Source organism: Brassica rapa, chromosome A04, assembly GCF_000309985.2.
Source record: "Brassica rapa cultivar Chiifu-401-42 chromosome A04, CAAS_Brap_v3.01, whole genome shotgun sequence".
NCBI lineage: Eukaryota > Viridiplantae > Streptophyta > Magnoliopsida > Brassicales > Brassicaceae > Brassica > Brassica rapa.
In genome coordinates, this window is record NC_024798.2 from 7,464,884 (window position 1) to 7,522,343 (window position 57,460).

The 57,460-nt window shown below is 40.0% G+C and overlaps 3 protein-coding genes, 1 long non-coding RNA gene and 1 pseudogene across 5 annotated transcripts; 1 reads left to right on the top strand and 4 right to left on the bottom strand.

Moving 5' to 3' along the window:
- Nucleotides 1-12,661: 12,661 nt before the first annotated feature.
- On the bottom strand, nucleotides 12,662-13,704 carry LOC103849193 (glucan endo-1,3-beta-glucosidase 1). The gene is made up of 3 exons (XM_009126008.3): nucleotides 13,371-13,704; nucleotides 13,021-13,275; nucleotides 12,662-12,933 (listed from the first exon to the last, which is right to left on the bottom strand). The coding sequence occupies exons 1-3, from the start codon at nucleotides 13,438-13,440 to the stop codon at nucleotides 12,899-12,901; spliced, it is 360 nt and encodes a 119-aa protein (XP_009124256.1). The 5' UTR covers nucleotides 13,441-13,704; the 3' UTR covers nucleotides 12,662-12,898.
- Nucleotides 13,705-13,751: 47 nt separating this feature from the next.
- LOC103849192 (histidine kinase 2) lies at nucleotides 13,752-18,932 on the bottom strand. The gene is made up of 13 exons (XM_009126007.3): nucleotides 18,288-18,932; nucleotides 18,009-18,176; nucleotides 17,478-17,930; nucleotides 17,110-17,385; nucleotides 16,840-17,009; nucleotides 16,546-16,758; nucleotides 16,271-16,457; nucleotides 16,153-16,204; nucleotides 15,837-16,066; nucleotides 15,663-15,761; nucleotides 14,934-15,568; nucleotides 14,335-14,823; nucleotides 13,752-14,248 (listed from the first exon to the last, which is right to left on the bottom strand). The coding sequence occupies exons 1-13, from the start codon at nucleotides 18,540-18,542 to the stop codon at nucleotides 14,026-14,028; spliced, it is 3,450 nt and encodes a 1,149-aa protein (XP_009124255.1). The 5' UTR covers nucleotides 18,543-18,932; the 3' UTR covers nucleotides 13,752-14,025.
- Nucleotides 18,933-30,897: 11,965 nt separating this feature from the next.
- Nucleotides 30,898-34,011, bottom strand: LOC103849191. Its single transcript, XM_009126006.3, has 3 exons — nucleotides 33,757-34,011; nucleotides 31,153-33,357; nucleotides 30,898-31,063 (listed from the first exon to the last, which is right to left on the bottom strand). Exon 2 carries the CDS (start codon nucleotides 33,248-33,250, stop codon nucleotides 31,184-31,186), a length of 2,067 nt encoding a protein of 688 aa, XP_009124254.1. The 5' UTR covers nucleotides 33,251-33,357; nucleotides 33,757-34,011; the 3' UTR covers nucleotides 30,898-31,063; nucleotides 31,153-31,183.
- Nucleotides 34,012-34,665: 654 nt separating this feature from the next.
- LOC117133790 lies at nucleotides 34,666-50,337 on the top strand. Of its 2 annotated transcripts, XR_004457817.1 has the most exons (3): nucleotides 34,666-36,857; nucleotides 36,966-49,204; nucleotides 49,386-50,337. It is a non-coding gene; the product is annotated as an uncharacterized LOC117133790 (long non-coding RNA). The 2 variants fall into 2 exon arrangements; XR_004457816.1 differs by having other exon boundaries at nucleotides 36,966-50,337.
- A 1,822-nt stretch (nucleotides 50,338-52,159) lies between these two features.
- On the bottom strand, nucleotides 52,160-52,236 carry LOC117133866 (annotated as a pseudogene).
- Nucleotides 52,237-57,460: the final 5,224 nt, after the last annotated feature.

Genomic DNA, 57,460 nt, shown 5'->3' on the forward strand with positions numbered 1-57,460 from the left:
CCCTACTTTTATGTCCCATCTTCCCACAGTTGAAGCACTTGATGCACTCCCCAAAATGATGGCGACGACACTTGTCGCAACAAGGTGCTCCCAGCTGTTCCCATGTTCTCATTTGTGGCTCTGAAGTACTTCCAGTCTTAGGTGGAGCCTTAGAGCACTTCTGCTCCTCTGCAATACATGCCTCCTGCACAGCAGCCTTCTCTACCAAATCCTCCAAACTGGTGTAAGTAACCATACTGCACCTGCGCGGAGATCGACTCGCATACCATCTAAGAACCTCCTGATTAAGTCTTCCTGATCGAAATTATTACCAGCAAACAAGCGGAGTTGGCAAAACTCCCGCTCGTACTCCCTGACACTCCTGGTACCCTGCCTCAGGTGCTCAAAAGCATTCCTCTTCTGGTGCAACGCTTCTCTGGGAAAGTACTTTTTCTCGAACGTAATGAGGAATACCTCATAAGTCATGTCACCATCACACATCGATCGCACTCCATCCCATCATACTATTGCATCTCCATGCATATACAACTCTACGATGTTAAGGCAAAGGCACAACAGACAATTGATAGTCTGCAGACACGAAGCCAACCTATGCTTCTAATTATATGCCGCTCCAGGGTCTACTATTCCCCCATAAGTCTCCAAATCCACAGTTTTCATCAATCTCATCACCCGCATAAGCGTCTCATCTACTTAAGGAACCTGCCCTGGAAGAATGGGTGGCGCAACCTCAGGAACTTACCCTGGAAGAATGGGTGGCGCTGGTGGTGGAACCTGGAAAACCCCTGGAACATGCTGGATATGGGCTGCTACTGTCCCTGAACCTGAACTGGTGGAACCGGCTGAATAGGGGGCTGCTGATGCCCATGAATCTGAACTTGCGGAATCTGCTGACCTTGCTGAGCTGCAGCCATCTGCCTAACCACTTTTTGTGCAGCTACTTTAGCAGGCTCCTGGACAGCTTGCTGGACTGCTTCCTGTCTGGCCTGTCTGGCAGCATCCTGCACCATCTGCCTAAGGGCATCCTGATCAATCGGTGGAACTGGTGGCGGCACATGCTCATCTCCACCCTCTCGAGAAGCACTAGCGGCTTGAGTGCGAACAACTCTCTTACGCGGCGGCATCTGAAAAAAATAGCAACTCAATTAACTTCTACCGAAACCAAACACCAACGATTCAAGACGTAATGCCAAACAGAAAGGTGCTATTTACTTTTATTTTTAAAATCCCCATATTCCCATAAATATTTTAAAAATCGTCTAAAACCGATTAAAAATCGAGTCCCACAAATCGCCATCCCGGGTCAGAGCTGGGACGAGACTCCGCTCTGATACCAAATTGTAACACCCGTATCCAAAATAACTTAAATAAATAAAAGTCTGAAATCTACATTTATTACTTCTCAAAAGTTAACTCCAAAGTCGTAAATCCAATAAATAGCCATAAATCCAAATAACATAATAAATCTCAAAAATATCGGTAAAAGCATAAAAACCGCAAGTCTGAAAAAAAAAGGAAATAAAACTCTCAAAACACCAGTCCGATAGCAATCACTCCTTCTCGTCAGTCTCACCTGAAAGGGGAAGGAATAGGAGGGGTGAGTAACAGGGGAGTTACTCCGTGAGGTATGGGATGCTAAACACGCAAACCACTGACTTGAGTAAATAGAACTCCCACTATGGAAGTTAGCTCTAACATGAACACACACGATGCCTAGCGCATCACACAAACACAAACAATGCGATGATAGCATATAGCTAGTCCATACACCCCGCATCTTCTCGTATGGATATATATTACGTAGCGGCGCTAGTACAGTCTGTCTTTGTACCCCCGCCCTCTCAAGTAGCGTCCATGGTACAAACGTCTCTGCACCACACGCCCACACCAAGAGCATCGCAAGTCCAGACGTCTCTGAACCCCTCCCCGCATAATCAAAGTAGCATCGCTAGCCCAAACATCTCTGAGCCCTCGCCCGCGCACATAGTCCCTACTAATAACTATGTATACATACATATATATATATCGCATCTCTTAACATCACACAATCCAATCAAACGTTGAATCCTCTAGACCCCTAGTTCCAGTTTACAATGAATGAACTAACTAACAATCAAGGCTCAATTCAAACAGACGGATCATGATTCGAAATCTAAATTACGATAGAGAGAATTCTACACTGGTATGGATTTACGGAATTGACCCTCACCTTAGCAATGTAGAAAAGTGATAGCTATGAACTCCAGCTACTCAAACAAACTCCAAATCTGAAATCAGGGCGAAAAATTGAGTCAGAACGCCCTTCGAACGGTCCAAAACGGATAACCGGCGATCTGGTCAAAAAGTCAACCCGCTGGTCAAAGATCTGCCCGGTCAACTCTGACCCTATGTTACATGGAAACGAAAGCGGGTACGTGGAAGCGGAAGCATAAGGAAGCGCAGAAACGAGATTTTTTAAAATATTAGGAAGCGGGTACGTGTTGGAAGCGTATATCCATATATAAATATATATATTTATTAATTTTAAAAAAAGTAGGACTAAAAATTATATGATTTAAATTTGAAATAATACATTTATTCATTTATAATAATTTTGAAATAATTTTATATTAAAACTGTAAAAATACACATAAATGAAGTTTACAAAAAATATTATATTAATTATTTTTATAACTTCATAAATAATTGACACAATATATTTCAATTTGTGCTATATCTTTAATAAAAAATCTCAATGCATAAAGATGATTTATTATATTATTTTTAATATTTGTATATATATAACTCAATATTCATTACTATTAATTTTTTATTTTATATAGATTAAAACTATGGTTTTATATTTTATTGATATACATTACATTTTTTTTTAAAACGGAAGCGTGATTCCAAAACGGAATCGTAAGCTTCCAACAAGTTTTTAAAGAGAATATTTTAGAAACGTTTTGGAAGCGAGATTCCGCAAGCTTCTACAAGGTTCCGATTCCGATTCCGGTTCAACATGACTCATGATTACATTGGCACCATCTTCATACTTGATCTCCTTACCAACTTGATTTACTATTCAAGCCTTCATATTCCGTTATTTATTATTATTATTTCCAAACTTTGTTTTCCGTTTAATTTTTTTTGCCTTGTTTTCCTTTTTATTACTCCAATATCTTGAGCTTTAGGTAAATTAGATATTGTATCCTTCACAATTAACTATCACATTGTAACATGTGTTCGTAGAAGCTTACCAATTACCACTCAATTTTGTTACTCCTTTTATTTCCATTATGATGTTGTAAATTACTAGTCTCTTAGATTTCATCAGATTAATTATCTATAATTCCCGAAGCAGACATTAACAAAATATATCATTCAAACATTTTCTAAACAAAAAAAAGTAACCATACATATTGCAAGAGACATTTTCTAAGCAGAAATTATTATTTCCGAACTTTGTTTTCCGCTTAATTTTTTTGTCTTGTTTTCCTTCTATTACTCCTTTGTAATTTCACATTTTTTAAAATATTTCATGCTTTAGTAGTTCAATTATGATTTATGCATATCCACCATCAGTCCAATGTGCTCATGTCCAAAACCTGGAGCTTTTAGGTGAGTTAACTTTTGTATCCTTCACAACCAAAAATGAATCACCTTCTAGAAGATTTAGTAGGACTACCTCATAAGTCTCTACCTATATGACTCATCTCAAGACGCAAGGTTCAATCTTTTTCAACAGCAAACAAACATAAACCTACAAAGCATCATGGTTTTCCAAGGGAAGAGAGGAAACAAAACTCACGATGTTGTTGAGATAATCATCGTATGTACGTAGACAAAGCGTCTCTCACTGGGGATTCAAATGCTAATCGTCCTAGCTTTCTTAACCAATTGTTCAGCCCCAGTCTATGCAACTACACAAGTATCCAACACCCTCGTTACGATTGTACTCGTATAAAATTGTTTCTCAAATCATATAATGCTTATGATAGATGTGTAATATTGTTGTATATCCATAATGAGACAAAGCAAACATTTGGTACTGTGGGTATAGTGGTTATCACGTTTCCTTTACACGCAAAAGGTCTCCACTGGAAGGCACACATCATGGACCGATAACTAGTAAGCCAACCATGTTCTTGGAGATTGGCGAGTTTCTTTTTATTGAAAGCTCTCTGCTTTCTCGAAATAGCCATTTCTTGTCTTTAATTGCTTATTGTGTATATGTAGGTAGTACAGAGGAATATTGAAAGAGACAAGACGCTTCTCAATTCATAGCTCTTGTAATTGAAAGCATTTTATTAATTTAAATATGGGAGGTAGAACAAGGTCATTCAGTATTAACATTGTGTTTTTGTGATTCAGCTAATGTGGGAAGGGCTTGGGCTTGGAGGCGTTGAAGCTGTGGGGAACTGGAACAGATACATCAATGGTAGCTTAATCATTACTCAACATAAAGTAAAAAAGTAGTAAGTTGTCAAGAATTCTTGAGTATGTTTAATTGGTACAACTATTAAGTTTATGAATTACGATAAGATGTGTCTAAGCCTCATAAATGCCCTGAAGAGAAGTGGGAAGATGCAGAGAAAAATAGCAATGTGTGTGAGGTATTGTATGATACTAGAAGTGACGACGAATGGGATAAAGAAGACGATGAAAACCATTCATGTGGATACTCTAATGAGACTCAAAAGCAACTCCAAGATAACAGTCATGATATTGTTGCTAAAATGGATTCTATTGAGAAAGTTGATCCAGTGTGTTTATATGGACAAGAAAACTTATCATGTCAGTGAAGGATAAATGTGTTGATGAAGGTGTGCCGGTCCATGATTATGGTGAAGGCAAATCAACTAGAAACCAAGTCCTTGGAAGACAGAAACTGTAAGCTTGATAATTCTGAGCTTGTAATGATCCTAAGGCAAACCAAGATGTTGAAGTATCTTCAAGACACGAAGTGGCTACATTAGAGAATATCTTGAAGAAATTTGTAACTTAACAACAGCAACAATAGCGATAGAGGTGAAGAACAATCTCCACATTTCATCAATCTATACAATCAAGCAAAGTTTCAATTTTTCAATTTAAAAGTTTATAACTTGCTGATGTGTGTGATACTGCAGGAGAAGGGGACAAGAAGCTTAGACACCACAGCTCTCAAAACAGAGCTTGGAGAAACAGAGGATCCAGAAAAAGCAGAGGAGAAGTTTTCCTCTGTTTCTACAAAAACCTCTCAAGGCCTATTTGGAGAGACGAGTTTCTCAGCAGCAGAGCCAGTTTCAGGTCATATAACATACTCATGACAAATTGTATTCTCTGGAAGCCTATCAGTTCGTTCTGATGCAAGCACAACGAGTGGAAGATCATTTGCTTTTCCAGTGTATTGTTTTTGGTTCATCTTAGCACTTTGTGAGACACAGAAGGAGAGACATATCTGAGTTTTTTGTTATTTTATTTGCAGATTGCAGTCAGAAAAACAGTAGTAGTCCTGTAAGAATGGCGAAAGCGAACAAGAAAAGACAAAAAGGATGGGGAAACATTCTTATGTGTTGTAGATTCTTTTGATCAAGAAAAGCTTTTCACTTTGAAGCACAGAGGAAAGAAATGTTTATAAAATTTATACTATTATTTTTCTTTTCTTATGGTGATTTATAGGGATGTTGTGTACAGGGTTAGGGTTAAGCCCTTCCTTGTGTAATATAAACCCAGCCCTGTTTTAACCCAACCCTATTTTAACCCTACTTTTTGATAAGGGTTAGGGCTGGACCAGGGTTAGCCCATTTAATTTTTTTACAAGTCAATAATTTTTTGCATATCAAATTCAACTTAAATTTAAATGTTAAAAATTGCAAATAAGATCATGTAAATGCAAAATGTGTCTTTTATTCATTTTTGTCTTTCACTGAAATTAAAAACCAAAGTTAACATTCATTAATGTAAATGCAAAGTATAACTCTTGGACCTCTTGGTCTTGGGCACAAACTCTCAAGTCAGCCAACACTTCTTGTTCCAAGTCTCTTGAGTCTCTTCACACTCGTTGCTCTGCAACAAGCCAACAACAGAATCAGTTTATCACAGAAACCCACAACGTAACGAGTATATTATTAAGCTGATCTCAGAGTGGAAACTCGCTAGCTAAAGACACAACATGGAAAAGACAAAAATATATACTTAAACCAGACAGTAAGCTACAGTCTCAGACAGCAAGACAGCCTACAGTCTACCAAACAGCAAGCTATAATCTGAGACAAACCCACAAACCCTAGCGATTGATTTCGACAAACCCACAAACCTAGAGATCGATTTTAACAAACCCAGAAAGTGCTTGAATCGTCACAGATCGAGTAGTTTCAATTTTGTCTCATTACAAACCCATAAGCAAAAGATCTCACCATATTCTGCTAGCTAAGAACAAAGAACATTCTTCAAATGTACCTGCTTGCTGATCTGACTGTGACCGTGATGAGATGAGATGATTGGGATCTCGTCTCTGGTTGACGAGTGACGACGATGATGAGATGAGATGAGATGGTGAGGCGATTGGGATAATGGGATCTCGTCTCTGGTTGAGATGGTGAGTCCAGAGAAGAAACGACGATGATGAGATGGTGAGAGAAAGTTGAGAGAAGAAACGACGTAGCTTTGTTTACTTTTTTTTTTTTTTTTTTAATAACGGGTTTAGGGTTAACCCGCGTCTAAAATTAGACGGCCCTAATTTAACCCAAACAAAAATTAACGGGTTTAGGGTTATGAAATCAGAAGCGGGCCGGGTTAACCCTATTGGAAAAAGCCCATTTTAACATCCCTACTCTCACCATCTCATCATCGTCGTTTCTTCTCTAGACTCACCATCTCAACCAGAGACGAGATCCCATTATCCCAATCGCCTCACCATCTCATCTCATCTCATCATCGTCGTCACTCGTCAACCAGAGACGAGATCCCAATCATCTCATCTCATCACGGTCACAGTCAGATCAGCAAGCAGGTACATTTGAAGAATGTTCTTTGTTCTTAGCTAGCAGAATATGGTGAGATCTTTTGCTTATGGGTTTGTAATGAGACAAAATTGAAACTACTCGATCTGTGACGATTCAAGCACTTTCTGGGTTTGTTAAAATCGATCTCTAGGTTTGTGGGTTTGTCGAAATCAATCGCTAGGGTTTGTGGGTTTGTCTCAGATTATAGCTTGCTGTTTGGTAGACTGTAGGCTGTCTTGCTGTCTGAGACTGTAGCTTACTGTCTGGTAGTCTGACCCAAGCTGGTCAACCCTTGACCAAATTGAAATCGAATTGAACCACCCGGTTTTCTTTAACCGAATTTGATTTCAATTGGACCAGATTCAAATCGATTTCAAATCGGTTAAATCCAAACCGGGAATCAATTCCCAATAACTAATCAAACCGAAAATCAATTGAACAAACCAAACCAAACCGGCTTGACTCGCTGAGTCGACTCGGCCGAGTCACCGACTGGTCAACGGCTTAACTTGCTGGGCCTGCGGAATTGGGTCGTTACAGCCACCTTCTGGAACACAGTGAGAGACTCCATCTTGGAGAGAACATGAAAATTGCTTGTATGGACTTGGTTTGAAGTACTGCTTGCCAAACAGCTCCAAAACTTTTTCTTTTTCAAGAGATCTCTTCATGTTGAACATTAGAAAGGATGATAGACCTTGGAAAGTCTTTGGACACGCCATGGTTGCAGTCTTCTTCCTCTTGAAGAGCTTGAACAGCCAACAAGACAAAAACTTCCCCAATGGTTTGAGCAGAAATGAGGGTGAGCTCATGCTTGATTTGCGAAAGCCTTGTGAGTTTCAAGAGCTTAAAGCTCTGATACCATGTAAGAAATGTGAGAAAAGATAGATTAGGGTGTGAAAATAAAGGAAAAACAGAGTATGAGAGTAAATCAACAGTGAGGAACATAGAGAGAATGAGATTGCAAGTAAATAGAGAGAATAGAGAGAGTAAAGAGTAATGAAGTAAGAGGACTCCTCTTTCCTTAATTCATAACTTGCAAGTGTTTGCATGTTTATACAGGGAGGCAAGAGAAATAGAAGCTTAGAATTACATAATGTACCAAAGAGTGCACCAAGATCTGAATTTGAATTTCAAATTCAAATTCCCAACGGATCTATGGATGGGTTTCTTTGGATGGGTTTTTGTGGATGAAATCCCATGGATGGGTTGGCTTAGATAGATTATGTAGATAGGTTTCTCAGACCATCCAATGACTCTTTTCCTTTAGCCATGTCTTCTTCATTCTAACAACTCAACCATTGATTCTTCCTTCTTCATTCCAACAGAATCATATTTAGTAGGATGGGCATTTCAGTTTAAATATGGGTTCAGTTCGGTTTGGTTCATTTGGGTCTAAGAAAATTTTAACCAAAATCAACCCAAATTAGTCTATTTGGTTTGTGTTCGGTTTGGTTTGTGTTCGGTTTGGTTTGTGTTATGTTCTGTTTAATTTATTTTTGTTTGTGTTTGTTCCAGTTCAGTCCAATATTAATTTCTTAATTTTGTTCTAATTTAGTTACAAAAATATAATTTTATAAAAACATAAGCAAATGATCATTTGACACTAAATTATTATTTTATTTATATTTAAACATGAAGCCAAACAACACAATAAATATATAAATATAATCCAACAATTTTATATTATTATTTTCAAAACTAATTTAAATATCATAAGTAATTTTTATTATTTTAATATTAATAAATAAAATTCATATTCATATTCTTTTATTTTATTTTATTTTTATTTGTGTTTATTTTATTCATTCAGAAGTAAAATGTTAAAAAAAATTGTTTAATTAAATTTAATATTATTAGTATATTTAATTAATCACTTTGGTTTTTCGGTTTGGTTCGGTTTAAAACTAAACCAAACCGAACCATTTGGATTGATAATATTTTGAACCAAATGGTTTAGATCATATTTGGTTTGGTTTTGGTTCTATTTGATTTGGTACGGTTATTTTTTTTCCCACCCCTAATATTTAGATAGGAGCACATCATTTTGTTCCTTTATGTCTAAATGTAGGATTAGACCTTTTTTATTTTTAGGATGTTGGTTGTAGTTCGCCTTTTTTTTTTTTGTGGACATACCAGCTGTTGGTGGATAGTATATTATTCTCTTTGTTTTCATTGTAAGTATTGTTTCAAATTTGTACATGTATAGTAAGAAAAAAAAATTGTATATATTTAAAATAAAATATCATTCCTTATGCATGTAATCATATTTTCAACCAATAGAAAAATAAATAAAAAAGAATAAGATTAATAATTTTGTATGAAATTATAAAACGATATTTATTTTAATATCAATATCTAATTTATCGAGTTTTATCCATAAAGTTTGTGTGGCTGTTCTACCAATCAAATCTTGTAGTCAACATTTCATGGGAACATTTAAGTCTTGAGTTTAATGTATTTAAGGTGAAGGTTCCACGATGGTTGCTTGAAAATGTTTCACCGCCTCAACTTTTTGTAATGTTTAAGGGAAACAATTGAATCTCAGGTTAAATATACAATTGAGGGGCGAGTATCCTCCCATAGTCGTCGATCATACTCCAATGTTACGTCCTCCCTTGAAGCTGACTTGTGGGCATTTCTCTGGGCTGTTGAATCTATCAAACAACTCCGTATGGGAAGGGTAATCTTTGAGACATCTTCTAAGGAAGTTTATGAAAGGATTACCTCCTTAAATCCTATTCAGAGCGGTCTCCTTAACAATATTCATCTGTCGCTACGAACTACGAAGTTGCGGTTCTTGTCATATCTTACTGACGCCACCAATGACCAATAAAGTGGCTTTAAGTGTGGTGCGGGACCACAGGTTACAATCATATGTAGCATCCGGTGGCCCTGCTTGGCTCTCTTCTTTTATCTGTTCTGAAATGCCGAATACAGGGAGTATCTAACAAGGAGCAGTAAAGGACTGGAACTTCATGGTGTTTCGTGCTTATTAGCTTTGCTATTGTTTTGCTATCTTTTTTGTCCAGATTGTGGGTGTTATTCCCTCACCTACTGGTGTTGGGTCTATGTTTTTCTCTCTTTGGTATGTTTTAGCTGGCCCTATGGTCCAAGCACACTGGTTTTTCCAGAAACATTTGAATGAATTCCTTTGACAAAAAAAAAAAACTTGTGGTTAAGGTTTTATGGTATTAAAGACGATAAGAAGTGTGGAAGCCCCTTGGTCTAGTGGTTTGATCAAGAGTTCATTAATGTTTCTACATCAGGAGATCTGAGTTTCAATTTCTGGAGAATGTGAAATTATGCGAATTAAAAGAGAAAAGACTTACAAGAGATCTACAACATGGCGCAAGTAATACCGTCAAACGTTGATCCGATAGGCCGGCTCAGGTGATGCAGTCAGGTGTAAATCCTCATACGGCATGTAGAATTGTCGGCTGTAGAATCGTCTGAAATATTTCTCATAATTGTAATAATATAATTATTCAGCATTAAAAAAAAAAGACGATAAGGATTAATCCCTTGTGCCACTTTAGAGTAAAGATTCTCTCAATGACCGTTTCAAAAAAAAATAAAGATGCCAACATGAATGCACATATTAATTAGACTTTGAATTAGGCATAGGCATAATATCTGTAACCCGAAATCCAAACCGAATCCGAACTAAAAAAACCGATCTGTATCCGGTCCGAAATGTTAGAAATATTCATATAGATCTTGTAAGAAGTTACAAAACATATCCAAACTCGAAGTGTTATTAAACTAGCCCGAAAAAGTAACCCGAAAAAACTGAAAAACCCAAAATGATATATGTAAAAACGATCCGAATATCCAAATTAGTATGCAACAGAAATAGTTGAATCACATTAATAAATATGTAATTCAAATATTCAATTTTATATTTATTTTGATATAGTATCTAAAGATAAGTATTTAAAATTTAAATAAATACTTTATATATCCAATTCTATATAAATAAATATTGTTTCTAAATTTTAGATTTTAATCATGATCCAACCAATCCAATATAGCCCGAAACCGAATGATATATAGTTACTTTATGAGTTTTAGGATGTGATACAAATTAGATTGGTACTCACAAATTTACTAGAATGGGATCTACGGTGTTACAAATTTAAACCAAAATCCGAAATACCCAATCCAAACACCGACAGGTACCCGTAGTTTATGCCTACTTTGAATGGTGGTCAAAATATTGAAGAGGAACATTAAAAAATTTAACATTCTTAAAAAAAATTATACTCCCTTTGTTTTAAATTAGTTGTCGTTATAGAGTTTTACATATTAATTAAGAAACTATTTAAATGTTCAATTTTTCTCTTATTTGACTATTATAACTGAATAATATTTAGAGAAATTCTCTAGGGTTGACCCTAATTTTTTTTAATCAAAAATATAGTTTTCAAGGGTCAAAATGATCAAAAAAGGTTTTACTAAATGGTAAATATATAAGGTGATTGGTTGGACTGTAAATGTGAAATTTTGCTGTAGAATTTAGTCTGTATGATTTTTTAATTTAGCTGTAAAAGGTTTAACTTTAAAATTGATTGATACAACAATATATTTTCTACAACCAAAAAATGGGGCTTTAGAAAATAAGAGTTTTAAAATTATTTTTTGTTTTTTTGCTGTAACTTAAAAAAAACAAGATAAAACATGATTGATGATTTAAAGGCTGTATATAAAAATTAAAGCTAAAATCAGTTTTTACAGCTCAACCAATCACCTGTATAGTCTTCAAAGATCAAAATAGCTAAAAGAAATTTCATTAACTAATCAAGATTTATGGTTTAGAATTGATGGGTGAAATTTAGAATTTTAAAAAAATAAATAAAGAAATACTAAAAATTTAAAATAACAATCTTAAAATAGTTTCAATAATAATTTTCAGATTTCAAAATAAAATATGAAAAAATATTGAAAGAAAAAAAATAAAAAAGTATAATTCTTAAAACATACTATTAAAAAAATTTCTTCTTATTATTTATTTAAATAATTATTCATATTTAAACATCTATAAAGTAACACTATAAGAGTCTTTTACTTTTTAATGAATTTTTTTTTGGTTGTTTTCTTTCGTATGGACTCTTTTGGTGAAAAAAATATTTTATGATCATTTGAGAGAATTATCCAAACATTTATTGTTTACTTTGTTTAATTAGGGGCAAAAGAGATAAACTAATAGAAAAATTGCATTGAAATCATAAAAAGAAAATTATTTTACAACATTTTTTTTAAAACTATAATGACATTTAATTTGGAACGGGAAGAGTATTATTTATGAAGATATTTTTTTTTTTCATTTCTTCTTAGTCATTTTTAAAAAATATTATAAAACAAATTAAATTTCAGAAAAAATAATCATTCCTTTTTATTCTTACTATTTTATTCATTTATGTTCTCTTCGTAGTGTTCCTACAATGATTAGTAGTTAAACCCTTGGTATTTACCGCATTATCTTGAGCCACTTCGATTCAGTGGGTTTCGAATAGGAGAGCTCATAAGTTGTAATCGTATATTGTATAGGACTTGACTCAACTACTTCCAAGTATGTATTTCCATAAAAAAAATTTTTTTGATAAAATGTATTTCCATAAAATTTTAGGGAAAAAGAATTCAATGCTGTGTTCAGGTCGGTCTATATTGACATTTGAGGCATTGGTGCGGATAAATAATACCAGGTTGATTGATTCAATCGAAAACCTCAATGCTCAGTACAGAACAAGTTGGAAACAGTGGTTTTAATCGAAGAGTGAAGAAGAGTATAATGAGAGAACAGTCTTCGTGTGAAGTATATTACATGAATACTTCTTTGGGATGAAAACATTACATAGTGAGAAAAAAAATAGTAATACAAAACCATAGCCTGTTTACTCTTTCCGCATCTCGTCTTTGTTGTCTCGTTTGAATCACGGTTTATACTCATAGTGGCAAGAACCATGACCTGTTCCAGTCATATAAGGATAAGACTACTGTTGGTTCACTAGATTCAAAGGACTCAAGTACACACACATAGAGAGAGAGAACTTACTTGGGTCAAGCTCAGTGATCATGGCAGCGCCTTTGAAGTAACAAGAGCCCCCTTTGTGCTTATAAGTTTGGTAATAACTGTTAAAGGCAACAGAGGCATGATCCCTGATTGTGTTGGGCAAGAAGCAAGGTTGGTTTTGCTGCTGCATTTTGCTGCAGTCTGCTCCGCCTTTCGAGCAAGCCCAGTCTAAGGCTGCCTGCAACTCATCGTCTGGCGTTTGTTCATCGGCTATGCACCATTGTTCCGACTCTGCCGCTGTGTAATACATACATACATACATACATCTTTCATAAGGAAAAAAGACAACAAAACATATAGTTGCAACATTTCAGTGATATATTGTTTGTTACCTGACTGTTGGGGAATTGCCAATGCTAAGACAAGCAAAGCAAGAAGTATCCTCATCAAGAAAGTTGACATCTTTTCGAAGAAGGCAATGAGTGGTGTCGAGCAGAGAGATTCAGATCTGATCTTGTTAGGAAGTCTGAGAGCTACAAAACAAATGAGTGCCCCCTTTATAGTGGCTAGAAAGACTCACTAGTCCAAGATCTATGATTTTAATTCTTAAATGTGAACATGATGACTTCGGAATATTGGTTTGCTTCAGATGCAAATCATGTACCAGATCTGCGTTTTGAGGAAGATTTTGTTCTGTTACTGCAAGCTTTACAGAACACAGAGTCATCCATACGGTTCCCAAAAAGGGCCATTACTATTACTACTACACAACATGCAAAAGCTGTTTTTTTTACAGTTAAAAGTAGAGACAGTTAAAATGGAGCAATACACACAGGCGGAGATCAAATACGATATAGTGTCTATACAAAGACAAAGGTTGCGGTTTTGCCAAAAGAGGTTCTAAAGGGAAAGACACCTGTGGAGAAGAATGGATAATGGAACTGCAGGCCATTGATGTTTAAGATAATACTACCCGACCTCAAAAAGCTCTCGGGTTGATATATATACAAATCCTACAAGGGGGGGCAACAATGGCTTTCTAGTCTTTTAACCATCAGATTCAAAGAACTTTGCTACAGCTGCATAGAGAGCTTCTTCTTCAAACGGTTTCGATACATAACCATCCATCCCACATTTGACGCATTCTTCGTTAGTAGCCTGAATCACATCAGCTGTCATTGCTAATATTGGAACGTGCCAGCTACTGTACATTTCACCAGAAACTATTTTCTTCTTCTCTAGATCACGGACTCTCCTCGTTGCTTCAAATCTGTACACAAAAAAAAAAAAGATGATATAAAATTTATCAAAAGCTGAATGAGGATGATGAGACCCTAAAGTGATTAGCTTAGCTACCCGTCCATCTCAGGCATCTGGAGGTCCATGAAGCAAGCATCAAAGTTGTGAGGCGGCTTGAGCATTGCCAATGCAGCCTTCCCACTCTCAACGCATGTAACGATAGCTCCATATTTCTTAAGCGCGCCTTCAGCGACTCTTCTGTTCACCAGATTATCGTCCACAACCAGAATCCTCTTTTCTCTCAGTAAGTGTCCAAGATTCGTTCGCTTTCTGCTTGGTTGCCTCTTCTTACCATTGACCAGGGTTTCTTGCAAAGAGCATATTAGGACACTCATCCGAAGGGGCTTTATTACCACCTCGTCCACCAGACCAGAAGACTTCATCTCACTGCGCTCTACAAGAGTTGCAGAGGTTGCCAAAAGTAAAATCTTTGTCGGTCTTGTGGTGGTTTCTTTGCTACAATTAAGCAACCCATCAAGTAGTTCAAAGTCTTTCTTGTTCCACGCGTCTTTATCGATTAGAACCATCGCCAAACCTCCTAATTTGCTGCAAAAAAAAACACAGAAACATAACTATATATATATAGCAATGGAATAAACATTTCATGTCATATTAACATAGCAAAGCTAGAAGTAAAGAAAATGTATGTGAAGTACTTGACACATGTGCATGCTGTTCTCAGACTTGAAACAATGTCTGCACATATTCCCAATCTCTGCAGATGGTATCTGGTCACCTCTGCTCGAATGTTTCTGCTATCAATAACTAATGCCCTCAGTCCTTTGAACTCCTGAATAGCTAGATCAAACTTAGTATTAAACGAACTTGTTGTTTCTGCTTTCCCAAAAACTCCCGTAAATGAAAAAGTACTCCCTATCCCAGGCCTGCTCACAAACCCCATTTCTCCTTGCATTAGTTCAACCAAACGCTTGCTTATGCTCAAACCTATGCCGGTCCCACCATAAGTACGAGATGTGGAGCTGTCAGCTTGCATAAAAGGAGTGAATATTCTTCCTTGTGCATCCAAAGGTATGCCCACCCCTGTGTCCTCCACTGTAACTAGCAATTTGATGATTCTATCACAAGTATGATTCTCAGTGCTGTAAATTGTCTTGAAACTCTCCCAGCTTCCCCATGCATTCACAGCAGGAAACCCGCTTACTGTCTCACCGGACGCACTGCTTCCCACAGCTAACCTCTGTCTTAGTACTGCATCTTTGATATTAACACTCTCCCTCACCTCTTCTGCAAGGTGCACCGAGATAAATATGTGTCCCTTCTCCCGTGTGAACTATTATATTGTTTGTTACAGAAAGAACAAATGAGTACTATTCGTAGTGGAGGAAGACTTTTTTCTTTTGTATAGAAGTAGGAAACTGGATCACCTTGATTGAGTTTCCAACCAGGTTTGTAATTATTTGCCTGAACCGACTCGGATCACCTACTACAACTTCAGGAACTTGACTAGAAACATAAACTGCCAACTGTAACAATAAACCAACATTTGTTTGCTATATATGAAAACATTTAAGCAGAAGGTCATGCGGTTTATATTGTACCTCAATTCCTTTTTCATTTGCCTTGCCAGAGAGTAGAGATGAAACATTATCCAGAACTAAGCGCATATCAAAAGGCACATTTTCAAGCTCAAGCCTTCCTGATTCAATCTTTGCCTGATCAAGAACCTCGTTTATTAGTGATATAAGATCCTTCCCACTCCCATGAGCAGTTTGTGCATAGTCCATTTGTTTCGCGTCAAGATCAGTGTCCATAAGCATTTTCAGCATTCCTGTTACAACATATGCTTATCAAACCTTTCAGCTGCTATTCCACACAAAAAAATGCAATGGCAAAGGAGACAGTAAAAAGATTTACCTAGAACACCATTCATTGGAGTCCGTATCTCATGAGAAACAGTTGCCAGAAACTGCATAAACAAAGAAGCATATCAGTGACAAGAAGCTTTTGTGAGTATTCGATTGAGAAAATTCACCTGTGATTTGGCAATGTCAGCAGCCTCAGCGCGAGCTTTCAGTTTCATCATCTTCTGACAGTCCTCTTCAACTATGGCAATTCGACTGATGGCATCATGGAAGATATAACCAACCAGAAAAGTAATAATCAGAACTAAGCCTGACGGTATTATCGCTGTCCAAGGGATGGGAAGTTTATCTTTAAACCTGTATAAAAGAAAAATATTGCCATTTTCATACTTAAAGAAAAGACAGAAGAGAGTGCTTTTACAGAAAGATGTCATTAGAGTAAAACCTGCAGCGCATCTCATGTTTTCTGGATGGATCACCAAAATCAAGGCTACTTATGTACTCTTCACTTGTATCCCCAATTTCAGTTCCGTACATTTTAATTAGACCCGAGGCGTTACTTGTATCATAAACATCCACCACAATTGTCTGTTTGCTGGCAAGTTGGTGAAGAAGTTTCTCCACCAGCGATGGCATATCATATGATGCACCAAGGTATCTGTTTCATGTGTATCTTATTAAGTAAGGTACATCAGCACAACCATTTTAATTGAGAAAAGTAAAAAAAAAAAAAGAGTACCCAATAGTTGCTTCAACACGCTGTTCTTCTGTAGCATCAGCGGGTAGGTCCGTGTCATAGACAGCAAAGGTCAAGACAACGCCGAGATGATTTGACTTCAGAAGCTTAAACGGAGATGTTAATACACCCTTTCCTGATGCCCTTGCCCTCAAGATGTTTTCACGGTCTTCCTGCAAAATAAATAGAGAGAGAGATTTTGAGAATTTCTTATTTAACCAACATTGGTTTGGAAAAAGGCAAAGGAAACATTTTAGGAACATGGTTACTGACTTGTCCAGACATCATGTCGACCGATACAATATGGGAAACAGTTTCTTGAGCAAATATGACTGGAGCGTACTCGTCTTGAATAGGTGCTGGATCAAAATTTTCAGGAACACAATCTTGGACAAGTGTCTGGTCCTCAGTTTCCATTTTCTTTATTGTCCACCCATGATCCTTCTCAAATTGCTCTCTTTTGGAGTGTGGGACTTTCAAAGCATACGCAACACCACTGGTAAGGGGCCTCTCGAAGTTTGTTCTCTCAGTATATTCACCAAATGTTTTCTACAAAGAAGAAGTTTATGGTTTTAACATCTTCCAAATTGCAAAAACATGAAATGTAAATAGCGGTAAGAGAAAGAAAAAAAACACATCACCTGATCAATGGCAGAAGGGGTTTTACCATGGTGAAAGGTGGATACAAGAATAGATAAGGCGTGAACATGGTTCAGGCTAACATTGAACTGATCTTGTAACACACGGGCTCGCTCATCACACATGTTTTCTAAAGTTTCCCTCCGTTGCAGTATGATCTTCTGATTGGAGTCCCAGAACCACCAAACCGACATGGAAACTCCTGCGATGACACCGAGGAGAAGGATGTTCTTCCTCCATTTCCCAGCCCCTCTACAAGCTCGCTGCTGCTGCTTTTGAGCTAAAGAATCTTGCAGATTTGTTTTTCCTTCTATCTCATTCGGTGGTTTAGAATGAGAAACAAAAATCTTATGGCACACGAGTAGACCAAAGATAAGGCACCACCATGTATTTCTTAAATAAGATGGCAAATCCCAATCCAGCCCTTCTCTGTGGTTTTCGGGGTGCAGTAAACTCTACACACAAACCAAAATATAATATTACCAAAATAACGTTTTGGGAAGGCATTTTTCTACAAACAAATGTTATCTAACCTGTTGTAAGCCTGATGGATTAATAAGATTCCAGGGAATTAAGCTCTTTGAATTGTCATGGCCGCATTGAGTCTCCTCTTTCTCCAAACGCATATTCAGAGAACATGTAATACCATAGTTTGCCCACATTCCAGGGATGGATTCTTTTCGACATTCGAAGGATGTTACCTGAAAAAAACAGATGCAGAGAGTGGTAAGTTGACACATCTGATGCATTTTATTTTATATAAAGCTTTCAAGAAGCACAATTTTAAACCAAAGTCAATTCAGATGATTTACCTGATCTGAATCAGAGAACAAAGAGACCAAGTCATGAATCTCACTCCTAGTGACGTTTTGATGTCTGTACAACACTCTAGCTTCCCCATTACAAGAACCGGTCTCCTCCTCCTTCCCCGAGGACATCAAAAGAACAATCACCAAAGAGGTGGTTAAGCAACACATTATCATGAAGAAGAGAGGCTTTTTTATCCACTTCACACCACCCTTGGATTCCTCTGCCTTCTTTGAAGTGAGTTCACGAGTTATAGACATGTCGACTCGTGTCAGCGAAGAAGATGAAGAGGCCCTAATCTCCAGATTCAGCTGAAGAGTAACCGGAAAATTCAGATCTCTCCCGCAGAACAGAACAACAACGTCATGATGTTAAAAAGTTTGAGTTCTTGAAAACCCTCCAAGAGGAAGCTTTTTTTCTCTTACCGAAACCAATTAAGACAGAAGACGACAAGATGAACCAAACCCAGTGGTTGCAATGGAGGAAGACATGGTTTCAGTAAAGAAGTGGAAAAGAGAAAAAGGACAAAGCTTTTTCTTCTTTCATGGTTTCAGGGTAAAGAAAGCTATTTCAGATGTGTGACAAAAGCTTAAAGAAGAGACGACTTATAATTATTATTCGCTGGTGTTCCTCATTAGCCAACTGGACTCAATGATCAGACTTGCCGATAAAGAAGAGAATTATGAGAAAGATAAAAGAAAAAGAATGTGCACTTACTTCTCTATTCTTCTTTTTTTGCTCAATTGTATATTTTCTTTTGTCTTTTCCTGAACACCATTTTGAATCCATGATGATCTCATCATCTAGGTGGGGAAGGCATTACAATTTACAAATAATTTAATTACATATTTAAAAAAATATTGAAAGAATCAATACTTCTTTCTCCTACACCTACACCTACTCATTGTGATTGTTTCTTTGTTCTTTTGGTATTTATAAATTGTTTTTATCAAGCATAACTTCACGTAAATTTAGAAGTGTCAAAATGAGTTATACCTCATGAACTGGTTCAGCTCAACTTGTTTTTTTATAAGCATGGGTTCTGTTTTTTATGCTAATTTAATAAATAAGTTTAATAAACGAGTTTAAATTAGATCACGAGTTATATGAACGATCTTTAATGAACATGAACTAACTCATGAACTAATCGTTTTTATATTATATATATATATATATATATGTGTGTGTGTGTGGATGACTTCCATTTTTCTTATGTAAGAAAAGATAATTTCTATATTAATCATATTTATATACTAAAAATAAAATGTAAAACCAAAAAGTTTTAAATATATATATAATAATGTAAAAGAATATTGATATCAATCCTCATGTCATATATTTTTAGAATTAAAATGTAAAACAACATATTCCTAATACTCTCATGCGGAATATATATATATATCTTTATGATTTGAATAGTTGAAGACTTTGAAGATGAATCATCTTATGACTCATATGTAGAATAGATTTTAAGATCACTAATTTAGCTTTTACTTAATTTATTATTATGTTTTGGATTTATTCAGTATTTAATATTATTGTTTTGGATTTTAATATTTAATTTTTGAATTATATTTTGAAAATTATTTTATTTTATATTTATTTTATAATTTTATAATTTTTTTTTATATTTGATCGCGAGTTAGCTCATTTAACTCAAATCCAAAAGACAATTCTGATTTATTAGAAATTAAGAATTCCCTTAAATCCCTTCATTCCTTTCTTCAAAACAAACACCGATCTGATATAGCCTAGATCGACGACAACGCTTTGTCTGACACTGATGATTATTCAGATGAAGAAACAAACTGCTCTGATCCTTACTCTGTGCTTCATGTCGAGAGCTTTACCCAAGCTTATGACACTGCTTTAAAATCACGTACTGGAAGAGAAAGGTTCAATATCAGACAAGCTCTTACTGGCAACCGTAAGACAAAATCAGAGTTTTACGGAAAGATAAATATGGTTTACGGAGAATTGATGGAGAAAGCAGATTCTTTAGGAGAACTAATCCGAAAATTATAAGGTCAAGTAGCTGAGATTGCAACTGCCATAAAGAGAAACGCTGGATGTCTTCCCGGAAGAACTGATCTAAACTCAAGACGTCAAGTCAGTGCCGTAATGCTGCGCAGCGGGAAAAACCTCGCAGCAGATACGAGGAATAATTCAGATGTTGGAAAGCCTGACGATGCCGATAAGACCGGGAAAAGCAACTCTCATCCTATTTTTCTTGACGAACTTGACCCACATCCATCTCAAGACAACCGAAAAACCACTGCTGAAAAGGCTAAGGAAAAGGCAATAGACTTAGAACTAGAAGAAGATACGGAGATTGAGGATGAAATCGATCGACAGTACGGAACTGACGTCGATCGACCCAAAACACCCACCATCGATCGATAACCGGAGAAACCCGTCGATCGACGGTCTACTCAACCCGAGCCCATAATTGAAAGAGTCTATAGAACTTTACCTCCTTTTCCTCCTAAAACACAAACTAAGAAATCATTAGAAAACGCAATCTGCAAGAAAGCCTTAGATAGGTATATCATAATTGTTGTTAGTGTTGAAGAGTATATCATAATTATCTATATTCGTAAATTATATTTTTGAGTATTATGAAATAGTCTCAAAACACGGGTGTGTACTGATCAGAATTTTCACAACAACGTCACAAATTACGAATGATTTTTGAGACGTTTACGTCTTAGGGTACTTTTTATGTGTTTCTTGCATGTTCACATACTTTGAGCATGAGGTATACTTTCCTCCTTGCTTTAACTATTTCAGTCCCCAAAAAGCCCTTCTCATAGACAAACTTTCTAACCATGGTTAAGTCTAAAGTGGCCAAGTAACTTCCTTTGATATTTGTCGTTACACGGGCTTGGTCGCAATTAAATGGTTAAAGTTTTGTAGTACATTAAACAGAGCTATTATTTGTGAGCCGTTAGATACATATATTTTAGGAAAAGAATCGGACGGCTCTTGTTGAATTCAGTACAACGATGCTTTAAGCGGTAAAGTAGGTTTATTAATTGCTTGTTCTTATCTTCTTTCTTCTCTGCTAGCAGCAAATCTTCCGGCAACCAAATCTGAGAGTAAGGTTTTTAGGAGTTATAGATCTAGATGCATCAATATTCACTTTGGGTTTTGCAATGTATGTAGTTGTTCTGATTTTTTTGACCGTCTTTGTTTTTCAGGCGTAACAACTTGTGGTCACGACATGGACGAGTATTGCATGGTGATGGCCGGCGACTGGGTTTGTGGAGAAGATGGGAAGTGGAATTTTTTCGTTGACAAACAGCAGATGTCTCGCATGGTCCCCTTCCGAGAAGGCATTACACTGAGCGAGTTGGAGGCAAACGTCATGAAAGAGTTCAGCTACGGGGGCAAGCTGGGGAGTGTAGCCTTAAGTTACTGGCCACCGTCATCCATAGAACTTGCGACAGGCATCAGGACCCCCCCTGTTCTGCTCACCAACGACGGCGCGGTAGGGTTTTTCAGCAGACACCTGAAGGTCGGCGCCCCTATGAATCTCTTTGCCAAATTCGACGCCTTTGATCGTGGGAATCAAAGTTCCCGAGATGACTCCAGGGCCAAAGGCTACCGCACACCAGCTCAGGCAATGAAGAGAAAGATGTTCGACGATGTTTGGAGCTCCGGTAAAGGTGGTTATGTCTCATCGGCGGCCTCTAAAATCGACAATGTTGTTGTTGAGGAAGACGAGCTCTTACGCGAGGTCGAGAAGGTTGAAGAGAAAATCAGGGGCGAAAGCCTGAGGAGCAACGAGGGGGAGCCGTGCGAAACCATCGATAGCGACTCCAGTTTGGCTGATGAGGTAGATGACAGAGATGTTCGTCCTAGAGGATACGACAAAGAGTTCTGGGCCCCGTTCATAAGAGAGGACAACGGCGGTACTGATGTTGTGGATAAGGTCTTCAATGCTGAGGACACTACCCGTAGGACTTATAGCTGCACCACCAACAACGCTTTTGACCATACAGTCGTCGCAGGCGGCTCCAGTCCCTCCAATGCCAAAACAACAGCAGAGCCCGAAGACGTGAAGTTTCCATGGTCGGCAAACCCTGGTCATAGCAATGTGGTCACACCGTCTCAGAGGGAGACGCGTAAACTAGAAGAGGTCGACGAAGAGGAGTTCGACATCCCGCCACTCTTCGACGACACCACATACGAGGTTGAAGAAATACCAGACATTGATTCAGATAAAGACGATGGTCGTGTCTATGTTGGAAAGATGTATGGGAGCAAAGAAGATTGTCAGATCTCGTTAGCAATCTATGCTATCAAAAACCTGTTCCAATTTACGCAGACTGTTACGAAGTTGAATTACATTGTAGTGGAGTGCCCTGACGTTCACTGTGACTGGAGGGTAACGGCTCATGAGATGCGTGGTTGTGGTTACTACGAGATCAAGAAGGCACAGCTCGACCACCGTTGCCCCATTGAGACCCGAAATGGATACAGAGGGAAAGCAACCTCAAAGGTTATAGCTGCTGTCTACAAATCCCGATTTGGTGAGCACAATAGGAACCCGAAGGCAAAAGATCTGTAGAGGCTAGTGTTGGAGGATCTACGGCTATCCACATCGTACATGAAGTGTTATCGTGCTATTGATATAGCAACGTCTGAGGTTACCGGGACTGACGAGGAGTCCTTCCTAAAGCTACCAGAGTACCTCTACATGCTCAAGCTCGCCAACCCCGGAACAATTGCTGACTTGGAAACCGAGGTAGACGACGACGGTGACGAGCGCTTCCTGTACTTGTTTCTGGCATTTGGGGCTTCAATCGAAGGTTTCAAGAAGCTTCGCCATGTGCTGGTTATTGACGGCACTCATCTTAGCGGGAAATACAAAGGTGTCTTGCTGACTGCTAGTGGGCAAGATGCTAACTTTCAGGTCTTTCCACTTGCATTCGCTATAGTCGACGCCGAGAACGAGGAAGCTTGGACTTGGTTTCTTCAAAAGGTAGAAAGGATCTTAGCTGACTCCAAGAACCTGGCCATAATCTCAGACAGGGCCGCTTGCATTGCCACCGCAGTTAAACGCATCTACCCTCTTGCGCATCATGGGTGCTGTATTGTTCACCTAGCTAGAAACGTCAATTCCCGCTTCTCTAGCAAAGGTTTGGCGAAGCTCGTCACGAAAGCTGCGACTGCTTACAGGTTATCTGATTACAAGGAATACTTCAACAAGATTAGGGGATCTAACAGTGCCTGCATCATATACCTCACTAACATTGGCACTGGTCAGTGGTCAAGATTCTATTTTGGGGGTGAAAGGTATAATATAATGACCAGTAATATAGCAGAGCAGCTCAACAATGCCCTTGGAGAGGGTAGGGGATCGCCAATTACGGAGCTTGTTATCTTCATCCAGAGGATGATGACTAGATGGTTCAACGCACGTAGGAGAAAGGCAGAGCGACACCACGGGACCGTGACAGTTGAGGTTGACAAAGTCATGACTAAGAGCATGGCCACAATGCGAGGAACTCAGGTTAACCCCATTTCAAACTGGAGCTGCGAAGTTGTTGGAAAGTTTGGCGCAAAGCACCATGTCATGTTAGAGGAGAAGAGGTGCACCTGCAAGTATTTCGACCGGATCAAAATCCCATGTGGTCACGCTATGCTTGCTGCAGATCGTCTAGGGCTTCCTTACGAGTTATTGGTTGGTCACTGGTACAAGACCGTTGCTTGGAGAGAGACGTATGCAGGTCTCATCTGCCCGGAGGAGAAGCCACAGGATGTAGAGATTCCCGAAGATATCAGCGAACGAATACTGTACCCGCCAATAACCAAACGTCAGGCTGGTAGGCGTAGGAAGACGCGCATCCCATCAACCGGCGAGTTTCCAGTAAGTGCGAATATATTTATTATCCCGTGCGACTCTGTTTTGGTGAGAATGATTCTTAGTAGTGCAATTTGTTGAAACACCAGGTGGGGAAGAAGACCAAAGTTGTGACGATAAGGTGTGGTCGCTGCAAGATGGAGGGTCATAACAGGACACGTTGTCAGAATCCTATATGAGCCATCAATTTACCGGTAGCGTAGCAAGGGGTTTTTTTTTGGGGGCTTGCAACACCGGTGTGGAAGAAGTTTTGTTTTGCGGTGACGTTCCTGACATGTTTTGTTTCGTTTCCGTGGTGTTATCGTTGTTTTGGTGACCCTCGTAGTGTTTTTGTTCGGGTATTTCGGAAAGGAAACTTTTTTTTGAGGTGTGGTTGGATTGGTTATTTGACAAGGATGGCCTTTTGTTTTGTGTGGTGTCGCACTTCACATTTGCTTCACTTTTGGCATGCATCTGGATTTATGAAAACTGTATTGTGGGTTTTTATTTAGCGCATCTGTTTCTTTGTTACACTCCCTACAAAAATGTGTTATTTACGTGGTCATTGTTTACGTGGTCAGCGGGTGCATCGCGCGTTTCAACCATGTGGATACGATGAATATGTGTGTTTGGTGGACGCAAAAACGGATGGTTATAGAACGTCAATTAATGAATTTGTTAGAATCACCCTAGAGATTGCAAACTGAACAGGAGTTTATCGGTCCAGTAACCCGTGGTTTGTGGTTATGGTACACCAGCGTTTGCGGCAAATGGTGTGGTTAACGTAGCAACGGTTAGATTGTATGGTCGGCGATGTGACCATATGTATGTGAGCTATGTGGGTGGCGGGCCATCTTTAAAAATGGTGGGAATGCGAAAATAGAAATGTTTGAAAACTTAACCAAACGGGATTTTCTCTTGTCGTTTTGGGTTTTGCCACTTTTTTACCAAATATTATAATATTTTTTTTAGTTTTGTAGATCTGAGCGTGGGACAAATTTGGTTTTTGTAGCAGGGGAGCGATGAGCTGCACGACTGGGAGTTCGGTGAATCGGGAAGAACGACAGAAGTCAATCGGAGTCCCTCAGCGTTGCTGGTGCGGGAGGAAGGTGGATTTGCTGGTGTCGAAGACCAATGAGAATCCCTATCGGAGGTTCTACCGTTGCCAGGGCGCGCTGCAGGTATTTTTTTTTTTTTTTGGAGCTGGATTTGATTGAGTTTTTACGGTGTGTAGAGTAAGTAATGTTTTTTTTTAATTTTATACGACGAACGAACAACTACAGCGGCAGACTGAGTCACACCTATTCAAGTGGGTAGAGGTAGCTATGGCCGAGGAATTGGAGGAACAGAAAGTGGAAATTGGGAAGGCTTTTGCTGAGTTGGAGAGGATGGGAGGTGACTGCATTGCATTGGGTCGTTGCCTGAAGTCTCAATTTGGAAGCCTCGAGGCCCGTGTTTGTCAATTAGAGAATGACGCAAAACTGAGGGAAGCAGAGGAATGTAGTAACAAACGGAAGGCCGTTTTTGGAGCGTATCGTCATCTTGGGGTTGCTGTTTTTGTTGCCGGTGGTTTAGCTTTGGTGTACAAAGCTTTTTGCGGGTAGGTTGGTGGGAGGTGTGTGTGTTTGTGTGGTCGTTGAGTTGCGGTTATATGTTTTGTGGGTAGCGTGCAACGTACCTAAGGCGTTTTTGTAATTTCGAACATCTTGTTGGACTGGGATCTAGGTTTTAATTCAGTAGAATGGTTCTTGCGATGAACTCGACCACGTGTCACTTTATTTCTATATGTTGATCTTTTCGTGGCAGATTGGCCAATGTTGTTTGGTTTGATAATCCCAATCAGCTGTGTTTCTCTGGGAAAGCGTGGTTAACGACGTTTGATTTGGCTATCGTTGTTTGTTTTGTTATTCCCCCTCATTTGTGCTCTAAGTTTTTTTTTAGGCGTGGGCCGAGACGTTAGTTCTGGTCTGACTGTATGTTTTTGTTTGATTTTAGACGGCGTACGCTGTTGCATAAATTTTTTTAAGGAAGAGTTTGTTGTAAAGCAGAAGCCACGGTGGCGATACCCAAAACATAAACGAGTTTCGATGCAGTTAGATAACAAAAGATTGTGAAAAGAGTCTACAGAAGCGAAAAAAAGACGATGGCGTGGTTAAGTAGTAGTGGGCGGAGGCTAATGGTTAGAGTAAGTGGGGATGACAATGTTGCGGTAGATGTCGATAGCGTATTGCTTGCGCACGGCGACGACCATATCGTCCGTCAGCTCCGCCATATGCGGGTCTGGATCTCCATTAGCATGCATTTCCATGAACTTGACACTCAAAGGCCCGCAATCCCCCCCGCTGTGGTTGATGTATATCTCCTGTCGGCGTTGATATGTAAATGGGCGAGAACCATCGAACTGTGAAGGCGAGTTGGTGGTCAGTTTGCTGATGACGAATGGGAGCATCTCAAGAACTGGTTGTAGTGCAGCTTTCACCTTCCTTTCGCTGTAGAGAGTTAAGAATGGGTCCAGGACCTCAACATGGCTCAATGGGAGATTGATAGCTAGGCCGACCCAGTGTCTGTCATCCCATATCATTGGTGCGTAGATGGTGTGGATGTTGCTAACCCATTTTTGGCCTGGTAGTAGAACAAGTTTTGACAACTGTGAATCCCAGCGAAACATATCCTTGTCAACAGCGGCATTGAATTGTCTCCATTTCTTCTGTATGTAAGAAGTGAGCCATGGGGTAACGAAGAGGCTGTTTTCCTTGGCCAAAACGTTTTTGTGCGACACACCAGTCATGTACATGAGGACTTCCATTTGCTGCAAACATTGGTGTCGAGACATTGTTTTTACTCTGTTAGATATAGAGTGCAAAACAAGCTGAATTTGCAGTACAAGGTAACGTACCGTGCTGTCTGTCCAGTGCCCTGGAGTTGCTAGCTCGATAAGTGATGAGTTTGTGAAGGCTGTTGTGTATGGGTTGATGTGGCAGCTGCAATTTTTTTTGGTCACGTGTTTAGTGGTCAACGTTTTAAAGCAAAAAGCGATTACATATTTCATTCTCGCCCATTTACTTACATGTCTTTGTGGTTGTGAAGAGTTTGTAGAAAGAACTCCCATAGTTGTGGTTGAATGGGAGGGAAAAGCATTGTGGCGGGGACTGTGGGTGAGTTCTGCAGCAGGCGTGCCAGCTCTTGCTCTTGCACAGAGGGGGAGTGATCTCGTTTTGGTTTTGAGGGTGAGGAGTCGCTGACGCATATAAGTTCAGACGTAGCTTCAAGCAACGTTCCAGAGTTTGCCTGCAAGGACCGAACTGGTTAGTAGGAAAAGACATTTTGTAGGCGGAAGAATTTTCATTGGTTTGTTCCTTACTTGGACTGATGGGCTGCTTGTGGTAGTATGGTTGGAAGTTGCTTGTGAGGCGAACGCATTCACAGTCGATGCGTGTGCAGTAAAGCCTAGCTGGGAGGGGGTTTTCATTGAGGCTGGTTTGCGAACTTCGTTGATTCTGGTAGGTTTAGAGGAGATGAGTAGGGCGTTTTGGGTGGAGGGATATAGTCGCGGAGGTGCGGACGAAACTTGTATCTCGTGGGTCTGTGAGGGCTTTGTAGGTGTTTTGTGGGTTATTTGGAGTTTGTTTTTTGTATGAGTAGACTGTTTTTCTGGGGAGCTGTTTGCAGTTATTTGGTGAAGAGGATTCTGGTTTGGTTTAGAGGCTTGGTGGGGGCGTTGAGGACTTGAGGTTGTTTCTGCTGGTTCGATAGAGCCAATGACGCTGCTGATGATGAAGTCTGCATCATCGGTTGTTGTCTCATTAATTCCTGCAGAAAAACGTTGGGCGTTGTACTGGCTCTCAACTGGAGAAATGGGTGTTGGAGTTGGCGATCGAGAGTAGGAGTGGATGGGTTCTTGTGGTCGACAGGGAGATGGTAGTACCTACAAAAGAAAAGGTAAGGCTTATGGTATTTTAAGGTGGTTAGAGGAATCGACATGTCTTTGGGTATTTTTTTTCCACACTAGATTACCTTGGTTGCTTGTTGCGAGGAAGCGCCTTGCTTTGGCTGGCGGGAGCTTATGATTTCCTGAAACGGGTTAACGGTCTGGTGTGTTAGGAAGCGCTAGAACGTGCATATTTGCGTGGCTTAGTATTACCTGTAGCATTTGAGCAATGGTTGCTTCTCTTGAGTTGGTGAGGGCCGGTGATTGAGGATCTTGTGACTGAGTAGAGTTTTCCACGTATCCGGCGGAGAGCTGGTCGTGCCCAAATGGTTGGGAGCTTGTGGTTACCTAACAGAAATGTTGAGATTACGTTGTAGGAGTTAACGGTGGGCAATGTATGTGACTGGCCATTCGAAATATATGTTCTACCTGTTGATTTTCATCATTTGCAGTGTTGTTGTCTTGTTGGGTAGGGCTAGAAGCTGGTCGCTGTCCATTGTTGGTTTTTTGCGGGCTCATGTCCTGGTCGTATAGGAAAGCATATTATGTTTAGTGGCCACTGGGGGTACATAAAAGTGGACGGTAGTTGTAGTGTACCTTAGTAAACTTTGATTTTCCTTTACGCAGCGTTGGTGTCATCGAAGTCAATTTACAGCCCGGCTTCCTGTGGCGTTTCTTCAGTTTCAACTTGAGACGCCGATTATCTGACTGCAGCTGAGCTAACAAACCGTCGTGTTCTCTGATTTTGGCTGCTAGCCACTCGTTCGTGGGCGCCCCCGCGGCAACATCAGATTTGAAGTAGTTTGAGATTCTCCTTTGTTTGCGAGATGATGATGCTCCTTTTGTTGGAGCTTTGTTGACTTTGAGAGCATGTTTCTTGGGGACTGTTTGCTTCCTGTGAACCGTTTGGACCGCAGGACTGAAAACAAACTCAGGGTTGGATGTATCGCCGCCAGGCCAGTCGGTGGGCTTGAATTTATTGCCAGATGCGATCAGGTTCTCCATATAACAGACTCGCTCGTCGTAAGTCTCGCCTCCCCACGATGGTGCATTTGGAGACAGTGGTATGAGTGATGTTACAGACAGCTGCATTGGGCACACGGTTATAGTCTGCAGTGGAGAACAATTACTAGAAATAGAAGCATAGATTCTACAACTAACCTGTGGGTTTACTTCGACTGTGAGGAAATCTTCAAGGTGTATAGAGCCATGTGGTGGTAGGTGACCTTCTTCAAGGTCTAGCAATTTGAGGGTGTAGTGTGGTGCTGGTATTTTGGCCGCAAGGAGTGGAATTGCTTTAAATGCCACAAGCTGGAGCGCTAGAGGGAATCCCGTGAGTCTGTAGGTTGTCTGTTGAAGAACTTGAGCTAGCGCTGCTACGGGGTTTTCAGCATCAGTGGGTGGTTTCATGCAGGTAATGGTTTTGAGAAAAGACTCACGGCCCCAGGGGAAGTTTAAAAAGTCTTCAAGGTTGTCGACCATACGCACATAGCGTAGAGTAGGCTTGGCAACTTGTTTGTGAGCGATAAGCACACCGTCGACAATCATGATGAGTGCGAGTCGAAGCCTCTTGTCTTTGGGAATGGTTTGGTCAGTCTCAAGCATGTGCCCAATGTCAGCTATAGTAATGTGCGAGTCAGGCCCAAGTAGTTTGCGCCATAGAGGGTCCTTAGCAGGGTTTCTGATGTTGAATGAAGGTGTTTCATAGTCTGCGGGGAAAGGACCACAAGGGAGACCTGTGACAGTGTGGAATTCAGCAAGGGAGAACCGGAAGGGAGATCCACCAACAACTGGCCAGAGCGTATACTCCTGAAGGGGCAAAATCTGTCTGCTCAAAAGGCTGTGGAGAAGTTTGTGCGAGACAGGGGACTGGCGAGCAGGGATGTCGAATAGGCGACCAAAGCAAGAGTTCCTTATGATCTCAAACTCGTCTGAGCCGTGAAGGACATGACTGAGGAAACAGAGTATGTCGGGTTTGGAATATACGTTTAAACGTTTCATTGGGAAACGGTTTGTTGCGAAGAGCCGTTCCGGAAGCCGGCGATCTGGCCGGGAACACACACCAGTTTCTCCACCTCCAGTTAAAGGAAACTAGTTAGAATTAAAGTTAGTTCAAAAAAATCCGAGAGATCAGAGTAGGAGATACGTACCAGTCATTGTTCGTCGGAGAATGGGTCAATGTCGAGGCGGCGACAAAGACAGCGTGGTTCTGTAGCTGAGCCGCGGAGAACACAAACAATTAGGGTTAGGAGGAACCTGGAATGGAGAGCTTGAGGATATGAAAGTGGGATGAGTAATCGGAGATTCAGGGGATTACGCCGTGAAACTGATTTGGGAGATGAATGAACGACATCTAGGGTTTGGACAGAGAGGATAAAATTAGAAAATTATGTGAGGTAAAAAATTAAAAAAAATGCCGTTAATATAAGTTAACTAAACTAGAGGTGTAAAAGTGTTAACTAAACTAGAGGTACTAAACTAGAGTTGGGTTTTCAATTTGTGGGGTAGTTAAGACATTTTAGCCCAATAAAGTACTCTACAAGTAGAGAGTATGTCTATGTGATATGGAAGAAGGAAAAAGTATGTGTAAGTGTAAAATTTTCATGATTTTTACTAATAAATTTAAGTTAATGAAAGAGATTCGTATGTGTATTCGTTTATTTCTTAATAAATTTTTTAACTTTTTTTTGCTTATATATTCTCCATTCAGATTATTTTACAGAAACATGTATATTTTTTCGCTTAATTTGAAACAAACAAAAATGTCGAATTTGAAGTTCGAACCGATGAAACTAAAGTATCTCAGGTAGCATTAGCCATCTGAAGCGAGAGGGACAAGTAAAAAAGCAAAATGATATTTGCTACATTTTTATAGTAAAAGTTAACAAAGAAACATGAAATACAGAATCCTAAAACAAATAACAAGTCCAACTATGTTTTGATTCTTCAACATTGCTAATACAACAACTCCAATGAACAAACAGAAGCTTGCGCGCATATAGTCCCTGACATAATAAACCAGAAATCTTGTAGATAGAGTTGGGTTTTCTACAGAGTCAAAAACCTTTTGATGGAGATATATAAAAGATCTTACTCGTCTCTTGCACTAACAGTGAAGCTACATCTCAATCAGTTCCTGCCCCCGTGCCAAGCAACTCCTCAGGTATAGCCGCCGGGTCCAAGTCCCAACAGTTTCCAGGCACGCTGCTGGTTTCTTCTTTAAGAAACCAAGATGGCACTTGATGCGAAAACCGGAGCATCTCTTTCCTCGGTATCCATTTTGTACTCTCCTCCCTCCTGCAATACACGGTCTTGTAACCCTCTACTTTGACAAGCGAGGCGATGCAAACCCCAAACTGTTCAGAATACTCATCGAGGATCTCGACCATTTCATACTGGTGCCTCACTTCATCAGGTGTTGAGTTGTTCCAGTCTGGTGACCAGTTCTTGTACACAGCCCAAATCTCTCCGGTCTTGGGGAATATCCTAACACAACCACCTCTTCCCGTCTTCTTGTCTTTCAACAGATGGGAGAATATGTTAACGTGCTCAACTATGTCAGTGTTCCGTATCCTGAAATGTCCGCACGACTTGGTAAACCCGTACTGCACCCATTTCATTGTCCCAAACTCGATGTCAGTTTTGGAGCTCAAGTAGGCTATGTCAATCTTAAATGGTTGAACCGAGAGCACTTCCCGGACCACGCAATATAACCGTGGCATACCATCATCTTCATCATAAATTGCCCATATCTGCCTCGCCTCGAAGCACCCTTCCGATCTGTTACTATCAAAGTCATGGAAGTCGGAGTCTGGAACTGTTATTGGTCCGTTTATTTTCCGAACAGATTGATGACCGGAAGAAACATGCCTTCCTATTCCGAATACACCATCTCCTACCTTGGAGGAGGCCTTTACTTCATCAAGTGGAGCTGCGTCCTCTGTAGCCATTGCCTCTGCTGCCACTGAAGCCAATCTCATCATCTCTAGTCTTTGCTGTATATGTGTTTTAGCTTTGCTAATCAATAGCTTCCGCGTATCCAATCCTGTTGCAGGCGCGGACCACCGTCTAGATTTACCATGACTTTGGCCAAGATGTTTAGACTCAGGTTCCTTGTTTCCATCCAACTTGGTTGTTTTTGATTCTGTGTTTTCAACAAATCCGTTACCAGACGACCCCAAACTCACGTTCCTCTTCTTCTCAGGTCTGGGGGCCTTAGTCAGTGAAGGATCAGCAGACCAATTGGGTGGGCTCAGATCAGTGGCTGCGCTTGAAGTCCTGATAGACCCTTCTTTAACATTCTTTCTTCCCCTACAGACTACTCCATTGGCCAGCTTAGAAGGATATCCGCTTGATACAGAAGACATCCGGTTTGACTCTAGACTCCCAGGAGATGTTCCCACGTACGAGTTCCAGTCATATTCATATCCATGTGCAGGATACTGACCTAAGAAATAAGTGGAATTGGTAGGCATGCCCGAGACAAAATCATAGCCATGAGATCCGTAGCCATTACTTGTTGTATGAGATGGAGGCGCATATTGAACTGACGCACTAACAGGACCAGGCCCAGTCTCCACAGCAATGAATGCTCCTCGGCAGTTCTTACACGAAAGCCGCTTATTGACATACTTGCGCAGATACTCGTACTGAACTTTGCAAGAGGTACAAACAGTCCAGAATGTATCGAGTCTTTCTGAAACTGGTGGACAACAATCAAATCCTGCGGTCCCAGGGACATACTCTGTGTTGTTGTTGTTGTTGTTGTTGTTCTGATCCTCCATGGAGTCAATAAGTTTCTTTCTTTTGTAATAAAAAGTGCTTTTCTTGAACTCATTTGAGAGAAAGGCCCAAGCTTCGGATATGATCTGGAAAGCCCCACTAGCTCCGAGGCATTTGTTCTTGTCGGGATGAAGCAATACAGCCATCTTCTTGTACTGTGCCTTGACTTCTCTTTTTCCAGCTGACGGCTTGAGTCCAAGAACAGCATAGTAATCAATCTCCCCGCTGCGTCTACTCTGAGAAGCTATATAAACATCGTAGGTGGTGAGCATTTGAGACAAACCTTCCAAGTCTGGAAACAGCGACCTCGCCCTCAACGCATAGCTCCTTGCGCCCGTAAAATCCTTTTCTGCAAATCTCCTCTCAGCGAATTGCTTGGCTTTAAGAGCCTCTTCTCTGTATGCTTCCATGTATAGAATAATTCTGGTCAATTTTCTCGAAACGTTCTGCAAAAGGAAACTAAGACCGTTCTCGGGAGCTAACACGCACAAAGTTGCCCATTTTCAAGCATCATCATCTGCAATCAATGATTACTTTCAGTCAAAAGACAACATTCTAACACAAAACAGGATAATCTTATTGAGACCCTTAAAAAGAGAGAGAAAATTCACTTGTACTAGCTCCATTTTAGGATCATTTGCTGCTTAACATATGTCAGAAATACAAAAAAAAAAAAAAAAAAAACCTCTTAGAGTATTTACGCATCCTGAAGTCAAATCTAGCTTAAAGTTGTCTCCTTTTCCGACAAAACAATCAGTTGAAACAGGAACAGAGTCAAATGTAAGCTTAATAACTCCAGCAAAAGAATCACAACAAAATCTGATACATTTAAAGCTTCGCTAATTTCAAAATTAAAAAAAAAAAAGCTAATCAACCACGATCGATTAATTCGTCAAGAAATAGGTAGAGATCTTACTTGGAAACAATGCTGTAAATCTATGACTTTCCTCCAGAGCAGATCAAGCCTAGCTTTATCCCCAACAGATTTGTAGATCCACTCCACTAAAAATTAGGGTTTCCGATGAAGTGAAGTTTCTTCAGCACTCTTTTGAATCACACATCCCTTATGGATTTGCCGGCCGAATAAGCTCCAGATTCGCCGTCGATCCGAAATCGAAAATTTTAGGGGAAAATTAACGATAAATATAAAAATATGGAATTTTTATTTCTTCGGATTGGTTTAAGTAATTTTCACAAGTGAAAGTAAACGATGCTAATTTGCTAATACTGCTTTATGCTATCGTGCACAGTGCGCATTTATGTATTTTATAATTTTTAATATCATATGTCCATAACCTTTTTGTATATAAATTAATTAATGTGATAATAATACATAAACCCCTTATCAAAATGAATTTATAAGCGGTATTGGAGGTAAAACTGAAACATGAAAACTTAGCTTCCCGCCAATGCACACACAAGTTTGTGCTCCTTGCAGACTCATACATCTACTAATTGTTAACTGTGGATGGATCATCATGACACACACACACATTTATGTATATATGTGTACGCATATATATATATATACATATGTATATAATATATGTTAATCTCGTCCTTTTCTCAATTCTTCTCAGTGTTGAAGATAATTTATGGAGTACCATAATAAAATTGTAACATCTCCTCACCATATATGGCTATTGTGCATGTTTGTTTTCTTGGTCTATGACAGTAATTCTGTGTAATAATAGATTCTTGGAAGTTCGAAAAATTGTTTACAAATTTGACAATATTGACAAAACATTTTCACTTATTTCGACATAATTCAGACGGTATTGCGGATCATTTTCTAATAAATCACTTCACTTTCTAAAATAGATAAATGTAACTTAAGATGTAATAAACTAATTATTTAGAAAATACTTATTGATGACTATGGAAACAAATAAATCATCATCATGTGCAAGACTATCAACATATACTATAAATGTGATGTTGACACGGTTTTTGATGCTCGATCCAAAATGGTTACAAAAAGATAGATTATGGAGAAAAAATGGTGCAGCAAAATAGTGGAGCTCTGAAAATTTAGGAGAATCATCATATGTTTTATAAGCAGAAGGAAAACTTCTTATGATGACAATCAATGATACGAAATTCAAAAGTTCCAATATATTATTTTTGAAGAGTGGGGGGGGGGAGGGGGGGGGGGGGGTAGTATTGCCAAGTTTTAATGAAAAAAATAAATAAATTGTGAACACATAGTCTATCAATGCAAACTCTTTGAAAATATTTTTTGATACATATATTTCTTAAGAAGTTCTATATGTGAGGTAGAACAAATTGATGTTTCAACAAAGTCGCTCATTGTCTTGCAAAGAAGAGTCTTCCAAATTCTTCATTTTATTCAGTTTGTTGTGATCTTCTTATTTTGTTAGTAAACTTGCAAGTTTTACTTATAACAATCTTTCAATAAGCTAAACACACACATTTACTTATTTATTTAGCATCTTACATTCAAAAGTCTATATGCATAACTCAAAAACTTTCTAGTTAAACATTTTTATTCTATAGTGTTTGACTTCCTTACAAGAAACTAAAAACCCCTTTATTTCGAAAACTTTATTTCTATTGGGTTAAGCACATACAATGCTTCTCCATACTTATTTATACTCAATAGGTCGTGGCTGACCTTCTACAAACATTAGGACGAGAATACACTACAACCATGTCAGTAAATACAAGAAAATGATTGATAAACCTCTTCAATTGTCTTCTTCATGTTCTTCTTTTGATGACGCTCACACCTTTTTGCATTATGTTCCGTCTCAGCACACTTTGAGCAAAGCACTGTGCACCACGCCCTTCCAAGTTTTTTAACCCTCTTCTTTTTCTTCTTAGTTGATTCATGTTTGCCATTGTTCCTCTACGATGCTCCCTGTCGCTCTTCCCAAGACTCCGGTGACTCTTCCCTGGCTTTAGTTTCCTCCGCAGCTCAGCCGTCTCCGCACCGCGACTCTATGCCGGGGGCCACCGCTTCAAACTTTCCGACCATAATTTTCTTCTGCTTTTGGAATCCTGATGTTGAGGGCTACTGATTCACGATGTCAGTGTTTGTGTGGGGTGTTTCATCTGTGCTAGATCTTGGATCTAAAGTTCTTCACGGGAGACTTTTACTGAAATTTTTCTGCGCTTCCTCGTCGCTGGGTTTATACTGTCGATTACAGTTCCTACCTCATATCTGAGGCTTATGCTTGCTCTCTTAACCACGAGCCTCTCCTCCGCTGATGCCGACGCCTCGCGTTCCTTCCCGAAGCTTTTCCCCTTCCCTGTCAATGGAGTCTCCTGAAACTGTTTCATCTGGTTTTCCTCCCCTGCCGACTGAGCCACCAGATCCGGATCTCGACGTGATGCTTCCAGTGAATCCTCCTGTCCCTCCAGTCCCTCCCGACCCTCCACCAGTTCTCCTAGATTGTGCGTTTCTCCACCATATCTCGTCGTCCTTTACCACTCCTCACCATCAGAGATATCAGGAAGCTCCGATGCCATGGTTTCTCTGTGCTTCTACCGGTTTCTCGCTCAAGCTTCTCTGCTCAGATGCATGTATACTATCTGTTCAGTCTTTGTGGATGAATCCTTTACTGGCTGAAGTCGCTCTTTCCAGCTCTCTCACCACTAGCCAGGTCTCCTCCTTCTTCCAACTAATTCCGGTGTCAAAGCTGAGAAACTTGGTCGCTTGTGTGGAACATGATTCGTTAAAGTCACCCTTACGAGATTTGCCTTATTATCATCAAGTTGAGATATTAGTTGCAAGGTTTTTGGGGTTACTGACAACTGATTGCAAGCTTACCTTCTTTCATGGCTCATCATTTCAAGTCCTTGAGGACTGGACTTCGAAAGTTGAAATATTGGTGGGGGTGAGTATTCTGTATGCAGTTGTTATTACCTCAGCGCAATCTTTTGGAGTGCAGTTCTCTATTGCTATTTGCAGTTCTAAGTCAATGCATATCCTTCATTTGAAACTTTGGTTACATGTTGTTGGACCCATCTCCCCTTGCTTCCGGCTGTAGCAAGGTATGGTGTTCATATCTTGTTGGAGTGAGTCATTCTTGTTCGATAATTGTCTCCGAATATATTGTAATTGGCTGCTTCGTAAGAGATCCTTGATTCCTGGTAATCAAGAGATTATGCTGCTTTTGAATGGATCTTTACCTCGTAGTGAGGATGTTACAAACCCTTTGAGCTTCAGGTTTAAGCTCCCTTTCCCTCAGTATGAGGATGCTACTCTTTATAGAACCAGGTTATTACCTCATTGTGAGGCTGTTATCTGGACTTCTGTCTTTGTGGCTATGGATTTTGTTGGATCAGGCTTGTCTATTTGGCGATGGTGTTTCACCTCACAACAACCAATCTTTTGGAAGAGGAGTTTGGTAGCCTCTGAGTTGGTTGGGAACTTCTCGCATTGTTCGGCTAATGGAACGTGGATTGTGAGTTCTGCATTACAAGCCAATGATGGAATGCTTCAGGAAGCTCCTCACTCAACATTATCATTTGGACCTTCAAGCCTTCAGATTCTTTCGGACTTTATCGTCCCCTTCTCTGCCCTGCGCACAGGGTTGGATTTGATTGAGATTACAGGTTACTTTGTCAGGAACCTTGTCCCTCTCGACATTCCGCTATCATGCTCTTTTAATCTTTGCAATATCTTCGTTTTAGTTGTTGTTGTTTATGCTATGGGTGCTGTCCCCAAACTTTGAGAACACTGTTTTGAGTTTATGAAATGAAACCGTTGACAAAAAAAAAGTTGATTCATGTTTGCCTTACATTTTAGGGAACTTCTTTAGATTTTTCTTTTTCTTTCTCCCAGATAATTCAGGTTATGGAGGAGCAGCTATCAGTGGTAAACTTGAATGCATACCGAGACACTCCTGGTCCTCTAACTAGCTCAATGTTTGTGTTGTAAATTTACCTGCTATATAAGTGTTCTTAAGAATCTCGAGACATAATGATCAACATTCAAACCATCATTGATCATTGCTCCATAGGCATTTTCACAAAGACCTCCACTGATACGCAATTTTCCACATGAACATGTATGCCTTATAATGTTGACACTATATGAATTTCTATCATAGCTTACTTCAAAACTAGAGAAATTCTACAATCATCAGTGATCTTCATCTCCTCTGCAAGTAATTTTACTACATACTTCATACACAATCCTTCATGCTTATTTGATGTTATGTGTCTTTTTGCTATGTCATATCACTTGAAATACCCTAAGGAGTGACTTTACTCTCTCAAATAAGAAGTTCAGTTGTAGTACTTAAGGATCGAATCCACATGGAGCATGGGCACACAATAAACTCAATACAGTCGCGATTAAGCTAGGTAAACAAGTATGAAAGCAGTAAATAAAGTAAACATGATGAACAAGGTAATTGTTTAGTTGATTAATGAGTTCTTTGATGGAATGAGGGTTGCTAGACTTAAGGTTTCAGGTATCATGATTATAATGATATAGATGCTAATGTTATCAATCCTAGAACTCAAATTCTAATGAGAAAGTATTCAGCTTCCGCGTGCGAATAAATCCTATTGACTAAGTCCAATATCTCAGCTGTCACTTGTTGATATGGTTCGAGTGTCAATCAATGCTATGAGATTAGCGTCGATCGATATTTAACTAGACAAGTTTTATCAAGCCGTTCAATAGGTTCACTAGTATTAACTAAATTAGTTGTCATTTATTTCTAGCAATCCTAGCTCAAGAGAATTAATTTAGGTAAAAGACCATGTCGTCGCGTACGTCTAATTATCCTAATTTCAGTGTTCTAGTTAGCTACTCTAGAACACAAGCGTTACAAACAATTATTTGAAGGAAATCTTATCACCTTAGCGTATCTATAGTTTGGGCTAATCCCTCATAATCTTACTTTAAACCCTAAATCTAATAGAGATCTATTTAAACATGATAGTTGTCACAAAAAACCATTGATGAATATATATAAAATAGAAAGCAATATGAAAACCAAAGGAGTTAGTTCCAAGAGGACTCTGAAGGAGTTCCTCTCTTTTCTCTTACATAAAAGTAAGAACAAAGAATAGAATAAAGCGTAGCCGTCAATAATGGCATAAAAAACACTTAAATAGGATTTTAGATCGTCCAGACGCATTCTGGTAATTTGCGATAACTTCTGGGCTTAAATCGATCATGAAATAGGCCCAACCCGTCTTCTGGGGTTACCGTCGATTGACACCAAGTGTCTGTTGTCGATCGACATTTCTTCATCTCCTCGACAACTTTCTCCGGCGAGGCAGACATACCACTCTTCAGTAAATCAGGCATAACATCTGCTGTAGGATGTTGATTGACCTTAAACCGGTGGCATTGGAAAGCTAACTCAAAGCTCTATTGTTTGTAAAAAGATGAGCCCAATCTCACTGTGGAAATATCTCCATCCATAGCTAAATATCTGACGCGTCTGTGTAGTTCTGCACTTCAAAAGGCTCCAAAATCACCAAAGTTCTCTAAAACTTACTTAAACCTGAAAACACTCTAAAACATACTCTAAACATAATTAATAGACCTTAAAAACACATATACCATGGTCTAAAAGTGGTAAAATCCATGGTATATCAATTCCCCCAGACTTATCCTTTTGCTTGTCATCAAGCAAAACACAGAGTAGTCTTATAAAAGAGGTTTGAAAGCAACAGAGACTCACACTATGAAAAGAAACATTTTCATATGAAAAAAGTAAATTCTTTAAGTTTCAATATCATTTCTAATACACCACAAGGTTTATCTTTATCATCCAGACTCATCTATACTTTTGTTCTACGTCATCAACTTCACAATTTTCCACGGGTACCTAGAGAAATTCTACAATCATCAGGGATCTGCTTCTTCACTACAAATATTTTTACTACATACTTCATACACAATCCTTCATGTCTATTTGATGTTATGTGTCTTTCTGCTATGCGATCCATTGCATGTCTTCTTATCATCTCCAACATTTTCACTGTTGCCTTGGCTCTTGCTTCCGTGATAGTGAAGTTAAAGGACTATGTTGCATTGCTGTCAACATTTCACAGCAGCCTCCAATTCTATAAAATGGTCGAGAACAAGTATGCGGCTTCTGTTTCATGACATCATTGTACCAAGCCAAGTTGTATGCCTTCAACTTAGCTAGGTTGTAGATCTATCTATGTGCAGCTCCTAACAATGTCCCAAATCATCTGTTTTAGTAAAATATTCTTGGCATGAATCTTCTTCAAGTTTTCATGATGTGTTTAACACACTTTCTATGCTCAGCATTCAGTAACTCTGCCTCCACAGCAGTTTAAGTCCCTTAGATATCCGAAAGCAAAACAAACCATTGCCATCTAGAATAACTAAACCTCTCTTGATTTGTTGGATGAACCATATCTAATTATCTGTAGTCTCAGATTGCACCACTACCCAAGCAATAGGATAAATCTGATTGTTTGCTTCATGCCCAATTTCAGTTAGAAACACCCCTTTTACAACAACTTTCAAGAAGGTACCATCAACTCTAGTGATTGGTCTATACCCTCTCCATGTGTCTGAAATAATCCCAAAGCATGCTCAAATTAACCTAAAGAAACTCTCTCAAATAAGAGCGTCATCATAGTACATAAGCGCATGTAAGAATATGAAATTCAAGCTATGTCAATTATCCTGTAATTTCGTATAATTGTGTTCGTAGTTGCCATGTTTAATACCTGCAAAATCATTGTATTTGGAGATGTAGATGAGTTACCTAGAAGAATGGTCCCTTCTCGACATAGATCATTCAAATTCTTTGTAAGGAGCAACTGAAGCCTTGAAAGCCAGCACGCTTCGTTTTCCAATTATTGGGAAAGCTGTGGTGAGTGTTTGCTTTGACTTACTTTGTATCATTAGAGTCCGTTTTCAGAATGTTTTTATTATGATTTTTGTGTTGTTAGGTTGATATATCAAGCATATTGTTAGTTAAGCTGTTGATGTCGTGCACGGTCTGGCGTCTTCCATATTCTCGCTGATAACAAAGGTAAATTTCGATTTTATGAAGCTTATCCTCTTATCGTTTCTCTGTAGCCGCAACATACTCTCCATGTGTACATACTGCAGTGGAGTTGGTTTTCATGAGAGTTCAGAGATGCAAACAATTATCATAATAATTATTATTAGATATAAAGTGGAAACTACGTGTTAGTCATTCTTATATGCATATGTCCAGAAGCTGAAGGCTGAATTGTTTCAAGCATTAGTTACTGGCTGTTACTCTGGTGTTTTGTGGACCTTATCTAAATGCATGTTTTTTTTAATTGTTTGTTGTCATTGGTAACTAGATGAAATTATAATTAATTCAGTAATGACAGAAATAATGAATATCAGTCTTGCTCAAACAATGTCAAGGACTCTTATCAATACTAGCAGCTATGCAGGTTAAAGATTGATCTCTCTTCTCTCGGTTTTTTTTTCCCTTATACATTTTTCTTCTTGATCAAGTTTTTATAAGTAAATCAAAGCCTCTTTATAGGTTAAAAACTATAGCATGAAGACGCACATAAAACAACTAAGCTGGAAACTGACTTCACAACTGTAGAAACTGATGGGTTTTCCATGACTTTTGATTTCCTAAGCTTTGTTTCAAGTTATTGAATTTCAATAATTAATACCCGTTAGCACAAGTACCTGGTTTTTTTTTGTGCACACACAAGTAGCCGGCATAGCTTAGTTTTTAAAAGCTTAACATAGGAGCCTCATCAGATATACCTTATTAAATATTATAACTACTAGAATGTAACGAACATGTGTATATTCTAAAATAACAGCCTCACAAATCTGGTATTAAACAGCATATCTCTGCAACAAAATAAGTTAAAAATTCAGAGATTACTTGACTATCAAGCAATTACTAACACCATCCAAACATAAGAAAATATCATTCAACAATCTAAGTTTCCACTACAAACGGTGTGCGGTACAAAAAGGTTCATACACGTTTCAAAAACCCAAATAATAACACTTTAACAAAGTACAAAACACAAAACTTGGAGAAGTTTTCTAGTACAATATCATATCGTTTTCTGAGACCACAATGCAATAATGAAGAGGCAAACTCAAGCAAAAATCAAAAAGAAAATCAGGTTTAATGATTTGTCAGAATCTTTCACAGACCAGCAAAGAGAATTTAAATAGACCAAAACTTCCATTTTTCAAGCTCCATGCCATCTGGTTGAATGGTCTCCACTTCCTTAGTCTCAACCTCTTTCCAGTTTGGATAGCACCGTCCTGTTCGACTCTTCCTGTCAAACCAAAACCACTCAAAAAGGTACATCTTTAGTCAAAAGAATAAATAATAAGTTAATAAACCAAAAGAGAGATTGATCAGCTCACAAATGGGATTGATGCGACCAGTGGCGGGGTACAGATGTGTTATCTAAAAACATTCACAACCACCAAGGAGATGCCATCTAAATAACATCAGTGATTTGATACATTCTAACAATGTTTTCTAAAGTGTTTTTAAGTCTTTATCGAGTCTTCCTAGTCCTTTTCGAGTCATTACAGGTCTGGAGCTGCATTGGATGGGAGATGGACCAGCTGGAACAAAAGAGGCAGAAAAGAGTGCAATTTGGTGATTTTCACGCAGTACAGTCTTGATGGTTTCCAACCATGCAGAACACCCCGAGTGCATATTCCAGTGGCAGAGATTTTTAAGGAAGTTTCCAAATATTTCGGGATTTTACCTAGGGCTTTCCCTTTTTTCTCCTTGAGACCTGCAAATATATCTTTTCTTATTTTTTTAGACATTCTACATTACTTTTTAAAGAGATTTTGGAGAGAGAAAACTTGTACTCTTGTTAAGGAAGAAGAATGTTTACATTCTTTGGAGAAGATTTCTAAATCCTGTTTGCTTTTTATTATTGATTCAAACATGTTTTCTTCATCTGTTATCTCTATGTTTTCTCTGTCCATGGCTGAGTAATCCACTTGCTTAGTCTAGGGTGTTAGGGTGTTAGATCTGTGAGCTAAGCATAAATAAGTTAATCATTCAATTGTCTTCATTCATAACTGTTCTTATTGCTTGCATTAAACTGGCCAGTTATTGTTAGATCCTAGGTTTAACTGATTCATTAACCGTGTAATAGGTTGCTAGATCTGTTTTGAATGAGCATCGCATCACATCCCTAATCAGCGAAAGTACATATTATGGTGTTTTGTGAACATATCGGACTTGATCTCTATTGCTTGTTGCGGGTCTTGATCCAAACGAGAGTTTAGGTATCAAGATCGATTAGCATAGAGAGCAGTACCACGACAGTGGACTGTTCTACTACTTGAGTGATCCGAGTTCTAAACTTTCTCTTATTTGAACGTCAATAATTGTTTGGCTCACACTTGTGTGGGAACCGAAATTCGCAATGTCGATTTCCGTTTAAATAAGGAAAGTAGGAGAACCCTAATTTCCCAAAGGTCCCGGATATCTGCTAATGCCACACGCCAAGCAATCGGAACACGGAATAAAGACGAGAAAATATAATAAATCAAAAAGAGAGCAAAGTAGATCTTATTCTGAATTCGCGTTTGAGCGTTACAACAAGCTAAGAGCCTGGGCTACAAGAGCTGTCGGCAAGATTCCTAGTTCTAAAACCCTAAGACGACAACAACCTAATTGAGTCGCAGCTCGAATAACAAAAACGGAAAATTGCTTAAACTGCTCTAAGTGCTAAGTTTGTTGTGAAAAAGTTCTCTCCTTGTGCCTCTCATCTAGGACTCCTTATATACTCGCTCCCAGGTCGGTCTACGCTTTTTCCCTTCAGCCTTTAAGCCGTCATAGCTTAAAAATGGAGACATTCCATTTTCCCGATCTTCGTAATTATCTTCGAAAACTTCGTATTTATCCGCGGAAACTTGACATTTATCTTTCCTTGCGAACCAAACATATACCGTCCTACGGTTTACGGGCTTTTGGTTAAAAATCGTAAGTGGGCTTCGAGTTACGTCTTAGGTCTCTTTGGGCCGTCTTTTGACTCGAAATGTTTATTACATCTTCTTTCGATAAAAACGAACTTTCTGCGGTTTTTATCGTAAAGTTCAATTGATGACTTCAAATGACGAGAACATGAAATAGGTTTGCTATGGCCTTCAGACGATAGAATTAAAGAGAAGACGAGAATGCATGGATTCGTGTCGTATCGACGTTTCGGGAAAGCTCGGTCGCTACATAACGACCGCGCGGGACGCGTGCTCGGTCGCGAGCTCGGTCGCTACGTAGCAACCGAGCAGGACACGTGCTCGGTCGCTACGTAGCGACCGAGCAGGGTGCATGCTTGGTCGTTGCGTAGCCATCGTTCTTGGCTTGTCTGTGGTCCGATGGCCATACTTGAGCTTGTCCGTGGCCGATTTGGATACATGTATGTTACCTTCGGACAATCGGTATTTAGTGGTTCGATTGAGATTTGAACAATATTTTACTGCAAGGCTCTTCGTAAAGATTTCTTTATGAAGATTACTTTTCGTAAAAACGTTCATGCTGATTTTTACGGACTTTCAGATATTGATTCCGTCGTGACCGATTTTGACCCCAACAGTTAGCCCCCCAGCTCGTTAAAACCATGAGCTTCTAGCGTGAGGTTGTAGCGAGTGGCTTGGCAAGTTAGGCAAGTTAGGTGAGTTAGGCAGAATTAATGGTTGAAAAGGTCCGTGGTAAGGGGTCTTCTCGCTCTTCTTAAAGTAGAACGCGATAAGATTGGGGCTGCGCCTTATGACGGGTGCCTACGTACCCTTGTTGAAGGGATCAAGCCTTTCGTAGTTCGTCTTGGAGTTAAGGTTCTTATGACTAGTTTTCTAGCGAGACCTTTGCGGTCTAGTTTATATGTAGAGGTTATCAGGCGTGTTTCTGCAGATGGCATTTTATATGGGTGTAGAAGGAAGACTCTGAGTTATCATCTTGTAATCTAACTCTGTGTGAACTGCTATATCCGTGATCTGTTTCGAGAGTTTTCCTTAGTTTGTAAACTTGCGGAATTTCTGAAGACGCTCGAATATACAAAGAGACAAATTTTGGGATCTCGTATCAGGGTGTTTGATACTATGCCTAGAGATGTTAGAGACCAGTGCGTTGGGTTTAGGGCAAGACCTAGGTTTACTCCTGGTTTTAGAGGGGGCGATGACTAATTCGACTTACGTATCCCGTTTCAGTTTCATCCTGATTCCATACCGATTTAGAGTCCGCGATAGGTTCTCGGCTTATACGACTTGTATGGTTGGAACTGAGCATCTCTCCAAGGACAATTTTTAAGCCTCCTAGAAGTGCTGACCAAAAATTTTGGATTTCTTTTATAGTGCTATTATCCTTGTGTCCGATGTACGAAAGTCATCTCTACGAGATGGCTAAGTCTGTTTAGGACGTTAAGAGTTTGTTGTGATCAGCAACAAACTTAATGGTAAAAATTACCATTTCGAGTCTTCGCAAAGGACATGTTTTGAGAAGATGTTAGTGCGTATGACTGTCTGGTCTTCCAAGAAGATGTTTTATCGAGGAAGGAAATTTCATCGAAGAATGAATCTTTAGGCTTCTGCGACGTCTCGCAATGCTAAATATTTGTTATTCTTTCGTATGCCGTGTTTCGTGCTTGAAATGTTCGCGCGCTTAAAAATGGTTTGCGATGTTGCATGGGTTTAGTCTTAGCCCTGCGTTTGAGAAACATTCTGATTTGACTACGGATGTTCGCAGCCAAAATTGTTGTTCCTGTTTGGATGCTAATAACTTGATTTACGATCGAGGAATTAGGACTGAGGTGTCGCGTAAATTTGTCCATGGGAAGAAGCCTTTTCCTTCATAGTGCTTTGTGAAGTGTTGGCCTTCCGAGATCTATTTCGTGCATTTTGAGGATGTTTCGTATAGCTGTAGAAGCTTTGTTACGAATTTTTCCTTACATGCCGCATATTATGGGTAAAACGTTGCGGGGTTAAATTGAATTGTGGAGCGTATTGAACTTGGTCAATTTTCGAAAAGTTTAGATTTTTCGTTAACCATTTGTTGTTAGGACTGAGTTTCGTTACGAAGAATTTATCATATGACTTCCGACTATGAGCTATACGATAATTTTTCTCTTAATAGTCACACGACGTTTTTAGACAAATCATAGATTGTCGTTTAGCCGTTAAGTGGTAGAGCAATGGTTTCTCAAATAATTTGGCTTGACGTGAGGGATGTGTTCACTCAGGTAGCCAAAGATGTTGTAGGTCAAGGATTATACCATGGTACTTTAACATTTAAGGCCATTTTAGTTTACGATCATCCTTAAAGGGGATGGCAAATATTGGTTTGGACCTTTAGTGGAAGGCGTAATTGACCGAGGGCCAAAGAGCGCTTGTCGAGATTGATAGGCCAATTTTCCTGGGGTTATCCATGCTAATATGGCCGATAGTCGTAGAAAACGATTATCCGCTCTAGGTTTCAGTTATACAATGAATATTTCGTATAATGTGGCATATAGTCTTATGAAAATCGAATATTTTTTGCCTGAGGAAAACGAAGCCCAAGAGGTTTGCTACATAACCAGTGTGGAGTCAGCGGCGGGACGACTGCCTTCTCGGATGTGACCGAGGGAAAAGAAAAGCAGATGCCAGTGAGCCGTAGGGTTCTTCATAAAGCCTGTTATGTTAACTTTAGAAAGTTTCTTCGTAAGACATAGTCAGATTGAACGAAGGATTTTGTGCGTAAGTAACGGGGACTGGTTTTATGAAGGTTGTAAATCGGTGATATGTATACATATGCTAAAGTAGAGTTGTTTCTACAGGTTTTACGAGAAACGTTTCTGCTGTGATTTCGATCTTAGGTGAAAGTTGCTTGGAGTTACTCATGGAGTGTTACCGAATTTTATTTCATTACGATCTAGTCGCAGAAAGTTTTTCATAGGTTTTATGAGAGGATTCTCATGATACATTCGTTTATGGAATGAATTAGTCAACCAGAGGTGGATCTAGCCACCATCGGGAGGAAAGTATTCCTTTTAATGTGCACGATGCTACATCTATTTTTGAGTTTTCTTCGTCACAACTGTTTTTGATGCTTTTCCGTGACTCACTTGGTACAACGGAAACTGAAAGAAATGCTTTGGTGATTGAAGATTTCTCGTAGAAATTTTTAAACGAAACTGGCTTTCTAAAACCGGAAAGGGCTTCAATACTTTGGCTAATCGTCAAGTTTCAGTTTGATATTGGTACAGGTTTTTTGTACGCATGATTGCGACAAGAAATGATGTATAGTCTTTGAGATTATGTTCATGATCGTCTGGATATGTTGCTAGCGTTTAGACGAATTTTAGATTTTCGTTTGCCTATTTGAGACGATTTGCTTTGACAAAATCGTTTTCTTGACGATTTGCAAAGGTTTTTGAAGTTTGGGAGTATACGAGTATAGTATACGTACCTACTCCCCATTTTTTTTTATTTTTTTTTTACGGAAGAAAACGGTTGAACCGATACTTTGAAGTGTTGTGTAGGTTTCTTCTTCTGAGGTTTGGAATGGTCAATAATTCGGGATGATTTAAAGATGACGCTTGGTCTGTGATTTGGTTGTGTCCACGTTGACGACTTGGAATATGTCGGTTCCAAGAAAATTGCCAGAAACGAATTGGTTTTAAGACGACGTTCATATCTCTAGTTTTTTTCTCCTTAGGAAGCGAGCTTTATATGCGTCGTGATCGTTTCTCGATTTTCGGAGAGTTTAGATCGATTTGCAAGATCTGGATGAACAGTTATGGAACAATATATCGAGATAGGAAAAATCGCCTAAGACATAGTTCGCTAGACTATTCTCCTAGGTTTTACGTTCCTTAAAGTTCTATGGCGGTTTCAAATGCGTTTTTATTTCTTAGTAATTTCCTACAAAAATTCCAAGTGATTTCAAAAATTTCAAGTCGGAAATACCTTAGTTATCTCGACAGTTTTCTCTCTTCTTAGTTTTGCTTGCTCATTTCCCCTTCCTCTTCTCGTGTATGTTCGCCATTTTCGATATTGGTGTTTATCCTTTGAAACTTGACATTTATCTTCCGAACTTGACAGTTATCTTCTCCTTAGATACGACGTCAATTTTATAAAAAAATTCAACGTAATCGTATAGTTGAGGCGGCTAAGATGTTAAGTTAACCGTTGTCGTTTTATACGATTAATCTGAATCCATGCGAGAAAACAAGTCTTTACGGTTTTTTTTTTCGTAAAGTTTCAATGGTAACACATCCATGCTAGACGTTTCGATCGAGATTTTGAAGGAGAACACAAAGATGGAGGTAAGGGCGAGTTGGAGCAAGCGAAGGAGTTTAGACGAGTCTTACTTGTTTTCGTCGTAAAATCTCAACGGAAACTTCGATTGAGACAAAACGAAAAGCGTTTTAATCGGGATTCAAAAGAGAACACAAAGAAGGAGCTTTTTGAGGTCTGACAGATCGCTATGTAGCGATCTGGAGGTCTGACAGGTCGCTATGTAGCAAGTTGAAGTAAGCCAAGAAGAGTCTACTTGTTTTCGTCGTAAAATCTTAATCGGAGTTTTAAAATCTCAACGGAAACTCCGATTGAGACGAAACGAAAAGCGCTTCAATGAGGATTCAAAATAGAACACAAAGGACGACCTTTCTGAGGCCTGACAGGTTGCTATGTAGCGAGTGGAGGTCTGACAGGTCGCTACGTAGCGAGTAGAAGCAAACCAACAAGAGTCCTACTTGTTTTCGTCGTAATATCTCAACAGAAACTCCGATTGAGACGAACCGAAAAGTGTTTCGATGAGAATTAGAAAGAGAACGCAAAGGAGAACCTTTCTTAGGCCTGACAGGTCGCTATGTAGCGAGTGGAGGTCTGAAAGGTCGCTATGTCGCGAGTTGAAGTAACCCGAGAAGAGTCCTACTTGTTTTCGTCGTAAAATCTCAACGGAAACTCCGATTGAGACGAAAAGAAAAGCGCTTCAATGAGGATTCAAAAGAGAACACAAAGGAAGACCTTTCTGAGGCCTGACAGGTCGCTATGTAGCGAGTGGAGGTCTGACAGGTCACTACGTAGCGAGTAGAAGCTAACCAACAAGAGTCCTACTTGTTTTCGTCGTAAAATCTCAACGAAAACTCCGATTGAGACGAAACAAAAAGTGTTTCGATGAGGGTTCAAAAGAGAACGCAAAGGAAGACCTTTCTGAGGCCTGACAGGTCGGTATGTAGCGAGTGGAGGTCTGACAGGTCACTACATAGCGAGTAGAAGCAAACCAAGAAGAGTCCTACTTGTTTTCGTCGTAAAATCTCAACGGCAACTCCTATTGAGACAAAACGAAAATCATTTCGATGAGGATTCAAAAGAGAACACAAAGGAGGACCTTTCTGAGGCCTGACAGGTCGCTATGTAGCGAGTGAAGGTCTGATAGGTCGCTACGTAGCGAGTAGAAGCAAGCAAACAAGAGTCCTACTTGTTTTCGTCGTAAAATCTCAACGGAAACTCCGATTGAGACGAAACGAAAAGCGTTTCGATGAGGATTCAAACGCGAACGTAGAGGAGGACCTTCTGAAGCCTTACAGTTCGCTACATAGCGAGTGGAGAGTTGGCTTGAGCTAGGTCGCTACGTAACGACCGAGCCGTGTACTTGCTCGGTCGCTACGTAGCGACTGAGCCATGTGCGTGCGCGGTTGCTACGTAGCGACCGAGCTGTGTGCGTGCTCGGTCGCTACGTAGCGACCGAGCGGTATGCGTGCTCAGGCGCTACATAGCTACCGAGCCGTGTGCGTGCTCGGTCTCTATGTAGCAACCGAGCTATGTAATTGATTTGTTGCGCTTCCTTTTTCCGCGATTAACCTAGGGGTTTTCTGCGGTTTTTGGGAGAACCAGTTTTAACTTTCCGAAATATTTTCGGAAAACGTGTTTTGGTAAAATCTTTACGCAATGAGATTTCTTTTGTTCGGTAATGAGCCAAGCTTATGGGGTTTGATAAGATTTATCGTTTCCCTTTATGTTTAGAAAGAGAAATCGCGAGCTCGTTTCATTGCACTTCCTGTGGCAAAAAGTCGCAGCAAGGTTTTCAATTTTCTCAAGATCTGTGGCGTTTGCGTAGGCGTTGGCCATAGGCGCAGTGGCGGCTGAGGTTCTCTTACCAGCGTTATTGCGAACTGCGAGTTTTGTCTTTCGTATTTCCAGACATTGTTTTGATCAAGCGTTTTGTGGCTGAGAGTTAGATTGATCCGTACCCCCTCCTAGCGCCAAACTGTTGGAACCGAAATTCGCATTGACGATTTCCGTTTAAATAAGGAAAATAGGAGAACCATAATTTCCCAGAGGTCTCGGATATCTGCTAATGCCACAAACCAAGCAATAAGAACACGAAATAAAGACGAGAAAACATAATAAATCGAAAAGAGAGCAAAGTATATCTTATTCCGAATTCGCGTTTGAGCGTTACAACAAGGTAAGAGCCTGGGCTATGAGAGCTGTCGGCGAGATTCCTAGTTCTAAAACCCAAAGACGGCAACAACCTAATTGAGTCGCAGCTCGAATAACCAAAACGGAAAATTGCCTATACTGCTCTAAGTGCTAAGTTTGCTGTGAAAATGTTCTCTCCTTGTGTCTCTCCTCTAGGACTCCTTATATACTCGCTCCTAGGTCTGTCTACACTTTCCCCCTTCTGCCCTTAAGCCATCATAGCTTAAAAATGGAGATATTCTATTTTCCCGATCTTCGTAATTATCTTCGAAAACTTCGTATTTATCCGCGGAAACTTGATATTTATCTTTCCTTGCGAACCAAGCATAAACCGTCCTACGGTTTACGGGATTTTGGTTAAGAAATCGTAAGTGGGCTTCGAGTTACGTCTTAGGTCTCTTTTGGCCGTCTTTTGACTAATTACGGCTTCTTTCGATAAAAGTTCGACTGATGACTTCAAATGACGAGAAACATGAAATGGGTTTGCTACGGCCTTCGGGCGATAGCATTACAGAGTAGACGAGAATGCTTGTCTCGAACTCGGTCGCTACGTAGCGACCGAGTGGGACGCGTGCTTGGTCGCTACGTAGCGACCGAGCTTGGCTCGAACTCGGTCGCTACGTAGCGACCGGGCAGTGTGCATGCTTGGTCGTTGCGTAGCGATCGTGCTTGGCTTGTCCGTGGTCCGATGGCCATACTTGAGCTTGTCCGTGGCCGATTTGGATACATGTCCATTGCCTTCGGACAATCGGTATTTAGTGGTTCGATTGAGATTTGAACAAGATTTTACCGCAAGGCTCTTCGTAAAGATTTCTTTATGCAGATTACTTTTCGTAAAAACGTTCATGCTGATTTTTACGGACTTTCAGACATTGATTCCATCGTGACCGATTTTGACCCCAACAACTTGTTTAACACCCGATCAAACCACCCTAGGATATCATTTTAATCATCTGAAATCTTTAATTAATCTTGTTACTTACTTGTCAGGATACACAAATCTTAAAACCCCCACATTGTCTTAGCTTCATATTGATCCTACAGAAATAAAGTGTAATCCTTGGTCTCTATGGATTTGATCCTAAAGTGCTATATCGACATACCATTTGATTGTGGTAGTGTGCACATTAGGTTAATTGGTGTGCGTATACACGTTATATCAATTGGGCGCTGTTGCCGAGGACCAGCTTATTTCCTTTATTTTTCAGTTATATATTTAGTCTAAGACCTCTGACTTGCTCTATCCTATTTGTTGCAGCTAATGCTCCAAGTGCATGACCATTATACATATTCGAAGAAACACACAAGGAGAATTAGTTACGCTTACTAACCAGGAGCTGGCAAGGTTAGAAAGACAGAACATACAACAACAAAGGCCAAACAACACCAAAATGGGTGATCAAGGCCATCAAGATGATCTCGCTGCAGCAATGCAACTCATGCAGCAGCAGATGCAATAGTTGCAGCAGAGCATCCAAGCTCAGCAGGATGCTGCTTAGAAGGCTCCTCCAATCGGGCAGATAAACCTTCCTTGCAACATCCCTACTACTCGTTCTGCCATAGTTCTTCCACCCTGCCTCAGACAGGACTTCGAGATCAAGCCTGCTTTGATCGGTCTAGTACAGAGAAAGGTATTCTCTAGTCTCAAATACAAAATTCCAATGGAGCATATTGAGAGCTTCGAAAAAGTCTGCAGTTTCACTCGCGCAAATGGTGTTCCACCAGACTACATCAGGTGCATATTATTCTCATTCTCTCTTGATGGAAAAGGTGCACGGTGGTTGAAGTATCTCCCTACTGGCTCTCTCGCTTCATGGGAACATGTCCGATCAGCGTTCCTCAACCATTTCTACTCTAAGGCGAGAACAACTGCATTGAGGAACAAGCCACCTCCTTCAGACATCTCATTGATGAGCCTTTCTTCGACGCATGGGAGCGTTTCAATGACTATCGCAGAGAATGTCCTCACCATGGATTTTGATGATGGCTACCTCTTGGAAATTTTCTATGATGGAGTTGACTGGGAATTTCAGAGTGCTATGAACTCTGACAACAATGGAGACTTCATGACTCAGACCACTGATGGAGCATTTGAGCTGATTGAGAACATTGGATCTATCTCAGCCAATAAGAACGAGGAGAGTGATTGCTCCAAGAAAGGGAACAATTCTGACACCTAGAAGATAGATGAGCTGACTATCAAGGTTGATCTGATCATCTACTGAAAAATAACCAAGGGCACGTCTTCAGCATGGAGCAAGCTACGGCCGGGCAGATTCAGAACCAGATCCAGCGACAACCGTAGAACAATCGGCAAGGTGTTCCAGCTACTGGGAACAGTCAACCAGATGAGCTGAAGGGTATGGGTATGATGATGCAACAGCTGTTGCAGGGTATGCTGATTCAGAGCAAAGCACTGAATCAGGTTTCTACAGACATCAACAACAGGATGGACAACATGTTCACGGAGCTGAATGCAAAGTATGATATGTGAGCAACCACATCAAGAGGATTGATGTTCAGCTTGCTCAAACAGCTGAGAGTGTTAAGAGGCAGCAAGGTATGCTTCCTGGAAAGAGTGCGATGAATCCTAGGGTTGAGTACTGTAATGCAACAGAGCTGAGATGTGAGAAAGATAAGAGAAAAGAACCAGAGTAACTGTCTGCTGAGACTGCTCTAGGCGCAGAAGAGAGAACATAGTAGCCTGCTAGCTCTGAAATGCAAACCTGCTGAGACTCCACCAGTGCGATTCTATGTTCCTAAGGTTTCCTATCTGATTCTACCTAAACATCTGATGGATCCTATTAGTGCAGAGCAGCTAACTGGGTTTAGGAATATGGTGAGAAGGCTTCCTTAAAATATCTCATTTGAATATGCTTCGGAGATTCAGCCATTGCATATGTTCTTCAAAAATTGCAGGGAATCTCAGGAGGAAATCAAGGCACTCTTTAGTGAAGCACTGACACCATCGCTGAAGGTACTGCCTAAGGTTGATGACCCTGGAAAATTTGTTTTTCCTTGTTCCATTACTAGAGTGGAATTCAAGGAAGCTCTTTGTGATTCTGGGTCTATTGTGAACCTTGTCTCAAAAGCGATTGTAGACGAGCTAGGCATTTTTGATGTTGAGCCTTCTTAGGTGAAGCTGGCTTTTGCAAACTCTTCCGTGGCAGTCCCTTATGGAACCATTCGCAATCTTCCTGTCCAGGTTGGGGACTGTGTGCTCCATACCGACTTTCAAGTTATTGAGATGAGGAAGGATCATGAGATGCCTCTGATCTTTGGAAGGTCATTTATGGCTACAGTGGGAGCAATTGTCGGCATACCTAATAAGAGAGTCTCCTTCTCCAATATAAACAATAAGGTTTTCTACAAGGCTGTCCCAACCAGATCACAAATCCGATACGCCTCCTGCATCTCAATGGTCAGTACAGAACAGCCAAAAATTGATCCAAAGAAGGAGTTTGGTGATAAGAGTGAGATCAAAGGATTTATGGATGAAGATCCTCACACTGATACCAAGAAAGTCAGTGGAAATGCAAAGGTGAAGAAAAAGTCCAGAAGAAAAGGGTCAAGGGTGATCCTACAATGACTTTGATACCTCGCTTGTGTGATGAGAAATTCATTGAGTATGAGGTAAAGTGCAAGGGTACCTCTAAACCTTTCTCTAAAGTCAGAGTAGTTCTCACACTTGAGCTGAAAGAGAAAGGAGAAGCTGTTGTGAAGGGGTTGCTGAGCAGAGTTCTGAAGCTGAACATGTCTGATTGTGGAGCTTTTTTTGGAACAAGCCCTCATGCTCAACCCGACTGACCCTTGTCACCCAGTTAAGCTAGTGACTTAAACCAAGCGCTTGGTGGGAGGCAACCCACTGGTAAGTGTAAATATAACTTGGTTTTGTTTTTGTTTGCATATTTTCGTTTTAGTTTATTGAGTCTCAGGTCAAAAAGCAGACAAATCCGAGATACTTAAAAATTATGGGTTGTGAAAGAGCGACTGCTCCACGCGGAGATCTTGTAATGGAACACTCAGAATTTTCGTGGAGCACCCGCTCCACTCAGGTAAGTATCTCACAAAAAAATGTTTATTCTAGTTTTCACCTTTTCTCTGATTTATTTTCACACCAGGGACGTTGTGAAGTAAGTCTGGGGGATGGTTTTCGTCGTTTACTAACTTGTTTCTTTCGTTTGTTTTTCTTTTGAGTCAGTTTAAGGCAATTGTTAGGGTCAAAAATGGTTATCTTGAAATCAATGGTTAAGGATACTATTTGGGAAAGTTTTTCATAATGATTTTGATTTTTAAATACTTGGAAAGACTTATCAGAAACACCGAAACAACCAGTCGTCTTAAATATGCTTGGAGCAATCATACCGAACTCACAGACCGCTCGACGATCGTCGAGTGGTCGGCCCAAGCAGGCCACTCGACGATCGTCGAGTGATTGGACTATCAAACCACTCGACGATCATCGAGTGGTCGGCCCAAGCAGGCCACTCGATGATCGTCGAGTGGTCTGTCCCTAAACGCCGATCCAACCCGAAACTGTCAGGACGACACCAATTCATGCACTCTCGTCTAAACCTCGATACGACCTCTTACGAACTACGACTATATTGTCCCTTACTCCATCCTAAGTGGAGTTGTCGTCGAGACATTAAGATAAAACTGCGGTAACTTATTCGAAAATCATAATAAACGTGATAAGTCCAAAATCAGCCCAAAGAGGTCTAAAACGGGACTAAAAGACCACTTACGATTTTATTCGGTAAAAGCCCATCAGTACTACAACGGTTTATATTTTATCCGTAAGAAAGGATAAATATTAAATTTCCGAAGATAATTATGAAGATCGAGGAAAATGGAATATTTCCGAAAGATGCTAAAGTTGGCCAAATGGCATAACATGAAAGCTTAAATCGACCTTGAAGTGAGTATATAAGGAGTTCTAGGCGAGCCACAAAGGAGAACTTTTTCAGAGCAAACTTAACACTTAGAACATTTAGGCAACTTTCCTTTTTTATTATTTCGAGCTACGACTCAACTAGGTTTTGCAGTCTTAGGTTGTTAGAACTAGGAATCTCGCCGATAGCTCTCATAGCTGAGGCTTCTACCTTGTTGTAACGCTCATATGCGAATTCGAATATTAGTCGACACGGGCAGTTCGGCTGATATTATCTTCAAGAGCACCGTCGAGAGAATGGAAATCAATCCATCCCAAATCCCGGGACCTTCGTCGCTGCTACATGGGCTATCGGGGGAAGTGACCATGACTCTCGGTTCGATTAACCTCTGCGTAAAAGCTGGAAGTGTGGAAAAGGGCGTGGAGTTCCTGGTTGTCGACCGCCCAGGGTCCTACAACGCGATCGTAGGAACTTCATGGATGAATTCCATGCAAGCAGTTCCATCGACCTACCATCTTTGTCTTAAGTATCGAACACTATTCGGAATCGAGACTATCTATGGAGACCTTAAGGCATCGCAAGTTTGCTTCGCCTCCGAACTAAAACGGAAAAGCTTGGTCACAGACGCTCTGTCCAAAAAGAAACAGAAATCAACTTCTGTCAAGGAAAGCTTGGCAGGAGACGAAACAAAGATCTTTTGGCAGATACAAAAAACAAAGGCTTTGGACGAGAAGCGTGAACCAACTTGCGAACCTATAATCTCGGTGATGTGCCACAGTCCACGGATCATTACATGGAACCAGCTCAGCATGGAGTTCAGAACGTTCTGAACATTTCAACCATGGTTCATCTTTTTCACCGTACCAGACTTGACTTGGATCATGCCAGACTTGACAAGGATCATGCAAGACTTGACGTGAATCATGCCAAACTTGACAAGGATCATGTCAGACTTGACTTGGATCATGCCAGACTTAAATTGGATCATGAGGTTTCACAAAATGATCTAGACTTCTATCTTTTGGCTCGATTGGCTCGTACTGCATGTACCGACGACCGTGCTGATGATCTCTCTACTTTGTTCGATCCGATCATGGACTTTTCCTTTGGAAATTTATCTAGAAGGAGGGGGGGGGGGGGTTACGGATAAATCTAACTCACAGCCACAACACCCCCAATCGGAAGACGTTATGACCGACTCGACTGACGGCAGCGTCATCACATTCGAGGAACGGGCAACGGAAAAACAAGCCAAACCTCGTAATGATCTCCTTGTGATTGAACTTACCATCCAAAATATCGATGTCACAAGGATATTAGTTGACACAGGCAGTTCGGCTGATATTATCTTCAAGAGCACCGTCAAGAGAATGGAAATCAATCCATCCCAAATCACTGGACCTTCGTTGCCGCTACATGGGCTCTCGGGGGAAGTGACCATGACTCTCGGTTCGATTAACCTCTGCGTAAAAGCTGGAAGTGTGGAAAAGGGCGTGGAGTTCCTGGTTGTCGACCGCCCAGGGTCCTACAACGCGATCATAAGAACTTCATGGATGAATTCCATGCAAGCAGTTCCATCGACCTACCATCTTTGTCTTAAGTATCGAACACTATTCGGAATCGAGACTATCTATGGAGACCTTAAGGCATCGCAAGTTTGCTTCGCCTCCGAACTAAAACGGAAAAGCTTGGTCACAGACGCTCTGTCCAAAAAGAAACAGAAATCAACTTCTGTCAAGGAAAGCTTGGCAGGAGACGAAACAAAGATCTTTTGGCAGATACAAAAAACAAAGGCTTTGGACGAGAAGCGTGAACCAACTTGCGAACCTATAATCTCGGTGATGTGCCACAGTCCACGGATCATTACATGGAACCAGCTCAGCATGGAGTTCAGAACGTTCTGAACATTTCAACCAAGGTTCATCTTTTTCACCGTACCAGACTTGACTTGGATCATGCCAGACTTGACAAGGATCATGCAAGACTTGACGTGAATCATGCCAAACTTGACAAGGATCATGTCAGACTTGACTTGGATCATGCCAGACTTAACTTGGATCATGAGGTTTCACAAAATGATCTAGACTTCTATCTTTTGGCTCGATTGGCTCGTACTGCATGTACCGACGACCGTGCTGATGATCTCTCTACTTTGTTCGATCCGATCATGGACTTTTCCTTTGGAAATTTATCTAGAAGGAGGGGGGGGGGGTTACGGATAAATCTAACTCACAGCCACAACACCCCCAATCGGAAGACGTTATGACCGACTCGACTGACGGCAGCGTCATCACATTCGAGGAACG

Bases quoted from the DNA above. Each gene is read 5' to 3' on its own strand.
- LOC103849193 (XM_009126008.3), bottom strand. From the start codon at position 13,440: ATGTCAACTTTCTTGATGAGGATACTTCTTGCTTTGCTTGTCTTAGCA. The intron at 13,276-13,370 runs GTAACAAACAAT...TGTATTACACAG, and splicing joins GGCAATTCCCCAACAGTCAG to CGGCAGAGTCGGAACAATGG. The intron at 12,934-13,020 runs GTAAGTTCTCTC...TGACTGGAACAG, and splicing joins GATCACTGAGCTTGACCCAA to GTCATGGTTCTTGCCACTAT.
- LOC103849191 (XM_009126006.3), bottom strand. From the start codon at position 33,250: ATGGAAGCATACAGAGAAGAGGCTCTTAAAGCCAAGCAATTCGCTGAG.
- LOC103849192 (XM_009126007.3), bottom strand. From the start codon at position 18,542: ATGTCTATAACTCGTGAACTCACTTCAAAGAAGGCAGAGGAATCCAAG. The intron at 16,067-16,152 runs GTAAATCTTTTT...ATGTTGTAACAG, and splicing joins TCCAATGAATGGTGTTCTAG to GAATGCTGAAAATGCTTATG. The intron at 14,249-14,334 runs GTAGCTAAGCTA...TTTTGTGTACAG, and splicing joins CAGATGCCTGAGATGGACGG to ATTTGAAGCAACGAGGAGAG.